The sequence below is a fragment of the Suricata suricatta genome, chromosome 17 (genome assembly GCF_006229205.1).
Source record: "Suricata suricatta isolate VVHF042 chromosome 17, meerkat_22Aug2017_6uvM2_HiC, whole genome shotgun sequence".
Taxonomy (NCBI): Eukaryota; Metazoa; Chordata; class Mammalia; order Carnivora; family Herpestidae; genus Suricata; species Suricata suricatta.
This window is the reverse complement of record NC_043716.1, coordinates 48,247,792-48,319,880: the sequence shown is the minus strand read 5'-3', so window position 1 is coordinate 48,319,880 and position 72,089 is coordinate 48,247,792.

Here is a 72,089-nt window from a genome sequence, read left to right as displayed (position 1 = left end):
CCAACTGACCCTTGCCATGTGTCAGGCATTGTGTTACAGATTTGAGCACAGATCACAGCAAGTGATCTTCCTGAGGGATCTGTGAGGGTGAGTGGCATTGCCCTATTTTACAGATGAGGAGACTGAGACTCTAAGAAATTAATTCTCCCAGGGTCACACGTTGACTCAGCAGAATCAACTGACTCTGAATTCAGAGCTCTTCCTGTTTCATGGCACTGTCCCTTACATTATGTCTCAAGAGTCCTGGCCTTGTGGGGTCACATGGGTGGCTCAATCGGTTGAGTGTCCAACTTCAGCTCAGGCCATGATCACGGGGGTCATGAGTTTGAGCCCTGTGTTGGGCTCTGTGCTGTCAGCATAGAACCTGCTTCGGTTCCTCTGTTACCCTCTCTCTCTGCCCCTCCTCTGCTCACACACACTCTCTCTTTCTCTCTTTCAAAAAAAAATAAACATTAGAAAAATAAGTTCTGGCTTTGTGGTTTCACATCAAGTATTTAAAAAGAGGTGTGGAGAACTATCTTGCTCAAATCCACAGCTCTGTTATGATATTTTAGATTCTTCCCACATCACAAAATTTTGCAGCTAAAAAGGATGTTAGAGGTCATCTAGTTAATAGCCTCTTGCTTCAGATGGGGAAGCAGAGGCCCAAAGAGGCAAAGTACATGCCTGAAGTCACATGATCACCAACGGAGCCAGGAGTAGATAGAACCCAGCCCTTCATATTTTTTTATTGCTATAGTATTTTCCAAAAAATGATCAGATTCATTTAACATATATATCAAAACTTAATACTGGCCATGTAAACTCTTACTCCAAGTTCTTATCTTATGACTCTGTTTCTAGGTATATCTGTGGCACATGGAATGACCTAGAATTGCTACAAATTCTGCTGCTCCTTTCAAGGGTCCAGCCACAGAGCTGCTCTCCACCAAACCTCAGCCTCCAAAGTTACCAACAGATTAGTCATAGGAACGTTTGACTTTAAAGAAATCCTGCACCCACTTTCTGTGGATGTTGCTGAGGTCAATAAAATAGGAAGTCTATGGAGGGATACCTACCACCCAGATTTCTCAAATTCCAAGGTAAAAGATGACCAAGTGGAGACTATATGTTCTTGATACTCACTCTTCCCCACTCAGTTCATGACCTCTACAGGGAAAATGCCGTGTGTGTGTGTGTGTGTGTGTGTGTGTGTAAATTAAGCTCTCCCCCTTCTAAAGCCCTCCCACTAAAGTTAATCTTTTCTTACCCTCTATCCTACATTATATGAGTAGGAATATGGCCAGTAAGTTCAGAGCCCAGTGATATCCAGACAGCTGAAGAGGTTCTGCAACTGAGGATACATGATGCGCAAATCCCTAGGATTTGGGCAGAAACTCCTATGTAACAATCACAACCCTTACCTCTGACTTCTAGCCCAGTGGATGCACTTCACCTTCCCACCTGTCTTCTCGGGTAACAATATACTTGATGACTCGATGCATACATTCCTTAGTGTTTGATGGGTGTCATGAAGACAGAAACCAACCCGTCTGACTTTTCAATAACCATATCCCATTGCCTAGAACAGTGTCTGGGACACAGGAGGCAGCTAATACATTTTGAATGAATGGATTGATGGTATGCTAGAACATTGCATAACAAATCATTCAGCTACTCCTACACAGGACTGGGGTCTCAAAATCTAGACTCTGTTTTCCCAATTCATACCATAGTCAGTGAGTAAAAAAATAGTAAAATTAGAAAAGAAAAAAAAAAACCCAGGAAAATCAGTGAGTAAAAATAAGTTAACAACACTACTCATTACTAAGTTATGTCAGATCTAAGACATATAACATTCTTATAGAAAATTAACCAGGCATCTCTAAGGTTAAACATAAGGTAGAGGAACATCTAGGTACTTCAGCTGTTAAGTGGCTAACTCTTGGTTTCGTCTCAGGTCATGATCTCACAGTTGGTGAGTTCGAGCCCCACACTGAATCCTGCATCAGGCTCTGTGCTAAGAGTGCAGAGCCTGCTGGGGATTCTTTGCCTCTCCCTTGCTTCTCTCTCTCTCTCTCTCTCTCTCTCTCTCTCTCTCTCTCTCTCTCTCTCTCTCTCTCTCTCCCTCCCCTGCTCACACACTCTGTCTCTCTCAAAATAAATAAACAAACTTAAAAAAATTAAAGATGAAATGATCAGGCAGTATATAATAAATAAGGTAGAAACAAAGAGGAAATTTCCAACATGTAGCTGAAATTCAGCAAGCTGATTGCAGGAAAGAGAAAGGAACATTATCTGTTTTAAACATGTTGGAAAAATGGTTGTGTATGCCATAGAACTATGATCACATTAAATTTCTTTTCCCTCTACATTTTGTATTTCAAATTTCTTATAATGACCATTTGTTACCAGAATGGAAAAAGAGTGAAATGTGTTTAAAAAAAATAAGGGAAGGAGAAAGGAAAGGAGGAGGAGGAGGAGGAGGAGGAGAAGAGTTGGGGAGAGAGAAAGAGAAGCGAGGGAGGGAGGCAAGCCACCTCATAAAATGAAAAAAATCCGGGTATTTCTCCATGGCTCTAAAACCACTGATTGAAAATGGATAAAAGTCAAATCAACCAGTTGTTTTGTCTCCATGACACTAAACACTACTGGTTTTACTTTTTCAAAGAATATCTTGAACTGATTAGTTATTTTGGCATCACAGAGACACACCACCATGTGAACTAGGACAACATACGAGCAAGTGGGGAGGGCCATGGGCCATGTGGAATGATGTCCAGTGACTTAAGGGGACCAAGCCACAGCTCACTGGTGCATCCTCAACTTCAGAAATTAACATCTTTTAAAAATTTCTCCAGAGAGCCAATATGTTCCAGTCAATGGAAAATATCTGAGACTCAGTCTGACTCCCTGGGTTCCATTACCCTTTCAACAAATAGATCTGTGAACTAAAGCAGGTCATCCAAACACTCTTCCTATTAACATCTGGATTATAATTTCTGTCCTATTCATGTTCAGTGTCATTGTAGGTAGGAAAATGTTTATAGAATTACATTTTCTAAATTAGTGAAAAGTAGTAGTATTCATATCTCCATGTCACTTCAGGGGAAGGTAAAGAGTGAAGATAGTGTGCATCAAGAATCAGAGTGACCTGAGTTTCAGTGATACTTTGATCTAGTTTGTGTCAGAGCTTAAAACAACATCTCAGGACCAAGAGCATCTGAGAACCTTGAAATTGGAGCTCCTGACTCCACTAGACAAATCCTCTGCCAATAGCACATTCAAGTGTTAATTGCGTGTCAATTAACCTTTGATACCAATTAGTCTCTATTACAGATTCAATTTAAAGAGTTTACATCACATATGAGTAGGGTAACATAAAATAATAATCTAGTTATGACATAATCACATGCAATCAATTGAACAAATGGATGTGTTGTTTCAAATCTTCATGAGATGATCATGTGAGAGTCTTTATAATGATATGTTAACATTTGTTCCACAGAGAAATGGTGGTGGAATGGAGTGCAGCAGCTGTATGGTTTGTCTAACTTGTTAAATGAGGAATGTTGCAGTGGCGCCTGGGTGGCTCAATCAGTTAAGCATCTCATTCTTGATTTTGGCTCAGCTCATGATCACACAGTCCATGAGTCTGAGCCCCACATTGAGCCTGCTTGAGATTCTTTCTCCCTCTCTCTCTCTGCCCCTCCCAGGGTAATGCTCTCTCTCCTTCAAAATAAATAAACATTAAAAATTTTTACATAAATAAATGAAGACTATTTCAGGCAAACATAAATAGAGTATGCTTTACAAGATTAACCAGAGAGGATCAATTTCTGATGCATTTACTGTGCCCTTATGCTTGTTTTTATTCCTTACATGTAATAGGTCTTTGGTATAATGAGTACTGAATTTCTTTTGTCACTTAGTGACATTTAAATTCTCTCAATTAAAGAAAAGGGAGAGGGGATAACATTGCCAGTCTTTACAATATATTAACATTTTATTTTTTTAATTTTTTTAAAAATATAATTTACTTTCAAGTGAGCTAACATACAGTGTATACAGTGTGCTTTTGGCTTTGGAAGTAGATTCCCATGATTCCTTGCTTACATACAACAGCCCGTGCTTATGTGAGCATTTTCAAAGAGGTCTTTCATCTGAGGACTATGATAACAAGGCAGATAGCACTCTAGTGAGCTGTGCTCCATGGAAACTACAAAGGACAGGCATTCTCAGCCACATCTAACCCGACAGGATCTCTTTCCAGTCAGTTCTAGAGCCCCGTGGTTACTCGTGACCACAGGAGTCCGCGACCTGGTCTCAGAACACCATTCGCAAACGTGTTTGCTCTTCAGGTTCCTCCATTAGCCAACAGAAACTGACGCCCATGACTAACCAGATGCAGGCACCCCTGCTTTCCACGGGATTCTGTAAAATGCTGATGGAGCAGGAAATAGCTATAAAAGTTCCCCTGAAATCCTCTAGAGATGTCCTGTAACATTTTCCATGGAAATGTCATAAAATATTCCATGCAATTAGCTTCACTTAAAGAAACACTTGTCAACTTGTTTTACCTTCCTAAAGGTGACATTTTTTTTCTAAATGTGTGTCATGTGTAAAAATATTTTTGTTGTCTAACAAAATACAAAGGCAGTCTTGTCACCATGGCATTCTGATTGACTGAAAGCTAATAATCAAAGATTAACTTCACATAAAGTCATATAAGTGAGGAGCAGAGTTGGGGGTGGTGGAACTTCGAATGTGCATGAAAAAATTTTTTTAAGATTTTTTTTAAGAAAAATCAAAGCCCTACAAGTTCGTGGGTCCATTTTCCAGTTTCAGAAAATATGAAATTTCCTGACTAGAAAGAGTCACTGTTACCCACGTAACCCCAGAGGATTCCCATGAATTGAAATTAACTCCCAGCCCCTAATCCGATGCCAAAAAAATATGCTGCAAATCAACCTATATTTTCCAAAGCAGGGAGTTATATTACCACATAGTCACCACATGCTGAGGATGGAAAACAGGTGTGTGAGTGAGGCTTCCTGACTGTAGCAACTCACATTCAATCCCCAGGTGGCATATCTACACCCTGCTCCAGACATAGGTCACTCACAACTTGGTGTGCAGTGATTTTCCACTGGGAACCCTAGGGCTTTCGTGGTGACTGTTGAAGTGTAGGATTATCACATAACACTTTCCCTCCCTGAAGCCATGCATGACACCTTCGAGTTCCTTCCATTTCTTCTGAAAGTCTCTGCCACCTGCATAGCCTCCTGATCTTTCCCAGTTCTGCCCACCAGTAACCTGAAACTGAAAATTGCCTTGTCTGGCTTTATTGGATTATTTTATCAGGTTTCTGCTTAAGTTCCTTCATTTCATTGGTTTCTCAAAATTCCTCCTGCCATTCTTTAGTTGGAATCCACATGGTAAGGGGGTGATGTGACGGGGAAGACTTATCCGGCTTTGAAAGGCATCTTTTGAAGTTAGGGAGACTGGAGTGATAGGAAGGGAGAGATGGAGAGCACAGAAAAAGTACCAAGAATAGGAGTCGTAGACTCAGTGCATATGGTCATGAGGACTCAGTGCCTTGGCAGGTGCAGAAAAGCTAAAACTATGAACACAGAACCAAGATCAGAAGACATGAGCAAAGGACAGATGTCAAAATCTAATCTGTGAGGAAAATCAGATTTGAGCCTGTGACCAAGCAGAAGATACCCCCCTTCCCAGGGATAAGCAAAGGCGGCCTCAAGAAGGCGTAGAGAAAGGTAAAATGTATTAAAAGAAGGAGCTTGAAAGCCATGATGGGGATATACTGTTTCTAGAAAAATTTCCATGAACAGTGAGTGAACTGTGTCCAACAGGAAAAGCCTGGAACCTGCGTGTTTCCAGTCATAGCCTTCAGAGGCCTGTGTCATAACAAGATCTAAATTAGGGGTTGGGAATGAATCCAAATGCATAGACACAAGGACTCGAAGATGGACGAGGACATACGAAATGTCCAGGCTGATTCTGGAATGCTCAGCGTCCCAAGACAGGTCAAGAAGGCACTCAGAGCATGGCGTACCTTCTCTGACTGTGCCAGAGCCTGAGGCCAGGACCCCTGGCCCAGGTCCTTCCCTTAGTGCCAATGTACTTCATCTAACCACCCATCTGTGCCTCAGACCTGAATTTCAGTTCATTAACTTGCATTAGAAAAGGAAATGGTCTCAGAAACTGTATTATCTATTTGTGATGGACCAGTATGAACTATCCATATTCAAAGATGATCAACAAATTTATCCAAGAATCATATCCATCAAGCTGATTGACTGGCAAGCATAGAATATTAACAGGGGTAATTAATGAGTCTGAATGTTTCGTGACCTCAATCTAAGAAAACACAGCACAACCATCTCAAACACAGGTGAGTCAAGTGTACTTAAAGTCCATCCACTAAAGCTTTGTGTCCCCTGGATAGCATTTGAAAGGACACTATCAATTTTACCTCTGATTTTTCTGTTTGTGTCACTCACATATCCGAGTGACCTATGGTTTCCTAATACATTTCATCAGACTGCAGTTCTCTTCGACAATTTCCTTCTCAATTTGTCCTTACTGTGTCGTGATCTATGTACTAATATACTGATTTCAGGGCTCAACTCCTAGACCTCAATCTCCTGGCTCCATTTCCCAGTTCTTAGGGAGAAGGAGGATGGCAAGTTATTTCATTATAGCCTCCAGGACCAAAACACGAGTGAGTGTCTTTCCTTCTCATTTAAAAATTTAATGGGATTTTTAGGGGCGCCTGGGTGGTTCAGTCGGTTGAGTGTCCGGCTTCGGCTCAAGTCATGATTTCACAGTTCGTGGGTTCAGGCCCCGCGTCGGGCTCTGTGCTGACACCTCAGAGTCTGGAGCCTGCTTCAGATTCTGTATCTCCCTCTCTCTCTGACCCTCCCCTGCTCCCACTGTCTCTCTCTGTCTCTCAAAGATAAATAAAGAACATTAAAAATTTTTTTTTATTTAATGGGATTTTTAAAAGGTCCATTATTGCACTTTCTCATTTATATATTCATATCAACAGGCCGAATCACTTCAGTCCTCCCAGGATGCCAGACACGGGAAGTTCTTTTTATCAAAGTCATTAGCGAATTCACACTAACAAAGGAGCTTTATCTGTGTTACATTCAATAGTTGCAGAGGCAAAACTGTGAGCTACTCTGGAGGCACCCTGGCAAGTGATCATCAAAAGTATCGAGGAAACAAATGAAAAGAGGAGATAAGTCATACAAATCGCAATCATATTTTAGAAAGCCCAAGTTGAAAGGGGAAGACAGATCTGAGGCAAACTCAGAATTGTACAATGGAAAAATCGTGCATGAAGATTAAAGGCCTGCTTGCTAAATAGATAATGCCAAATTTGATGAAAAAATACATTACATTTCCTTTCCTTTGAAACCTTAGTTGATATTTTCCATTTTACTGGAAAGAAATAAGCTCTAAGATGTCACTCAACACTTAGAGAGAGGGGCCTCCCTTTCCAGATGCAAAAACATGGAGGAGGTGTCTGGATGTTTTTTCCTACAAAGCCCAAGCCCCTAGAAAGTTCAAGATCAGCTCACAGACTGTGCAAAATCTCCTTTGGGTCTTTTGTCATTTGGCTGTGAACATTTGTCTCTCCAGTGCTCTGGCATTTGGACTCACTTTTGACCTGGGCTTTAATTTCCCACCAGGTAACCTCTGACCTTGCTCTCTCTCACCTGTGTGGATCAGGGAATCTGCACACCAACTTAGCCAAAATAACATCGGGACACCTGAGACCCATTCTCACTACTCTCCCCTTGTCCGTTTCTGGCTTGCGGGCTCCTTGCTTGTCCCCACAAGCTCTGCCCTGGGCTGAGCTAGCTCCTAGCTCTCGCTTATCTCTCTCTGTCTCAGAGGTGCTACAAAGATCAACCTGCCAGTTTCCAAGTGCAGGCTCTGGGCCCCAGGCTGGAGGTCAGCCTCATGTGCGAGCTACCAGCACTGTCCCACATGTCTCCCCTCTCTTAAAAGGGCTCTGCTGTAACCGTGTTGGACTTCATTGTTTTTGAGCAAGGAGCCCCACATTTTGCTCACACTAAGTCCTGTGAATTGCAGAGCCCGTCCTGTGACTTACAGAGCCGGCCCCATCCCTGATGATCTTTTCCCCGCCTGAAAATGAAAATCTCAATAGCATTCCTGACCTGACTTGACCAAACCTCAGTCTAATGGGGCAGATCACACACGGGTGTTTGAGAAAGCACCGAAATTAAAAGACTAAGCGTAGCCAGCTGCAGCCGCACACGCTTGTCACATTTGTCAAATATTCAAGAGCGTGCATTCATTTGCTTGGTCACCACTCTAAGCAAAATAAAGGCCTCCAGCCCTGTCACATGCTAACATGGAGGGGAACCAGAGACCGTGATTTGCATTAATTGAAAAGTCGTGTCCAGATCTCAGCCCTTGCTCCCAGAAGAGTTCAGGGCAAAACTCATGAATCCCAGGAATGTGAGGAAAATGAACCAAAGAGCAAAATTGGATTTCTACCTAAGTTTAGAAATCAAAGGCTACTGATCTAATACTTGAGCTGAAATCCTTTATTAGAAATGGCAAGAAAACCCGGTTAATCAACTAGAACACGGGACATGTTTTATTCCTTTACATAATCATTTCTTAGCTTCATGTTGACAAGAACATCGTGAATAATATTATTTCCTGGCTCAGAATAAAAATGCCTCCCTTATTTCTGCTGGGAAAAGATTTGCACCCCCTTTCCCATTTTCTTCTCTCTCTCTCTCTCTCTCTCTCTCTCTCTCTCTCTCTCCCTCTTTCCTTCTCCCAGATATCCATAATTTGAGATGACGAGCTGAAATATATACCTTTTCCCCATTCCCTTTACTTTTTATTTTTAAGATTTAAAGATTTTCTTTTTTTTAAGTTTAATTATTCATTTTGAGACTGGGGAGAGAGAGAGAGAGAGAGAAAATCCCAAGCAGTCTCCACATTGTCAGTGCAGAGCCCAGATGTGGGGCTCAAACCCACAAACCGTGAGATCATGACCTGAGCTGAAGTCAGACACTTAACCCACTAAGCCACCCAGGTAAGGATAGAGCCATAACAGTTGCTTGCTTGTGGAGGATTCCCTGGAGCGATAGCTAATATATTTGAGTAGATCTCTATGTAAAGAATTTTTGACAGAAGAAATGTTGCAGGGCAAGTTTTCCAGAGTGGACCAAATATGCCCACCAGCCTTATCTCACACCTGTATCTCGAACATTTGGTGCAGCCTGCATGAAAATGCTAGCCCCACAATCAGGGAAATCCAGAAACTGACTGGACATTTGATGGTGTGAAGGAATTATTATTTTAATTTGGTTGTGTTGTGATTATATTTTGAATAAGTATTTATCTTTGGGAAATACACCCTGAAAACTGGGAACTGGAATTTGGTCCAAAATATCCCAGTAGGAGAGGGAGACTCCAGATGGTAAAGACGAACAGGATTGACTGTGAACTGATCATTTTTGAAACTCGGTGGTGGATTCAGGATGGCAGATTGTAATAAGCTTTCAACTCTTCTATGTGTATGACATCTTATGTCATAAAGATTTTTTAAATGTATTTTTATGTATTATGTATTTATTTTGGTCCTGGCTCTACCATTTCTTAGCCATGTAACTTTAGGCTAAGCGCTCTGGAAGCCTGTTTCGTGTGTGCAGTTTTCAGTGTCACCCGCGCCCTTGGAGTTATGAGAAATGAATGAGATGGTGAAGATGAAGTGACCCGTAAACAGTAGATACCAAGGAGAGAGGTTCATTCCTTCATCACAACCCCACTGCTTCTTGTACCTCAGGGCATCCTTCAAGCAGAATCTGCCACTGGCCCGCCACCGAGTGGATTCCTTTCTTTTGTCTGCATGTCAGCCAGAGTCTAGACAGAGCTCCAACTTCTGCTTACTTGATGAAATCAGATAGGGCTTTAAGAATTCAGCTCACTGAGTGGGAAGCTAGAGTCTTAATCTCCCATGTGACCTCCCTTCCAACTCCCACCCCTTTCGAAAGAACGCAAATATACATTTGGATTTTCCATAAACAAGAACAGCTTGCCAAGCAGGTTTGTGAGATTGCGGAAAAATGTTCCTTTGATTTGGATCCTGAAAACACATCACGGAATGGTTGTACTGAAGAGACAGCATCAACCAGAGCTCTCTTACCAAACTCGTCTGAAGTTGCAGCTGCTCAGAAAGAACTCATGAAACAGACAAGGTTACAGAGGGCATCAGTGACTATTTTAATAGTACTGACCTTCTGAAACTTTTTTAGTCAATATGCTTTTTTCATCCAACATGGGGCTGGATCTTCCTGCATATTAACGGTGTAAACAAAAGGGAACAATGACCTGATAGTGTTTACCTGGTGGACCCTTTACAATGCTGATTTTCCTTAAGAGAGGTAAACCATGTAAATAAATACTGCTTTCTTCCAAGAGTTGATAGGGAGGATTGTCATGGGAGATGTTCTCAATTAAAGTTATCGAGAAAAGGTATTTGCTGGTTTTTTCATATAACTTCACTGCCTATTATTTCTGTGGACATTCACTCCAGCCTCAGAGACTAACTAAGAGAATACAGCCTCCTCTTGGGAATCTTTATCATCTCAGAGACATTCTTTGAAAAGAGTCTTTGCTAAGTATGAAAATTTTCCTTTGTTCAAGAAATTAGAAATTTAGGGATGGCAGCCCCATCTGCAGTAGCCAATAATTAAAAACAAAGAGAATGTCTATTAACAACAGTTGAATAAGCTGTGTCATATTCATGTCATGAAATATGGGGCAGTCATAGAAAATGACTTGGAGAGGGGCACCTGGGTGGCTTAGTTGGTTAATCATCCAACTTGGGCTCAGGTCAAGATCTCACAGTTCCTGCATTTGAGACCTGCATCAGGCTGTCTGCTGTCAGCACAGAGCCTGCTTCAGTCCCTGTCTTCCCTCTCTCTCTGCCCCTCCCCCACTTGTGCTCTGTCTCTCAAAATTAAATGTTAAAAAATTAAAAAAAAAAGAGAGAGAATGACCTGGGGACTTTCCTAAATAAAGATTTCATGGAATAAGAAAAGCAATACTGCAAAAGAGTGCGTCATGTGATTCCATTTTTATAAAACAGAATGACAAAAGATAGCCTAGATTGGGAAGTGGCAGATGCCTAAGATCACCTGAGTCCAAAAAAAACAAAATGTAAAGGACAAACATTAGGGTGTTGTCATGTCTACCCAGTTGGGATGTGGATAGAATTGGAATGAGAGGTATTGATTCTGGGAAGAATGATGAAGTGCCTATGATAAAAAAAAAAAAAAAAAAAAAACCTGTCATGCATGGTAGAATCCCATATAAGTGAAACTTGACCTGCACAAGTGTGTGTGTGTGTGTGTGTGTGTGTGTGTGTGTGTGTGTGTGTGTGTTGTGGGTGCATATAGAGATTCGCGAACAAATGAACACCTACGAATTCATAGTGCTTAACACAAGGTAGCAGATTCCAGGTGTCCTTTGCTTTCTTTATTAAGTTTCTATATATTGTTAGATTTCTTTACATGAAGCATACATCATCTATATAATGAGGGAAAAGTAAAGCCTAATTGATCGTGGGGATAAAAATTACTCATTCAGGTTCAGTTCAACATATACTTACTGAGCATGCTATCATTTTTCTGTTGCTTTCACAGCACTTGCTTCACAGTCCCCAATTCCATCCTCAAGGCCAGGAATGGACCATGTCCCTGACCCTGCATTCTATGACACGTGTGTTTCTGTGACTCTCTTCTGTCTCCCTTTCCTGCTTTTAAGGATCCTTATGATGACACTGAGCCCAACCAGATAATGTAATATGATCTTCCTACTTTAAGGTCAACCAATTAACAATCTTAATTCTGTCTGCAACTTTAGTCCCCTTTTGCCAATGTTACGTAACATACTCACAGGTTTGGGGATTAGGAATCTTATGGGAGGAAATGTTATTCTGCTGACCACAGGCATCTCCTTCCTATGTGTTGGCACTGTGCTGAGTATCAAAAGTTTTTGAAGGCACACAAACTGAATACTCACTTGAAAGAAAAATTACACTAACAGCCAACACTCCCCTAAGGACTGAGTGTGTCATTCAAAGTATGAAGGCAAACGGATAGAATATTCACTTGAAAGAAAAATTACATCAATAACCCACATTCCCGAAGGGTTGAGTGTGTTCCAGGTATTGTTCAAAACATTGTATTTGCCCACTCACTGAAGAAACACCAAGTGTGTGCTCTGTGTTAGGCAGTGTTTTGGCACTGGGCATATGCCCCACGACATGGCGTGCATGGAAACCTCTGCACTCATGAAGCAGGCAGTAAACAAAACGAGTTTCCTTGTCAAGGGAATTATAGGAGATGGATATTTTACAACTCCCATTTGCAGATGAGGAAACTGAGGCAGAGAGACAATCATTTCCTTAATATTCTAGCAAGTGGTAAAGCTGGACTCTGAATCCAAGCAGTCTCTCTTCAGAGCCCAAAGTCCTTACTATTCTGTTATGATGTCTCCAGTAAGCTTTACTTTGCCCCGCAAAAATGGCCCCACCTAGAGTGGTCCCACTGGGACACTGCCACCAAGAAAATGTGCTGCAGAGACCCACTCAGACAAATTGCTAGATTGGTCAACTGGGAAAGATATTTAGAAGGCAAGATTTGGTATATTCAAGCCCCTCTGGTTACTCCACTCATTGACCTAAGCCAACCTCACCCACTTGACCTTACTTCCCCACTGCCCTTACTTTCGTCTACTTGTTGTTATCAGAGAATGGCAAACTCTGGGAGTTGGAAGAAATCTGAGAAAACTCCAAATCCCCTTTAAACTGAAAATGAGCTGGAGCCCGCAGTTGGTATCTTGCTTCTCCAACTGAGACTTAAGTCTGTTAAGCCACATATCACATTTTTAGTTCCTTTTCTCTTTAACCTTTTTGTCATTCCTATCTCTTCACCCCAAATCACAATCTGCATGACAGCCCTGAGCCTTGAAATTTCAATCAAATTCCTACACGATCCAGGCTTTGCAAAACCAAGATCGCAAGGGCAATTAACTTTGGCAAAATAAGGTCCATACCTCATTTCCTGAGAAACTCATAAACTTCATGTAATCCGAAATAATTGGACACCTATCAAGGGGGTTCCTATCATAATTCCCTTGAGAGATCATTATAATCTACCAGTTTGATTAATTCCCCAAGAATATAAATCTCAACTTCATCAGCTTAGTCTTCACCCTGCTGTGCAAAGAAAAGCCTGAGCTGCTGGCAGTCTTTCAAGACACTCTTCAGGTTCTGCTTGCCTGTGGGAAATTCTTTTCACACCTTGAGAGTCTTTTCCCTTGACTTTGGCCCCTGAAGAACCTCAGTCCATGTAGGCACAGCACCTCCATATTTAATTCCCTTCATTGAGAGATCTCAATGATACCCATCTACTTGGTATCTCCAATGTTGTGAAAGAATGTGTATTGGTGTAACACGTGTTTTATTCTTGTGGGTTTTGTTAAAAGCCATGAAAACATCATCCACACCACGGTACAAGAAAACAAGCCAGTTTAGGGCTCTGTTGTCCAGAAAAGGAATAGACATGGGTCCAAAACTGGTAAAAGATACGTAGGTACATAGCGCCATCTTGGCTTGATGCTCAGATGTCTCAGATGGCCCATTTCCATGGGTTCCTCAAGGTTTCTCACAAGTCAAGGCTTCTGTGTTGCTTCTAGACCATGTGAATATTTTGCTACTATTCTTCACTTGCCTTTCACCTTCCTCATAGCTCCAAGGTAAGAACTGACCATATTCCAAGTCTTCATCCAATGGCTGCAACATGAGCTCAAAGCCTCTCTCCTGTTCAAAATGCTTTTTTTTTATTATTTCGGGGGTCTGGGAAGGAAATGTGTGTTTTTATTTCTTTCAGCTATTACACCAACCCCACCGTAATCTCTTCTTCATCAAACAATTTAAACTAATATTAGGAAAGGAAATTTGGGGACATCAGCCCTTTTTCCCAGGACCAATCCTTAAAATGGAAAGCAAAAACTCTCTTATTCCTTTGTCTTTCTTGTCTCTGACAAATTATCTGTTGTTGTTTTTTTCCCAAGGGCTATCAGAAATTCTTTTTAGTTTGCATACAAGGAAACTTCTCGAAAAGCAGTGATGCTAGTTTCCTGGACACCAGATCTGACATGTGCCGTTAGACGTCGGTTTTCCACACTATATTTTAAAGAAATTATTATATCATTACCCATGATTTATTTCACTCAAAGGGGCCTCCCAGGCATTGTTAAGAAAAACTTGCCTGAGCCAACTTTTAAAAGTCATAACACCCTTCTAGTATTTACTCAGGGACATTTCATCTATTCTTTCCCTGAAACAAGATCACATTGCTTTCCTTTCATGCTTAATAGCCCAACACAAATCACTACCCAGTGTTAAGGCTAACAAGCCCAGCAAAGGCCATGCATTCCACAGCCAGACTCAGCCAAGGTACATCTGCCACAGCAAAAAGAAAAAAAAAGGGGGTGGGGGGAGGGGGTTCAGAATTGAAAACATCTGTTGGTCCCATCTGCTGGTCCCGACCAAATCATACTTTGAAATGAATGATTAAAACTGTTTCATCAACTATAGGCACTAGAGATGATATTTATAGGCATATTATCACTTCTGTATGGCTTCATTAAACATCTTGATTTCACTGAAAAGTGCCTAGTCCCTAGGATCCCAATGATGTGTTATTATCCCCAGATACTTAAGCATTGCTAACAGTCAAACAAAAGGTAAAATGCTCTTTTTCAATGATGTTGAAAAGGAAACTGCAGGTAACTTGTTAGTGGGGAAGAAAAGAAAAGAAAACAGAAGATGACTGGGTATTGATGGCTTGCTTACAAAACACATCAGGGCTTTTTTTTTTTTCTTTTTTCAGTTTTACCATACACAGATCTGCTGCTTTGGGTGTAATTTATGATACTTTGGACAAGTTAATAGCCTGCTTTTGCTGTCGACTTTTGCTTTGATGCACCTCTCAATTGACTCATTGATTTCTGGATTCTAGAGCAGGCAGCAACACGCTAGGAAAATACCAAGGTTGGTAGCGCTGGATAAATTAGTTTATGACACTCTATTGTGGCCATCGGGATTCTGAGCAAAACTGCAAAAGTACAAGTTTGGGTTTCTGATTTCAGTTTGTTTCTTCAACCAGTTTCCCAGCAGAAGCACATAAATATTCAATGCAGGACAGGTCTTATGTACAGACCCTGTAACTGCAGGATGTTCAGGATCCATTGCTCCAGACACCAAATGACAGAACTCCCCGACCCCCCAAATGTGAGCACACACCCCCACACACGCATGCGCTCGGTCACACCACTCATCTCCAAACTCCCAGGTACCGTGGGCTTTCTGCTGCCTTGAAGCTTGTCCACAGTACCCACTTGAAGTAGTCTATTCTCCCAGATTTTTCCTCTCTCATCCATGCCCCTTCACCTCAAAAAACCCCTAAATCCCAGTAAAATGCCTCAGGACAAACAGTTCAATACAACCTTTGTTGAATTAAGGATTAATAACTGTTCTTATCCTGGCCATTGGTAAAGATAAAAGCAATTTAATGATCCAATTAAAGTAATTAACAGTATAGTCTCAATGACTAATAGACTTAATCTTTTCAAGGGTAATTGTACTTAAAGAAGGAAAAATATCCCCGCCCATTGTCTCTATTCTACCTTCCCTCACACAAAGCAGTCATGAACCCAAGACTCCATTTACAAGGGATTGGTGACCCAGCACAGGTACAGTGGAAACGCTGGAGAACTCTCTGACAATGAAAAATAAATAACCATAGCAATCTTGTTCCTCCTGCATCACTGAGAAAATCGGAGCCAGACCAGTGACATTATTTTCCCATTCTCAAAGAGCAAGGCAAAGTCAAAACTAAAGGAGAAGAAATTTCAAGTTGTTCTCAAAACTCCTGGGTCTTTCTCACTTTCCTTGAGACAAGCTAACCAGAATCCCAAGACAACACACCTTTTCTTGCAAATGTACTGAGGTTCGATTTTATTAGGCAACTGAAGAAAAATATCATTTATTCAAGTTTTATTAAATGCAGTCCCTCCTCCCATAAAAATTATAATAAAGTTCAAAGCCCAAGGATATAGCAAATAATATTGCCCTTGGGAACTAGAACATAAAATTTTGAAGGGAAAAAAAAAGGCTTGACTTTCATTTTATAAAAAGCAATGGTCAGAGCTTTCCCCTGTGAAACTGCATTGCTGTCTTCAGTATTACTTCACAAATAGAGAAAACATTAGGGCTTCCAAGATGATTTGAATTATCTTTCTTTTTCCCCCTGGAGAGTCTCCGTACTATCATTAAGATGCATGATTTAGTTGCAAATAAAGAAACCCAGTATGTTCTCTAAGCGACTTCCCATCTGTCCCTTAGCATAGGCATTTTGCAGATGTCACTAACAGTCACTGAGTGCAAAGAGAGACTGTAGTGGAAGGGAACCACAACAGGAGGTAAGTATCCCACTGTTGTTTCTCTCATAGATGTCTTTCATTCTGGTGTCATTCATCATGCACTCTAGTGTACGCAGCCTTCTAAAGAGTTAAACCCTATAGTACAAGAACAGAAGGCAGATTATGCTGCTATTCCTGAAAAACTTGCTCCAGAAAGAAGTATCAGAGCTCCCCCTTGGAGCTGGTCCATGATACAAACCCATTCATACTTAACAGAAGCCCAGGGACTCTTACCCTTTGAGGAAAAAAAAAAATCCATCTTAAAAGTTCAGTGCTATCCCTGAAAACACCTTTGTAAAAATTACTTCGTATAATTATCTCTCTAAATGTGGCAACGTTGTCTTATAACTGGGAGACTTCTATAAATCATCTGTTGAACAAAGAAATTACAGTTTACCAGATAATTAAAATGTCACTTAGTGGAGGGGCGCCTGGGTGGCTCAGTCGGTTAAGCATCTGGCTTTGGCTCGGGTCATGATCTCACAGTCAGTGGGGCTTGAGCCCTGTGTTGGGCTCTGTGCTGACAGCTCAGAGCCTGGAGTCTGCTTCTGATTCTGTGTCTCCCTCTCTCTCTGCCCCTCCCCTGCTCACTCTCTGTCTCTCTCCCTCAAAAATAAAATAAAGACATAAAAAAATTTTTTAATGTTACATAGCGGAGCTTTAGTGTAGATGGTGAGGAAAGGTCCATGTACCACATTGGAATTGGTTCCTTGTTATTGCTTTCCATGCATATACATGTATACATGTGTGTGAGAGAGAAATGTTTCATTTCCTTTTGTGTTTTATCCTGTCAGAAAAAGCCACAAAAAGGAGACATGGAATCATTTTCTCATTTTCCTATGTCTATCCTAAGCCATCAAGGCCTATATTTTACAATGTTTTAAAATATATTTTAAAATATACCTATATCTTGCACCCGGGTGGCTCAGTTGGTTAAGTGTCCAACTCTTGATTTCAGCCCATGTCGTGGTGTCACAGTCATGGGATCGAGCCCCACATCAGGCTCTGCACTGACAGCACGGAGCCTGCTTGGGATTTTCTGTCTCCTTCTCTCTCTGCCCCTCCCCTGCTCATGATCACTCTCTCATTCTCTCTCTCTCCAAATAAACATTTTAAAATAAATAACATGTTTTAAAATATATCTTGCATCAATTTAGAAATACCAAAAACGTATAAATAATTATATGATGAGCATGAAGGTATCCACCACCCAGAGTGAGAAATAAGGCAATGCCAACAGAGGAGAGGCCCCAAAGATTCTCTTAGGAAGCGTAGACATAGATAGGGGGTAAATGTCTATGTAACACATTAGAATTGTCTCCTTGTTATTATTTTTCACGAGTACATGTGCCCAGTAGTTAACCACTGTCTTAAATTTGGTATTTATTATTCCAGTGTATTTCTTTCCCTTTTAGTATCCATGTTACCCAGGCATGTCTCTAAACCACATGTATGTGCAGAACTAGAATGGATCATGCTAACTGAAATAAGTCAGAGAAAGACAAATAGCATATGATTTTACTCATAGGTGGAATTTAAGAAACAAAACAGATGAAATTAGGGGAAGGGAAGGAAAAAATAAGCTAAAAAGAGAGAGGGGGGTAAACCACAGAGACTCCTAAATACAGAGAACTGAGGGGTGCTGGGAGACAGACAGGTGGGGGATGGGCTAGACAGGGGATGGGCATCAAGGAGGGCACTTGTAGGGATTCGCACTGGGTGTTATGCTGAAGTGACGAATTGCTGGGTTCCACTCCTGAAACCAATACTACGCTGTATGTTAACTAAGTTGAATTTAAATAAATAAATTTAAAACATAAAGTGAAAACAAAGCTACATGTATATGGCCTGATTTTGCCATATGATACAGTGCACCATAGGGTTTTTTCTCTTCCTTGTCTTTGGATGCTCTGCGCCATATCATGAGCTCTATCCTGGTATTTTCTTTCCATGGAATAATTACATAATAGTGAAAGACAAAGAAGCCTAAATGATTTGCTACATTTGTTCTTCATCTGCAGGCTCATTACCTACCACTGCCTTATTTTAGCCTCTCTGCACTTCATACTTGGATCATTATCACAGACTTCCGCCAGCCTTCCTGCTTCTAATAACTCCCAACACTAAAAAATGTTCATTACCCCACCAGACATGCACCTCCAAACACCCAGATGCTACTTTGAGCAAAACTATGCAGGGGATCCCTGTTCTCCACCACATCGGGTCCAAGCTCCCTTGTCTAACTTGTAAAATGGCCACGTCCTTCAGCTCATTGTGGGGAGCCACCTGCACCTTCGGGGAGCAGTTCTCACACACATAGATGGTTTCCTGCCTCGCCCAGCTGCAGCCCTTTCTCTTGGAAGGCTCTGGACACAGGTACAAGCTCAGCCCATGGGGGGGTCAAGCCAGAAATGCCAGGGAGCTGTGACTGCTCTAGGTAATAGGAGGGACAGAAGTTACGGGATGAACACCCGGCTTCCTTACCCAACAGGAAGTCATTGTGAAAGATGTCCGCATACGAAAGAAAGAATGGTGTCCCAGTGGTCCACTGTAACCCATTCACTAACCTACCCTTTATTGGCTTTCCTCCCTTCCAAACTCGCCCAACCACTCTCCCCATGTGCCTGCTGGGTTCACCTCCCACATAAGTTACTGGCACCCGAGCCCTTGCCTTAGAGTCTGCCTTTTAGACAAGTGCTACAAGAACTGGCCCTAGGTAGTGACCTCCAGGATGAGATTCTGGAATGGGATCACTTACCAGTCAAATGGCAAGAAGATCCTATTGCTGATAGTCAGTGGGTTGTGATCTGCTTGGCCAGCCGTAGCCTCACAACTTTTAACATGTTCATCTGTGTGGATTGGAGCCAGTCCATAGGGAGAACACTGGCTTATGCGTTTCCTCTACTACTGGAAAGATGTGAGGATAGTAATAATTATAAAGAGGTGGGTAGCTTCTGTTAAATGTCCTGGAAGCCTCAAAGCAAGAGAATGACATGCTGGGACAGCCAGCCATCAATGCAGGGCAAGCTGTTGGAGCCAGAACAACTACGGGCTTTGGAGAAACCTACATACCCTGCAGCCAACAAGCAAACTGGGCTGAAAATCAGGTCCAAGCTTTGATCTTAATAGTGGTAGAGCTACAAAGGAGTCTGAATTCACAGTTCAAATGTCTCCTATGTAAAACCTAGGGCCGAAAAAAGGTAGCAGTAAGACCCTGAGACATGGGATAGGGAATTTGGGGTGGTAGATGCCTTCAGAAACATTGAAGGTCCTAAGAACTCCCTAGGTATTTAGAAGCAGCCTCTTGCCCTGGCTAATAAGGAATGGCATCCTGTATCCTAAAAACTGTCATCTAAGAAAGATGTTTGGCCACTCACTCAGGATACTTCCCTGGCCCTTCTAATTGTTTCTAGACCAATAACTAGGGTCACTTCTCGGCATTGCTCAAGTAGGAGAAGTACATTTACTACTATGGGAGGAAACGGATTGTTACCAAAATAGTTGAAGGATATGGCTTCTCTTGCAGTAACCAGAAGGAATTATCTGGAAATATATATTGAGGATCCAGGACCGGAGGGTGGGAGTACATAGCCAAAATACAAGCCTGGATAGGAATTTACCACTAAAGGGACACTCTCCCACATCTTAAGATTTAACATCTTGACAGATACCTGGAACATGTAATACATTGCTGCAATGGTTCTTTGAAGCTTAAAAAAAAGAGTCTAGTAAATTAGGTGGGGATGCCAACCTGTCTTGGCAAGGTACCAAGAAGGAGCTCCAAAAGCCCAGTTTTTAGCATCAGCTTAAACCTGACATCCTGAGTGTTGGGGCATTCACAGCTGGTATAGACACTGGTATTATTATGATACTTCTTAGTATATGGTGCTATGTCCCTGGAATACTGCTGTGGATCCAAAGCTATTGTTGACAATATTAGGAAATTAAAACTGAGAGATGTATAAAATATTTCTTGATTTGTTAAAATTAAACCCATTCTGGGGCATCTGGGTGGCTCAATCAGTTAGGCATCCAACTCTTGATTTCGGCTCAGGTCATGATCTCACGGTTCATGAGTTTGAGCTCGGGCTCCATGCTGCTTGGATTCTCTCTCCCCGCTGCTCTCTCTGGCTCTCTCAGAATAAATGAGTAAACTTAAAAAAAGTTAAACCCATTCCATGTTAGCATAAAAAATGTATTTTATTAATAATAACTGTATTTCCCCAAAGAAATTTTAGTGAGAAGTGTGGAAATGTTTTACATTTTATAAATCCTTTTGGTGTCTTGTATTATTAAAGACTTTTGGGTTCTCATATCTACTTCTGCTTTTATATCTCTGCTATGATATGTTGTTTTTGGTTGAAGTATTTTTAAAAATGGAGACTCACACAGATATGTAGTTGGAAAATGAATATTTTTTAATGTTTTTTAAAATTTATTTTTGAGAGAGAGAGAGAGAGAGAGAGACAGAGCATGAGCAGGGGAGAGGCAGAAAGACAGAGACAAAATCCAAAGTAGGTTCCAGGCTCTGAGCTGTCAGCACCTGGGGCTCAAATTCACAAACCTAAAATTCATGACCTGAGCCAAAGTCAGTAGCTTAACTGACTGAGCCACCCAGGTGCTCCAGAAAAGGAGTGTGTGTGTGTGTGTGTGTGTGTGTGTGTGTGTGTGTGTGTGTGTGTGTATATGTATATATATGTATATATATATATAACGTATATGTGTGTGTGTGTGTGTGTGTGTGTGTGTGTGTGTATTTGGGGGGAAGTATTTTAATGGCCTTTTCATATCATTGTACAAATACTTCTTCAACACTACATCAAAGCTTAGTAACTTGTAGTTTCTTAAAGTTAGTTGCAATGTGATATCTGAAACCATATCAATGAACTCTCTGTACTTTGCTTCATTAAAGTACATCAGTCTACCTTTCACTTTGAATGGATGTTTCACCCGTGTATAATTTCGCACAATCAAGCATTGGTCATTTGGAAAATACTAGTTCACTAAGTCTTGCAGATCTCCCAAATGTTCACATATTTTCATTATGCAATATCAAAAATAACACTTGTTCGTATCCCTTTTAATCTCATCAGAAAACTCTTTAATTACTGAGAGACAATTAGGATCATGGTAGCACATATTTGTCCTCCAAAGATTCAAAGTTTTGCATGAAGCTTAAATTTTATCACCAGCCAAAAAGTACTATCAGTTGGTTGCCTTCACATTGACAGGCTGGTTTCATTTATCATCAAAAAAGTACCTGTCAAAAATCCAAACATAAATACCTATAGTTTGCCTGCACTTCACAACAAAAAGCAACTAGTTCAGTTTGCAACTCAGCTGTGGAAGGTTTTCTCCTCAAGATGGTCATCGGACGTTGTGGGCAACAGAGGGCTCAGTGGGTACTTCTCATTTCATCACACAGGACATCAAGAAAACACGTCCTCACTGCCTTGGTTTATGCCCAGGCACCAGCAGTTTTCCACCCCTGCCTTTTTACCATCAGTCCAAATTTCAACACAGTGGAAAAGACAATGTCTTAGGATTATTATGAAAATAGCTTTGACCTCATGAACCCCTGAAAGGGTCTTAGGGGACCTCTAAGGGTTCACGGACCACAGTTTGAAAGCTACTTCTCTATTAAAAGGAAACAAATAACAAGAAGGGGGAAAGATTCCATGGCAGTGATGTCGTAGTGGAAAGATGTAAGGGAACGCTTTTCAGAATTGTAATCCCAAAACACATTTGGGTCCAATGCTGTCCACAATTACCAGCTGAGTAACCTTGGGACTTAAGCTGTCTAATCTTTGGTGGAGACAACCATACCTTCTCGACAAGTGGCAAAAATGTACCATACTACAGGGGGACCTGGGCCGCTCAATCAGCTAAGTGTTCAATGCTTGATATGGACTCAGGTCAGAATCTCATGGTTGTGAGATTGAGCCCCACATCAGGCTCTGTGCTGAGCATGGAGCCTACTTGGGAGTCTCTCTCTTGCTCTCTCTCTCTCTCTCTGCCTCACCTCCTCTTGTACTCTCTCTCTCAAAATAAATAAATAAATTAAAGAAATAGTAATACACACACATACACACAAACACACACACACATACACACACACTGTATGATAGCCTGTTGGTAGCAAGAGAAAGAGATTTACAGTATACTTCAAAATGTCAAAGGGTATCAGGCAACAAAATTGAGATTCCAAGAACTCAATTCTGGCTGTTTCCTTCCATCCAAGAAAAGGAGAATGATTTAAAATTCTCACACAGCCCTATACTTAGAAGTACTCAAATGCCTTTTAAGGTTGTCCAAGGTTGGCCGTTACTATCAGAGGAGACTGGCTAAAAATGGTGTTGCCAGAAAAAAATAAACTCAATTTATTTTGGCTACATGCCACACAATAACCATGTTGTTGGTGCCATTACTGATCACAGCAAGCCACTTTCTGCCCCATAACACGGTCCCTTATTTTAACTTCTTCACAGACCCTTCCAACTTATCAGTACTATAATTACTTTGTTTTATGATCCAGTAAAAGATCTCTAAAAGTGTTTCTTAGATTTTTTGAGGCCAAATAAAGAATATAAATATCACAATTTAAATACACGTTATATGAAAATAATGAAAACAAAAGAAAGATTATTCATTTTCCTGTCATTATAAAAATAATTTTAAGGTTTATTTATTTTTGAGTGTGGGGGGAAGGAGAGGGGCAGAGAGAGACAGAGACACAGAATCCGAAGCAGGCTCCAGGCTCTGAGCTGTCAGCACAGAGCCCGATGTGGGGCTCGAATTCATGAGCCATGAGATCATGACCTGAGCTGCAATCAGGTGCTTAACTGACTGAGCCACCCAGGCACACTTCCTATCATGTTTTGATGAAAGAACAAACATGAGAAGTGAAAATATCCTCCCTCCCTGTATGAGTCCCCAGAGGCAGAGGATGAGGAGGACTTAATAGTTTGAGACAACCTACTCAATGTTACCGTAGCTACAATAGACACAGATATATCTATGCATATACTGAACTTTTAAAATGGAGCAGCAATGGGGCACCCGGGTGGCTCAGTTGGTTAAGCATCTAACTTCAACTCAGGTCATGACCTCCCAGATCGTGGGTTCCAGCCCTGCATCCGGCTCTGTGCTGACAGCTCAGAGCCTGGAGTCTGCCTCAGAATCTATGTCTCCCTCTCTCTCTGCCCCTCCCCCACTCAGACTCTGTCCCTCTCTGTCTCTCAAAAATGAATAAATGTTTTCAAAAAGTTTTTAAATAGAGCAACAACACAAAGGTTATTTTATAGCTTTAGTTAAGTCCAGCTCTCCTTTTTCCCACCTAACAATTTCATGGATGTACTTCCAAGTCTGCATACATAAATCTCCCTCGCCCTAAGATTCAACTGTTTCCCAATTGAAAATATTTTCTTTGGGGTGAAAAGAAGAGAAAGAGAGAGAGAGAGAAGGAGGAAGAGGGAAAGAGAGATTTAAAACAATAATGCTACGATAATATTTACTACATAACATATCTCATGTCATCGCTAAATACATACATATATTACTACTTAGCTTTGCCAGTGAGGAATGTGAGACACAGAGGGGCTAGGTATTAAGTGGTAGTGTCGGGATAAATCTTAGGCAGTCTGTTTCTAGAACCTTGAAGATCACTCTCTATGCCTCTCTACCCCTGAACAAGAAAGTAATCAATGTATCAGATACAGGGGACAGAACTTGCATCATATCTGACTTAAAAAGAGAAAACATGTTTCCTTTAACTTCTTCACAGAGCCTTCCAATTTATTAGTAATATAATTACTTTGTTTTATGGTCCAGTAAAAGATCTCTAAAAGTGTTTCTTAGATTTTTCGAGATCCAATAAAGAATACAAATATCGAAATTTAAATGCATGTTATAGGAAAATAGTGAAAACAAATGAAAGATTACTCATTTTCTACCAATTTTTAAATTTTTTAAAGTTTATTTATTTATGAGAGAGAGAGCACAGGGGAGGGACAGAGAGAGATGGAGACATAGAATGGGCCTGGGTGGCTCCGTCGGCTGGGCGGCTGAGTTTGGCTCAGGTCATGATCTCAATGTTCTTGAGTTCGAGCCCCATTTCAGGCTCTGTGCTGATAGTTCAGAGCCTGGGACCTGCTTCAGATCCTGTGTCTCTGTCTCTGTCTGTCCCTCTCCTACTCATGTTCTGTCTCTTTCTCTCTCTCTCTCTCAAAAATAAACATTAAATAATAATAATAATAAATAATGAAAAAGAGAAAACACTTAAGGTGTATTTTGCCAAACACTTTCAGAACCTACAAGTTTTTTTCAGGGATACGGATCTTCAATGGTACATAGTCTTAACGAATACTGTTCTGGAAAATCCGTGTGCTGTAAATTGAATACTTGATGCCTATTCAAGTGTTTGCTCCTCACCTTCCCTTAGAGCCTCCTGAAAGGACACCATTCAGGGCTCTTTCTCTGAACTTTGAACTTGGATTGGGAAGTTCAAGCTGGAAAACCAAGACAATTCAGGAAAACCTAGAAACTGCATTGCTCAGAACATCAGCACTATCCTGAGGTTTACAACACTCTCCCTGAGAATGGCCACCTCCCACCAAGCCCAAGGTCTCAATTTGAGATGTCATAAATTGAAAACAGAGAAATGGTTCCCTCTTCTCTCTATTCCTCAAAACTTGGCCCCTGGGAGATCTCTGGGGTCGGAATAGAGAAGCTCCACTGGATATATGTGAATTTAGTGTTTCTTGGGAACCAAGATTACGTGTTTCATTAGTGTCCAGGCACACTGATGCCCTGCTGGGGAAAAAGTCGAAATATTTTTTTTCTCCGTGAACCATGACGGTTACTGTCCTCTGAATACCCCATTCTTTATGGAAAAGGAGACATAACTAAGAGGAAGACAAAGAATGAAATGAAGACAGAAGTGGAAACGACTAGGAAGATAGATGGAGGAGAAAGAGGAGAGGTGTGAAGTGTGATCAAAGAACAGGAAGGTGTAGGAAGCAGGTAGGGTTCCCTGCCCGCATTCATTTCTCCCCTTTTCCTGGTCATCCAGGGAACTAATCAGCCTCACCCCCATCTCAGCCGTGATTCCAAAGCGGGTCAGCTGGCCCGGCTGAGGAGTCCATCATAGTGGTATCATTTTCCTTGTGGACAGAATTTAGGAGTGAGCCTGTGACCCCTTTCCACTCAGGGAGGCTCTGAAAGTGGTCTCTGCGTCGGAGCTCCTGCAAAATGTGTCTTGAATGTTAAAGAAACGCAGGATGAAATGGCCCCTTCTCTGCCTCTGGCTCTCATCACATCTGGAGCCGCTGCTCTGAGCTGCTGCTGCCATCCTCCAACCACAAGGAAAACTCACTGTAGAAAGCACCCTCCGCTGGCGGGGACAGGAATGGAGAGACGGAAGGACACTGGGTTCTAAACTTAGTCATGTTTTCCTGCGGCGATAAACAACTCCAATGTGTTAGCGGCTTAAAAGCAACACATATTTATTTCCCTTTGTCATACGAGGGCTGTGGGACTTCCGGTCACCCCCAAGTGCCTTGGTCCAGCTCCAGGCTGAGGAGAAGCCGCGACTGAGACCTGCTGTTCTCCTGGCAGGAAGCAGGAACCCGCCAAGAAAACGATAGTCAAGCCACCTCTTTACAATTTCCGCGGGGCCTGTTGTGTCACCAAGGCCAGAGCGTGGTGTGGGCTGAGCACAAAGTCAGGAGGAAGTGGTGTAGTTGGGGGGGGGGGAGCATCTGCTGCCCATTGGAGTAGAGGGTAAGTCATGTGAACATGGGCAGCGATATTTAATCCTGTTACAGGGAACGGATATTTGGAAACAAAAACCCAAATCAGCCAAAATCCTTGGTGACATTACTGAGCCACTAATAAAAAGACTCCCGGGACCCTGTTTCCTGGATTTCCACTACTCTGAGCTAATATACTTCATTATGGCTTGAGTTTGAATTTCCTAGGACTTGCCCATTTTAGGAAAGGACGTCTTGGGGCACCTGGGTGGCTCAGTCAGCTAAGCAACTGGCTTCGGCTCAGGTCATGATCTTGCGGTTTGTGGGTTCGAGTCCTGCATCAGACTCTGTGCTGACAGTTAGCTCAGAGCCTGGAGCCTGCTTCAGATTCTGTGCGTCCCTCTCTCTCTGCCCCTCCCCTGCTCATGTTTTGTCTCTCGGTCTCTCAAAAATAAACAAACATCAAAGAAAAAAAAAAAGAAAGAAAGACAAAGGAAAGGACATCTTGACCTGTACAGAGAAAATGCCCAGTGATTTTGTCCGATTCACAAGGAGAAATCACCAACTCCCCTTCCTAAACAGTTTAACACTCTTCTCTCCAACTGTGAAAACCGGAACACAGCTTCCCATAATGTCAGAATAGCTCTAAGCCTAGACGGTCAAGGACAATTACTACCAAGAGTTTCAAAGAGTGTGATGAAGGGCTGCCTGAGTTTCTGGACGTTTTGTTCTCACTTTTGTTATATACATGTATGCACACCATGAGTCTAAAAAAGAAAAGAACTCAAATGGATATTGTTTTTCTTTACCAGTTCAATCAGCTCGTACAAGAAGAAAACATAGCTATTTATATCTTCAACTTATTCTTTTATTTCAGTTCTAATGTGATCCGGTATGGTCAGTCTGCCAGACCAAAAAATAATAATAATTTTAAAAACATATATAGTAATGTATATATTTGTGTATATATATATGTGTGTGTGTGTGTGTATATATATATATATATATACACACACACACACACACATCTATTTCAATGATAAAATACACCCATAATAGGGAGTTTGGGAAGAGAGGCACACCATAAGTCTCTGCTACAACCTAGGATGACCTTGTAAGAACTTTTACTGAACTCAGTGAAAGAAAAAAAATTAATGAAAACCTTCAAACCTTACAAGAGAACAGAATGGAGGGGATCACAACAATCATCTTTTGTGTTTTTTTTTTTGTTTTATTATTTTTTTCTTTCCTTTCCTTTTCCTCTGTGACCACAGAGGTGACTAGACAATCCATCCCCCCTCCCCGAAGTGATATCCAAACAGAAAATCCTCCAATACATATCCTAAAATCACAGAGCATGCAATTCCGCATCAGCTCCAGGAAAGCAGTATCTTTGCTTAGGATATGGAAATTTGGAAGCTCATTGCTATAATCTGTGGTTATGATTTCAAGTTCCCCCAGTGATGCCGGGAATCAAACCACAGACTCCCAGGGCTAGGAGCCTTTATTGTAATCCAATAAAACCTTAACAACCAGTCTTCTTTTTTATGATAAATTAAGGGCCTCATTTGCTTTGAAGCAGCCCCTCTGCCCTGGAGTTTACCTCGCTGTGGAAACAGTCCTAGAGAAACACTGAATTCAGATGAGGTGAAGATGGTGAGGGAAAAAGCCCATAGTCCCCTACCTTGGTTTCACGGATTCAGAAACTTCAAAACAAACAGAAGGCTCTCTGTTTCAAAAGAGCCGGTCTCAGGATAGTCCCTGCTGAGAGCTCTGACAACATTTTACCGACCATGACCTCTGAACTTTGCACCTCGGTCCCAGAATGTCACCTTGAACTCATAAATGTGACATCTGGGGCTGAGGCCTCGTGTGCTAGCACCCACTTCGAAATTAGTTTTACTTTATGTCTGCTAATTCGAAATTTTACTCATAATCTCAAATTCTGCCCAAACTGCCAGTATTTTTTTTGCTACGCCACCTTTGGGAACAAATTCCAAATTCAGAACAAACTTAAAGCAAAGGCCGTATTTATCTCTCTGCCATAATTAATTGCTGAGATCCAAGGCTATGTGATATCAAACTAACTCAATACCTACCTGTGTGTATTTCAAGGATTACAGAGGCTGGCCCAGAAAGGAAAGTTCCAATCCTGGCAGTGGCCCTCAAATTAAACATCCATTTCCGGAGTGTTTATTGAAATATGCCCTAATGATATGGAAAGTGAAGGTCAAGGGACATGGAAGGAAGAGCCAGAAAAATGGGGCATCCTGGCTAGCACGGAACTCAATTTTCTATGTTCAAAGATCAGGAAAGGCCGTGAGAAATCCAGCTCTCGGGATAAGCTGCAAAGAAAGACTACAGATCCTAAGTGAAGATGCTTATTCCAAGCACCACATCACCAAACGGAGACTTCATTGCTGTATCAGTTCCCCCAAAAATGGAATCTTAGACCAGCCCATCAGGAAACACCCCATCTGCACTAATTAGGTCATTTGTCTGACTGACCCCTGCCATAACCCTAAAAGAAAATAATTCTGCAATAACATTTTTTCCTTTGCCTAGTATAATTCCCTTGTTCCTACTCCCTTCTGCCTATAAAAGTCTCATTTTGTACAATGCCTCAGAGCTTCTATCTGCTAGATTGGATGCTGCCTAATTTGAATCAATTTTTGAGCAGATTAACACTTAAAAATTTTAATATGCCTCAGTTTATCTTCTAAGAGAACCCAATCCAGTCCCTCCTTCCCTAACGGGTAGGTACTACAACAAAATGAAGAGTAAGGAATATGGAAGAGAACAGGATGAATGCAATACATATATATGTATATATATACATATATATGTATATATATATGTGTGTGTGTATATGTGTGTGTGTGTGTGTGTGTGTGTGTATACATACATATACACACACACAAAGATCAGGAAACATATATATATATGTTTATATTTAAAGACCCGGAAATGCTTGTATGTATGTGCAGATTTTCCATGCCTAGTTTATTCTGAATTTCACCATGATTTTCAAGAAATAGGAAAAGGAGAAACGAGGAAAAAATGGATTTACCCAAGTTGTAAAATTTTAGATACAGAATGCTTAAAAATTAGTGGTTTGAAGGAGGTTTATATTGGTTTATATTTTTCCTTTCCAGTATTCCCCCCCCACACCCTCCCCCTAATCCCAAAGATAATAATGACATTGTGCATTCCAAGGGGGGGTAGCATTTGAAGGTAGTTGATGACTTCAGTCAACGATTTCCCCCTCTCCAAAGGAAATAATGGGTTTTGTAATTCCAGATGTTCTTTTTACACGCATCAGCAGTCATATGATTTCTCAGTGAGTAGTAAATTGACCATTAATACTGATTCTTTGGCAAATTGGAGGTGTTAATGTACTAACCCAGAGCACCATATTTTCGCTTTTAAGATGTATTTACAATTAACAGCTTTTCATGCTCTCCCTGGGGTTCTAATTTAATTAGCAGTTGACACGTCAAGAGCTCATTTCATTGAAATAGGAATTCCGTTTGGAAATAGCATATTTTCTTCGTTTTATCGACCCATCAATATTTGCTCAACTGAGACACCATCTGATTTCAGTGTATCTGTCCTACCGATTCTACTCCAGACCCTTCTGTTTAATGCCTGTTAATGTCAATTAATGGATAATGAATCATGGTCATCTCATCATGTCACCCTTCCCACATCTTATTCTGGTCCTGCCTTCTCTTTCAGAAATGTAATTCATCAATGCCGTACATTTATGTAGCTTAACAAGCCAAGAGTGCTACAGAATTTATTTTATTTTTTTGAACTGTTTGTAAACAAGTTGCATCAGTTTGTATCTCTTAAAACTAAAGACATTCTAGATAAGGACAATATAGCCATCAACATCAGGAAGTTAGCATTGACCCAATAATTGCTTTCCTTTATATAACTGGAATTTTTCTGATCAGTGAATAATTTCTTTTTTTTTTTTTTTTTTTTTTAGAGACAGCATGAGCAGAGGAGGGTCAGAGAGAGAGGGAGACACAGAATGGGAAGCAGGCTCCAGGCTCTGAGCTAGCTGTCAGCACAGAGCCCAACGCGGGGCTCCATCCCACAAACCGTGAGATCATGACTTGAGGCAAAGCCGGACGTTCAACCGACTGAGCCACCCAGGTGCCCCTAATGTCCTTTTTAAAATTCTAGTTAATTTATTTTTTGTTTAATTTACATCCAAGTTAGTTAGCATAGGGTGCAACAATGATTTCAGGAGTAGATTCCTTAATGCCCCTTAACCATTTAGCCCATCCCCCCTCCCACAACCCCTCCAGTAACCCTCTGTTTGTTCTCCATATTTAAGAGTCTCTTATGTTTTTGCCCCTTCTCTGTTTTTATATTGTCTTTGCTTCCTTTGCCTTATGTTCATCTGTTTTGTATCTTAAAGTTCTCACAGGATTGAAATCCTATGGTATTTGTCTTTGACTAATTTCACTTAGCATAATATCCTCTAGTTCCATTCAGATTTCATACAGAATTTATTTTAAAAATTAACAGTTTTCATCTCCCACACACCCTACTCCTCTTCCCCAGAAGTGACTACCCTCCACTTTCTTAGAGGATTCTTTTGGCATTTCCTCTCCAATCTCTAAGTAACAATACTACTGTTTCTTAGTTTTTTCCATTTTAGAATAGCACCTGTTGACTTCTCATAAAACCTGAGGACCTAATTCTTACACCACCCCTAAACCTTCTATCCACACATCCTTACCCTCTCTGCAGTCTCCAAGTGTAATTATATGAAATGTAATTACATAGATTAGTGCTTACTGCTGTCCTGGGTACAATGCAAATATTATTAGAAACTGAGCCATGCCATATAATTCAGACACAGCCTCTTTCCTGTGTAACTTTTGCTTATCACGGAGCTGATACTTATTTTGTTTGACTTGTTTTGTTTTTATTGCTGGTGCCTATTTCTCTTTCAGACGGAGAAGTTCTCAATCAGAAGTAATTCTTACCCCATGACATGTTGGGTGTTCTATCATTTTCGGTTGCTTAGAGACTCTCCCCCCAGAATCCTTTTTTCTCCAGTTGCAATTGAGACTAGTTGCCCTCTTAGGCTTAATGCTTCTTTCTCAGCTTTGCATCTTCCTTCACCATCTTCCTGGAGATTCCTTTGACCCTCTGCCCCTCTCACCCTGTATTGCATGCATCCTGCTCTCTTCCGTATTCTTTACTCTTTCGTTTTCTTGGAGTACCAGTACCTCCAGTGGATACATATTATTTATTGAATTGAGTTTCAGCTTTGGTTTACCTATCTTACTTTGAACCTTAAGAGCAGGAATATTATTCTGAATGTTGAATGAAAGAAAGAAAAATAACAGTAAATATGAGATGTTCTAGGTCGATCCATGGGACTAGAATTATGCATGGCTGAAAGAGTAAATCCAATCTATCATAGCCAGTCCACACAACTCCAATGTGAAAAGCAAGTTCTAAATAGGAATTTTTGGGGTGCCTGGGGCCTAGTCAGTTAAACTTCCAACTCTTTTTTTTAATGTTTATTTATGTTTGAGAGAGAGAGACATAGCATGAGTGAAAAAGGGGCAGAGAAAGAGAGGGAGACACAGAATCCAAAACAGTCTCCAGGCTCTGAGCTGTCACCACAGAGCCCAACGCGGGGCTCAAACTCAGAAACAGTGAGATCATGGCCTAACCAGAAGTTGGACACTCAACCAACTGAGCCACCCAGGTGCCCCAAGCTTCCAACTCTTGATTTAGGCTCAGGTCATGATCTCACAGTTTGGCTCATGAGTTTGAACCTGCATTGACAGGGCAGATCATGTCTGGAATTCTCTCTCTCCCTCTCTCTGCCCCTCCCCTACTCACCCACATGTACTCTACCCCCCTTCTCAAAAACAAATAAATAGACCTTAATAAGTAAATAGGAGTCCTTGTCATTGATGGAATAATGTTCACAGCAGCCACAAAAACTCAGACTCACTGCATTTATTTTCCATCATAGCTAATTAATTATCTTACTGAAGATACAGAAACAGCCAGAAGAGCAGATTTTGTTTTGGAAAGTTGTGCCTAAACATCCATTCTTAATCAAAAAAACCATGAAACATGATCCAGACAATAAATTGAAAGAAAAGTACCCGCAACTGTTGGTTTTACTGAGTAAATCCTTTGACTAGACCAATTATGAATGCAACCACAGATATAGAAAAACATGATTATAAATCACTCATTTTTAAACAAAGGCAATTATGCTTTAAGTCAAGCCATATCTTTTCTATGGATACAATGTCTTATATAAAGAAAGTCTTAGCATTGATGTTAAACTTGAACATTAACACTGGAGTTAAAACAAATATTTTTGGGGAGCACCTGAGTGGCTCAATTGGTTGAGCATCCAACTCTTGATTTTGTAAGGCTAAACCAAACAGATGCCATGACAGGCTTTAAGTTTCCCCTCTGAACTAGAAGGCCTAAGTTTCAGTTTCCCCAAAACTATCAGGCAGTTACACATTGCTTAGAGCAGGAGAGACCACTTTGCGGTATCCAATCAGGAAAGGCCAGCTACCTCTCCCCACATTCCTTAAGGTGAGGCCTGCAGATAGGAACTTTAGATAGGACCCTGTTACCTAATGTTAAAGTTAACCCGTTAGTCACCAAACAAGACCCCAGGCTTGCTCTGTAATTGGTTAATTTCAAAACTATCCTAAATATTGTGATTGGGTCCTGCCAAAAGTAATGAACGCTCTGAACTATGTGTATGGTTAAAGTTGCTGCCAATACTGTTGTACCATTATGATTGGATCACTGTACCTATGTTACAATTTCTTGTAACTCCCCCTTCCCAAACCCCATATAAACCCTACTCAGCCCTTGTTCAGGACTCTCAGCACAGATCCACTGTGCAGGTGAAGTCTGTGAGCCTGAGCTTATAAGCCTGCAATAAAGCCCTTTGCCTTTGCATGCGTGCCTCGGTCTCCCTGGTGGTCTCTGGCCGTTGAGGATACAATTTCATTCAGGTCATGATCCCAGTGACCTGATATATGTAGTGAGATTGGGCCCCATGTCTGTCTCCATGCTCAGCACACTTAAGATTCTCTTTCTCTCCCACTGTTCCTCTCCCCCAATTGTGGGCTCATGCTTGCTCGCTCGCTCTCTCTCTCTCTCTCTCTCTCTCTCTCTCTCAAAATATGTATATAACAATGGAATACTACTTGGCAATGAGAAAGAATGAAATCCTGTCATTGGCAGCAATGTGGATTGAACTGGAGGGTATTATGCTAAGTGAAATAAATCAGTCAGAGAAAGATAGATACCACATGTTTTCACTCACATGTGGATCTTCAGAAACTTAACAGAAGACCATGGGGAAGAGAAGGGGAAAAAAGTTACAAACAGAGAGGGAGGCAAACCATAAGAAACTCTCAAATACAGAGGACAAACTGAGGGTTGATGGGGGGTTGGGGAGAGGGGAAAGTGGGTGATGGACACTGAGGAGGGCACTTGTTGGGATGAGCATGGGGTGTTGTATGGAAGCCAATTTGACAATAAATTATATTTTTAAATAATAAAAATAATAAATAGAAAAATATGTATATATTGTCTATGCTTATATATCATTTTTATTTTTAAAAATCATATTGGTATAATTTTTCATATATATCAGTGCAGATGTTCATTTGATCTAATTTATAAAGTTATGCAACCCCCAAATAAATACTATCAGATTTTTCTTTAGAACCAGACTTATATTAGCTGATTATTAAGGATATTAGGAAAAACCAAATAGGCAAGAATAATAAAGAATACCACGAAAAGGAGAGGCTATGAGGTAGTGAGGGCAGAAATTTAGCCCTACCAATAATGAAACGTATCACAAAGGCTCTAGAATTGAAACAGTATAGCTTCAGTACTTAAATTGTCAGAGAATAATGGAACATATTAGAAAATCCAAAAATGGACCCAATCACAGATGCTGAATTAATATACAATAAAAGCAGCCTATCACAACATTGGGTAAAAGATAGACTTCTTAATGAGTTATATTAGGCTAACTAGTTAGCATATGGGAAAAATAAAAAAGAATTCCTCCCTCACATCATACTCTACAATCAATTCCAGATGAATAAGATACTTAAATGTAAAATTTTTAATCTGTAATTTGAGACCTGAATTCCTCTACAACCTGAAAGGAAGGGATTCCTAACTATGACTCAAGTTCAGAAGTAATAAACAATTAGATACATAAATATAATAACATAAAAATTTAAATAAAACTTTTACGTGACAAAAGATTACCAAAATAAACAAAAAGACTAACGACCAATTAGAAAAATAGCTTCATTTTTATCATAAAGCTTAAAAATCTTTAATGTAAAGAATTTCTAAATACAGTGAGTGGTTAGTAAGCTGCTAATCTCTCAATAGGAAAATGGGTAAGACTAGTGAGAAGAAAGTTCACAGAAAGAGAAAAGGAAAAAACTCAACCATGATGAGAGAAATATGAATTAAAGCTAAACGGAGCCATTTTTTCTCACATTTTTTTCAATAGCTAAAAGTTTGAAAACACACCCTACCGACAAGTTATGAAGACAAACAGGGTCTCTCTGTTACTAGAGAGGATGGAAAAGGAGTTGGGGGGGGTGGTAATTTGGCAAAATATAACAAAGTTTTATATACATGTATCATGTCATCCATAGATCCAACCTCTGGATTCTATCACAAAGCTACATTTAAATAGTCCAAATGAGGTGCCTGAGTGGCTCAGTCGGTTAAGTGTCCGACTTCGGCTCAGGTCATGATCTCAGGGTCAGTGAGTTTGAGCCCCACATTGGACTCTGTGCTAAGGCTCAGAGCCCGGAGGCTGCTTCAGATTCTGTGTCTCCTCCCCCACTCACACTCTGTATCTCTCTGTCTCTCAAAAATGAATAAACATTAAAAAAAATTTTAAACAGTCCAAACAGTATAAGCACCAAGCTATATACCCCAATACTTGGTGGTAGTAGTAGTATGAAAACACAAGTAACAACCCATATGTCCATTAGAAGTCTGACTGACTAACCGATAAGACATCCACACAATGGAGAAGCATGCATTTTGAAAAAGGGATGAGAAGCCTCTCTCTGTTCTACCATAGCATGACCCTGAGAATATATATTATAATATATATACTATGAAATAGAGAGAGATGAAGAACCGTTACAATATTGTTAAGGCGCTACTATCCATCAAAGAGAGGTAGATATAGGAATATATTTAAGTATCTGCTTATATTTTAAAACAAAGAGTAAAATAATAAACTTCAGTATTTTTAAAAAGCCTACCCATAGTGACAGAGAAGGAAAAGGAAAGAATTCAGTGGATGGACCGAGGACAGAAGTTAGCCTTGCCTGAGACCACTTAATTCTGGATATTTGAAACTATGTAAATGTTTTACATAATCATCTAACCTCATTCTTGTTTTTTAAATTCAGTGTCAAAAATTAAAATTAAGGGAATGGTCCTAAACATGCATCTAATTGATGGCACGGCCACACATGGTAGAACTAAATAATCCTATGCAACTTTCTTTTTAATGTTTTATTTATTTTTGATACAGAGAGAGACAGAGCAGGAGAGGGGGAGGAGCAGAGTGAGAGGGAGACAGAGAATCGGAAGCAGGTTCCAGACTCTGAGCTGTTAGCACAGAGCCCGATGTGGGGCTCGAACCCACAAATGTGAGATCATGACCTGGGCCGAAGTCAGAGGCTTAACCGACTGAACCATCCAGGCGCCCCTACGCAACTTTAAAATACAATAATACGTCTGCACATTCCTGAAAGGCAAAGAAAAAATATATACTCAAATAATGCTAAGGACAAAGAAAACTACCTCCCAAAAGCCATATACTTTCTTCCATAATCATACTGTCAGCAGTAGTGTTGGTATTGTTACACTCAGACTGTTGGGAGTACATTAAGGCATAAAGAGTTGAGTATCATGTGATACTCTGATCCTGTAATTCCTGCTCTTACTGAGACTTGGAATTCCTGGAACAGGAGAAAGAAGATAGAGATGTGGAATCAAAGTAGATCAAGTAAAAACCTCAAGTGGCCCTGCATTTGAGCTGAAACTATCCCAAAAAATCATCATTTTTTTAATCCTTGTAAACTTATCAATATACCTGCCAGTATCATCCATGGAGAAGGCCATCACAGTAGCAGTGATGGGCCTTACAGACTAGACTGTGGTGTCCTGATGTTTGTTCCCACTAGTAAGAACCGGCGCTTCACAGAGAAATGGCTGTTTACAGATGAATAAGAAATGCAGAGATGAGGCTGGGGTCCCACCACCCAACACAGACCCTACCAAAGACTACATGTATCTTAGAAAAAAAGTGAGGAGCCAGTCGGAATAAACACCCATTGGATAACGTGAGATAATTTGGACATTATTGGACTAAAGGGGCATGTCTCATGTATATATGTACATATGTGTACATGTATGCATGCATAGTCTATGATATCAAAATACCCCCAAAATCATCCCACAAAGGATCACTGTTGAAGGATGCTCACCAACTCATTATTCTAAAAACTGGTAAATACAGAGAGAAAATCAAGCATGTGTCTTGATTTTCCTATACAAATTGTACCGTGTGGGAGAAAAGTTGTACATGAGGAGGCATTTCTTTTTATTGAAGTTATTGGTTAATAAGTAAAAAAGTTGTTAGAATAAGACCATAACAATTTGAGAAAGCTTAATTAATGGATCTAGGTGGCTAAAGAAACCTTCTGCAAACATCACAAAAAGAGAGAAGACAGGCCTCCTTTTGTTTTTGTTTTTGTTGTTTTTGGGTTTTTTTGGGTTTTTTTTGACAGGCCTCCTTTCGGAAGAAACTAAACTATCTGTAAACCTTCTTTGCCCCACCCACAATGACTGTCAGATTTGTCTTTTTAAGTCTCCAAATATACCTGGCCGTTTCTAGGAAAGTCAGAGGGCAGAGTCACATGGGATGTATTTAGCAAAATCCAGACTCTGGACAAATGACCCAGTTTATTCAATGAAGAAACTGCAACATGTGAGAGAAAGTAAAAAAGAGAAAGATGATCTATAAAAGTTATATGTAATATATGAAATTATTTGGATCCCAATTCAAATAAATAATGTTTTTAAAAATTAAAAATACACACAAACAGGAGCACCTGCGTGGCTCAGTTGGTTGAGCATCCAACTCTTGATTTTGGCTCAGGTCATGATCTCAGGGTTGTGGGGTTGAAACCCACATCAGGGTCTGTGCTGAGCATGGAGTCTGCTTAGGATTCTCTCTCTGTCTCCCTGTGCTTTTCCCCCTTCTTCTCACTCTCTCTAAAAAAAAAAAAAAGAAAAAGAAAAGTAAAGTAAAAAAAAAATTATTCCTGAGTTAAAATTCTGTGATTCTACAAATTTATCTTTTAAAACAAATGCACATAAACACCCATAAATTTTATGAGACATTTGGAAATTTGAACACATTTTTATGAATATCTTATAATACCATGGTACTTATGATAGTAAGAAACTGTTTTATTATTTTTAAGGACTATAATGGCATTGTGGCATTTTATTTCCTTAAGAATTCTTCTTTTTTACTGATGCATATGGAAATATTATAGATAAAATATTATGATATCTATGATTATTTTCAAAATAACATGAGAGGGGGAAATTCATAGGCATGTAGATAAAACAAGTGTGGCCATGATTGCTCATTGTTGAAGGTAGGAAATGAGTCCTAGGCAGATCCCTACACTGGTTGTTCCTTTTACATATGTTTAAGATGACCTGTAATTAGAAATGAGGAGGGGGGAGGTTTTGCATATAAAACATTTAGACAGCACCTAAAACAAAGGAAGCATTCAATTAGTTATTACTAATTAGTTACTAATATTATTTTGTTACTTTACAACTTAGACTCCACAAGGTTAGTTTTCTCAAAGATATTTATTTTCTTTTTAAGTAATGTATACATATATGTAGACATAAGTCATTAATATTATTTTTTAAGTTTATTTATTTTGAGAAACAGTGCACACATGAGCAGGAGTGGGGCAGAGAAAGAGGGAGAGAAAGAGAATCCCAAGCAGGCTCCACGCTGTCAGCACAGAGCCCAAAGCAGGGCTCAATCTCATGAACCATGAGATCATGACATGAGCTGAAATCAAGAATCAGAGGCCTAACTGACTGAGGCACTCAGGCATGCCTCATTACTAGCACCCCATGTTACATGTAATGGAAGGTATGGGCCACTGAATTCAAGACTAGGCAGCTACTTCATACAGTTGCCTTTGTGAAAATACTTTTTAAAATTTATGTACTAAAATATCACGTATTTTTAGAAACACTACAATAAAAAGTGACTGATCAGTTTCATTATTTCTTTATAGTAAATTAACTTCATATTTCTTTTAATGATTATTTATTTTGAGAGAGAGATACAGATAGAGAGAGAGAATGAATAAGCAGGATCAGGGAAGAAAGAGAAGGAGAGAGAGAATCCCAAGTAAACTCCATGCTATCAGCACAGAGCCTGACACAGGACTCGATCTCACAAACCTTGAGATCATGTCCTGAGTCGAAATTAAGAGTCAGATGCTCAACTGACTGAATCACCCCAGACATCCCTAACTCCATATATTTAAAAATTACACCAGAAGCCGGGGCACCTGAGTGGCTCAGTTGATTAAGCATCTGACTTCAACTCAGATCATGATCTCATAGCTAATGAGTTTGAGACCCACGTCGGTCTCTGTGTTTGACAGCTCAAAGCCCAGAACCTGCTTCAGATTCTGTGTCTCCCTCTCTCCCTATCTCTCTCTCAAAAGTAAACATTAAAAACAATTTTAATCACACCATAAGAAATAGAAATGCTATCATTTGTTGTTCAATGATGTTCCCACTTCTTGATCTAGCTTTACTTCGTCCAAATCCAGCTGAAAATAAACAAGGTCAGCCCCATGCAGAGGCATAATGTCTCATATTTCTTTTATGTGCCCAACATTCCCCTTCATATGCTTTCTTTCCCATCATCTTGGTGATGATCCATCTCTCAAACTCAATCACCTAACAGCCTCCTCCTATCGTCTGTCCAGACACTATCAAAACAGACAAAATCTAATTGTTTTTTACTTCATGATTAGATATACCTTGATTCACACTAAATTAGACCAAAAATCTTGCTTCTGTCTGGATTTTACCTTTAAATGTGTTTTTTTTTTCTAACTTTGTAGCAGAATAAACTAAAACACATCTCTACTTTTAAAAAGGGGTGATTGGTGATCAGGAAAGATCTATTCAAACCAGGAACCCTCCACCCCAGGTAGCACAAAGTTCACCTTGAAGTCATCATATATCACGATGATAAGTTCAGAAAGGTACCAGTGGAGGTGACTTTCTAGGCAGAGAAAGGCAGACATAAGCAAACACCTACCGGTGGAACAACAGTGTGTGATTTGACCTTGAACAAGGTCACATTCTCCTGCTGTGGTGTTGAGAAACCTTCAGTACCATCACCTCTCCAGGTCACTTCTGTGGAGAGGTCCCCACATTCAGTATTTGAAGACCATTTTAGTCAAAGACAGTGAGATCGGTACATGACCACAATAACACTTTGCTGCAACTGAATGTAAACCTCAGAAACCATCCAGTCACAGTTAAGGGCTTGGCCCTGCATTAATCCAAACCTACAGCTTCTATTTTCAGACTACTTAGTTTTCTTTTCTGCCAAAAAAGCTAAGATGAAGGAGTAATAGAATGGGGGGAGGGTGGGAATGAAGAGTGGAAAGCCTTTTCCTTGAACAATTCTCAACTGAAAATTGTGAATCAAGTTTTCAAAACTTTTGTATGTCCTAAAGAAACTGCAGTGTGACATCTCATTTCAGACTGCTTCTAATATTCAACCTCTTTATCCCAAATATTCAAATTTCATTAAAAAGAACAATTCCAAAATCCAAGATTCTCCAATTAATGTGCACCTTAAATTATTAGATAATAGGAACCTTGAATACAGACTCTTTTCTCATTAAATTTTCTCAGCTTTTGTACTCCCTTTCACAGTGTGTAATTTGAATTTATCATTTCTATGGAAAAGTTAATGTTCTACTGAGATAAAAACTCATCTAATTTTTGCAGGCAAGGACATTAAGGCAAGCACTTACATTCCGTCAAAAAGAAATAAAACTTTTACAATAGGCATTAGCAGGAACACAGTGAAAAACCAGCTGCATGAAACTAATCCCTACTCTAGAAAGAATAAGGATAACTGGAGTTTGGTATAGGAATCACATGGAAACGAGGTCAGGCCACGTTTAGGAGAGCAACCATTTTTAAGGGTATTCTTGAAATCTGTTGGTTGTATTAGAAGAGTAGTGCTTGTCTGGTCTTCTTTGTCCAAGATGGAAATCCACAGACCCCACAGCCTAGGGGTCTTTATACAGACATGACACTCTTTCTTATACTCGTCCCCACCCCACACCAATATGCAGTGTTTCTGGACTTCCAAGCCGGCCAGTTTTCTTGGTGGAATGAAAGCATCATCCTAGCATCTCAGTTATTCAAGAAAAGTGAGAAACTCTAAATTCCTATGGTCTCATTGCTCCACACTGCAGCCTAGCTTTCTTCTCTCTCCTGAAAAACAACCATGTTTGAGGACAGAGATCTCCTGCATTCAGTGTCTCTCACATTTCCTTGGTGGCAGTTCCCAAACATTCAGGGTTCCGAGGTCAGTCCGTAGTGGACATGACGCCACATGACTTTCTCAAACTGTCCCTGGAAGCAGTGCCTGCTAATTCCCTGCTGAGGGGTCTACTGGTAGGGGCTTTCTCCAAGTGCTATTGAAAGCTCTGGACAAATTACATGATAATCTATCACCTGTCCACCTGCACTTACTGCTCCTACCTACTGTTCCTTGAGATAAATGTACAATTTCATGACCCTGCTGTTGGGCTATCATACTTCTTAATGAGGTCCTCATAGAGAGCTGCAAAATGAGGGTTGTCACTAGGAGTGGGGTCATCAATATGGCGGCACAAGTTGTTCCCAACTCCGTCCCACTCACAAGAAGACAGACGGGCAACTGTCCGCAGATATGACAACACTGTGAAAATCCCAGAGCCAGGGGGCGAGGCTGAAGCACCACCCCCTGGACTACAGAGACTGAGAGGCCCAGGTTATAAGAGTAAGAGGAACAGCTCCACGTTTCCTCCAGACCTGTCCCTTAGGCTGGCACAGCACTGCACTGGCAAGGACCCCCCTGAGCCTGCTGTTTCTCCAGTGGAAAAAAGAGAAGGGAAGGTGGACATCCAGTTCCTGCAGGATTTCAGGGTGTCACCCAGGTTGCCCCCTCAGGTCTAACCTCATGGGGATCACTGGGGGAATTGGCAGAGCCCAACCACTAAGGATCAGATAAAGACAGAGTAGGGGGCGTGAGGCTCACAACAACCAGTGCTCAGATCTTGGCAGAGGTCCTGCCTGCTTGCAGCAGTACCGGAACAGGTTTTTAATTACTAATAACATGAGGGGCAAGTATTCATACTACCCAAAGCCATTTATAGAGTCAACAAGCCCTATCAGAATACCAAAGGTGTTTTTCACATAAATAGAAAGAAACGATCCTAAAATTCATATGGAACCACGAAAGACCCCGAGTGGCCAAAGCAATCCCGTGAGAGAAGGACAAAGCTGGAGGCATCCCACTTCCTGATTTCAAGCTATACTACATGTCTACAGCGATCAAAACAGTATGCTTCTGGTATCAAAACAGACGCAGAGGCCAATGGAACAGAACAGACAGCCCAGAAATAAATCCCTGCATGTGTGGTCAATTAATGTGTGATGGAGGAGCCAAGAATATACATAGACAGATGAATAACCTCTTTAATAAATGATGTTGGGAAGGTATGCCGGGGTGGCTTGGTCGGTTAAGCGTCCTCCAACTTCAGCTCAGGTCACGAACTCATAGTCCATGGGTTCGAACCCCCACATCAGGCTCTGTGCTGACAGCTCAGAGCCTGGGGCCTGCTTGGGATTCTGTATCTCCCTTGCTCTCTGCCCCTCCCCCATTCATGCTCTGTCTCTCTCCATCTCTCAAAAATGAATGAACATTTAAAATTTTTTAAATAAATAAATTTTTTAAATGATGCTGGGAAAACTGGACCGCCACAATCAAAAGAGGAAACTAGATCCCTAGGTTATACCATATACAAAATCAACCCAAAATGAATTAAAGACTTAAAAATAAGACCTGAAGTCTTGACTTCTTAAAAAAATGAGAGGTAGGCTCCTAACATTGGTCTTGGCACTGAGATTTTTGGATATGACAACATAAGCCTAGGCAACAAAAACAAAAATCTACAAATGGTACTATATAAAACTAAAAATTTCTACACACACACACACACACACACACAAAACAATCCACAAAAGGAACAGCAAGCTTGGGAATGTGAGAAGAAATTTTCAAAGCGTATGTCTGATAAGGGATTAATATCTAAAATATAGAAGGAACTTCTACAACTCAGTAGCAAAACTAAAAATAAGAAAGGATATATTTTAAAAATGGACAAAGGACCTGAATAGACATTTTTTTTTCCAAAGAAGATCTAGAAATGGCCAACAGGTATGTGAAAAATGTGCTCATTATCTCTAATCGTCAAGGATAGAAAAATCAAAACCACAGTGTGATATCACTTCAGACCTGTTGGCATTATCTATTCTCAAATTACTGACAAAAGACGAAAAGTGCTGATGAGGACGTAGAGAAAAGCAACCCTCGAGCACAGTTGGTGGAAATGTAAATTGGTACAGCCGGCATGGAAAACAGTATGGTGGTTTCCCAAAAAATTAAAAATAGAATGACCATATGATCAGACAATTTCACTTCTGGGTATTTATCTATGAGAAGTGAAAACAGTACTTGAAGAGGTATCCGCACCCCATGTTTACTGTGGCATTATTTACAATAGCCACAGAATGGAAACAATCTGTCTGTGGGTGACTAGATCAAGAAGCCATGTGACGTGCACACATATACACACATCCCCTCACGTGCACACATGTGCATGATGGAATATTATTCAGCCATGAAAAAGAGGGAGATCTGGCCATTCGCAACATTAAGCCTGAGGGCATCATGCTAAGTAAAACAAGTCAGATAGAATGTCAAGTACTGTATCATCTCACTTACATGTGCAATCTAAAACACCAACCTCACAGAAACAGGAGACTGGTACTTGCCAGGGCAGGAGGTGAGGGAAGTGGATGACAGTCCTCCAAGGGCATGGACATCCAGTTCGAGATGAAGACGTTCGGGGGATGCAGTGTACAACATGGGACTATAGTCAGCACTACTGTGTTGCACACTTGGAAGGTTCCAGAAGAGTAGACCTTAGAAGATTTCATGACAAGTAAAAAGTAATAATTATGTGAGGTGAGGGGCACATTAACTAACCTTACTGTGATAATCATTTAACAATCTAAACATTCATCAAATCATCACAGTGTACACCTTAAACTTCCACAATATTATATTCTAGTTACATATCCATAAATCTGAGTGGCTCAGTCAGTTGAGCATCCAACTTTGGCTCAGGCCATGATCTTGCAGTTCATGGGTTCGAGCCCCACATTGGGCTCTGTACTGACAGCTTGGAGTCTAGAGCCTGCTTCACTTTGGATTCTGTATCTCCCTCTCTCTCTGCCCCTCCCTCACTCATGCTCTGCCTCCCTCTTTCTCTCAAAAATAAACATTAAAAAAAATCTTAGGGGCACCTGGGTGGCTTAGTCGGTTAAGCGTCCAACTTCAGCTCAGGAGGTGATTCATATGTACATAAAGTCTGAGAAACACTGGTCAAGGTGCTTCAGCAAGTGAATTTTTGTTTCTGTGTGTCCTACTCACTCAACTGTGAGACAAAGGAGTACATATCTCTCTTTAGAAATAGTCCATGCTTTTATCCACTAAATTTCCCAAGAGAAATGAACAATAAAGAATTTTTAACATCTATGACTTATACCTAAATGAAGCATTCCTTGACATTAATAAATGGCTTTCCAAGCAAACAAGGAAAGTAATGGCATTTGATGTCAGCTGATTTAATTTGCAAGTCACATCGCATTTATGCAAATAATGACAAATAGGCTTCCTGTCTTCCCCACCAAAAGTAACCTCGTGTCATACACGATTTCTGTCCCAGTCTCCTGAAAAATCTCATAATGAACCTTTTGTAAACTATTCTTAATGAGAGAAAGAACATCTAAAAATGACTTTTAAGTGCACCTGGGTGATTCAGTCAGTTAAGCATCCGACTTCAGCTCAGGTCATGATCTCCCTGTTTGTGGGTTCAAGCCCCATGTTGGGCTCTGTGCTGACAGCTCAGAGCCTGGAGCCTGCTTCATATTCTGTCTCCCTCTCTCTCTGCCTCTCCCTCCCCGTGTTTTCTCTCTCTCTCTTTCTCTTTCTCTCTTTCTTTCTCTCTCTCAAAAATAATACATAAACAAACAAACAAATAAAAATTAAACTAAAACAAAAATGACTTTTAAAATATTCTTCTGGAGCCATTTGTAGCATTGCAATCATTGTTCAATAAAAGCCAAAAAAAAATCTGTAAAGTTGACCCTACCCCAGCGTCTCCCACAACAATCATCTATGGTAAGAATAAACCAGCCTATAAACGCCCAACTTCTCCTCAACCAGGCATCTTTAGGGAACAGGCCTGAAAAGCTGAAAGTCTAATAAGTACCGTGTGTGATTCTTAGCAACAAGGAATCTTGAGAAACTTGGTGAGCTATTCTGACACTTCAGAGAGCGTCAGGATGCACTTTGGTTAAAAAGGGCAGGTTTTTGGATCCTAGCCTGAGATCCCGATTCGGGGAATCGGTGGAGGAGCAAAGGACCTCATTTTAAACAAATCATCCAGGTGATGCTGGCAACATGCTACAGGATGTACCCCATGAGGTAGGGCATGGGGACACTACTCGACTGCAGATTTGGTCCTGTCCTGGACCCTGGGACCAAAGCTGTTTCCAGGCCATTGTACGGGATCATATTCCCAATGGTTACGGTTCAGACCTTTACAGCCCAATTTAACACAAAATGTGTTCTTGCCTCAATGACGTTGCCAACTAGTTCCCTGTAATTTTCCTATCAACAATAGAACTCCCTACCAGTGGTTTAATTCCTCGGTAGTTAAGGTTCCTGTCCTCAAAGCCCAAATTACCCTTGATAGGTAATGGAAAAATTCTTCATGCTCTGTCTAATGCCAGCTTCTGGAGCAGACCTTTGCTGCCTACCTGCCCCTTCTCCTGGGGATCCCTGTCAATTTCAGGGATCTTTTCTTTGTCTCACTGATCCATGGTTTTCCTAATTAAATTTTAGCCATGAAACCCTTCCTTTCAAGAAAAACCTTAGATAGAACTCTAACAAAATGCGAATACAACAAAGCTCTGTGACAGATGGTGGGGGCAAAGGGAAGTGGAAGCAGAACCCAACTAGCCAGCGCTCCCACTGTCCAATGCACACACGCACACACACACATGCGCACACACATGCATGCATTCACACACACTCATAAGCACATTCACTCACTCATACAACACATTCATTCATTTGAACACACAAACCATTCACTCACGTTTACACCACACCCTCATGTGCCCACCTCTGTTTGTTCATGTTTGTACACATTCACATGCAGAGCCCCATTTATACACATGTACTCACGGGCACACATCCCATTCACCACATTTTACATACACACACACACACACACACACATACAGACTCTTGACCATGAGGCAGCTCTACAAAACCCTGCCATTCTCTGCAAGACGCTCTGAATATCTCTACCCTGGGTCATGGGTTCAATTTTTTGGCTATAGCACTGGGGACTGCCTTCCTAGGCTTCAGGGTCTTACCTTAAATCTACCTCCGAGAGTCCCAGATTGCCTCTTCATAAAAAATAATTACTGACAGTCACTCCCATGTTCATATTTTCAACACTAACTTCATCTACGGGTAGGGTTAAAATTCCTGTCCAGACATTTTTAAGTCTGGTCGATTCACGCACTTACCAAGCTTGCATTTCTACATTCCCTGAAAAAAATTAATGAATAAATCAGCATTAGAAATGATTATGTGCCACCGAACTACCAAAGTATTTCATGTTTTAGTACTATGGTTAGTGATACTGCTTTTAAATTTATTATTTTTGAACGCTGGTATATTGAAATATAATTGATTTTCGCTTATTGGCTTCATGTTCTACAAACTTGCGAAGCTTATTTCAATAACTTTTTGGAGATTCACCAGAGTTTTATTTTTTTTTTAATATTTATTTATTTTTGAGAGAGAGACAGAGACAGAGTGTGAGCAGCAGAGGGGCAGAGAGAGGGCAAGATACAGAAACTGAAACAGGCTTCAGACTCTGAGCTGGTAACACAGAGTCCAATGTGGGGCTCGAACCCATAGACCATGAGAACATGACCTGAGTCAAAGTCAGACGCTTAACTGACTAAGCCACCCAGGCACCCCTCACTGGAGTTTTCTAAATAGGCCATGTGATCTTCAAATATTAACACTTTTTTTTTCATTTCTTCCATTCTAATTTACATGCCTTTTATTTCTTGGGCTTACACAATCACACTGGCCACAATCTTCAACAGAAGGTGAAATAGGAGCAGCGACGGTGCTGGACCTCCTGGCCATGTCCCCAATCTTAGTGGGAGCATAGACTCTCTTCATTCAGTATGATGTGGACTGGAGGTCTTTTTGTAGATGCCCATTATCAGGTTAAAGAAGCCCCCATTCTTGCCCTAATTTATGAGAGTTTTTACCATTGAATAGTTGCCAAATATTACCAAAAAAAGTCATTTTTCTTTCTTCTTTAGTCTGTTGATATGGTAAATTTCACTGGTTGACCTTTGAAGAGACTTCGAATCTTAGTTCAGTTCTCGAAGCCTTTGCTATGTGCCCTTGGGTCTATGTCACAAAAATTCTGCTCAGAAGTGAGCTTTGGACTTCAGTGCATTCAGACCCCAAATGGGGGGGGGGCCCTCTGTGCCACCCATCTTCTCTCTGGGGTACCCCCACAATCTCACAGGCCTCTTTTCCACCTTGTTGCAGCCAGCAACACAGGGCCTCTCTCTGAGTTTTAGCCACACGGGAAGTGTCATGCTTCTCTGTGACTGGGGTTTGCCCTCAGAGCAAGACAAAAGAGAACAAGAAGGAAGTACACAAGGACTCTCCACATGATTAGGATGATAGGCGCATCTTTCTTTAGTCCTTCTGGGTAGATAGATGGGAATGCTCCTGGAGTTTTCACCTCCCTTGCCACTGCTGGGCAGTTCGGGGCCATAACAGAAAAGAATAAAAACTAGAAAACACAATTCCTATGGGTCAGCTCCTCAGTGTCTGACTTGATTCCACAACCTCTTTATTTTTGCTTACTATGAAGTTACTTCAAGCAATTGGTTGTTATTTCAACCCAAATATTTTCAAATGTAACCGGCACAGGAGACAGGTTTACATTATTCCATTTGGGACAGAACCAGAACCCAGAAGAATCTATACACAAAACTTGATAACTTAGTCATGCACGAAGTACCAGGTAATTATCTGCCTTAACACATTTCTAGAGCTAAATAATGATGACCTTGGGCCACGATATTATTAAATATTTTTAATGTGATGGATATTATATATAGCTTTCAGGAGACAATAGAAGAACTTACTAGAAGATATTTCCAGCATGGTTTTGGTAATGCTCAAATATCTAAATTATTTTTCAAAAGGTTTCTGGGGTGGGGGACAACCTAAAATGGACTGTGCCTTGAGTCCTCTCTTATACCCTAATTTCACAATGTGTGTTTTGAAGGAAACCAAATCCATCTACATCTAATCCCTTAAACTTCTGTCAACCCAGTTTTGCTTTGTAGAGTCATTTGATATTTCAGACGTTAGTGGACGGTTTTTTTCCCCCTGTAAAAACAGGAAGTGGTCATCTGCCAAATGTAAACTAACTTGAAAATTTTAAGAGGGTCACGTCAAGTTCATAACTTCAAATGCAAAAGTTCATGGGTACATTCTAAACTTGGTAACACTTGTTTATTTGCTTTCTTCAGTCCTAAAGATCACCTGGCATTAAATGAGTTCACAGAAATGAGAATTCGTCCATCTTGAAGGTATTCCTACATATCATTTTTTATAAAAGAAAGGGACCAGGGGCTGGGCACTGAGTAAAAAGCATAGGCAATTCTGTTAAATGTAAAAACTGAAACAATTTGAGCAAAATAAATCATTTAATATTAGACTATAACCCAAGGCTTAAAATAAATAACCATGAGTACATACTGATATAAATTAAGTTGTCGAATAGGTAACTAACAAGCAAATAGGGAATAATAGACCAATCTCTCACACAGAAGAATTACAAATGTTTTTGTGGATATTTCCCCCTCAAGGAGATGAGACATAACTCTTTACCCCATAAATATGAAATATACATGGGGACTTCTTCCTTCCAAAGAGTACAGGATAAAAAAGTAGGGGGTGGGGAATGAAGAGTAAGTTTACTGTAGAAAAACATGCTAAACATCACTTTACCCGGGCGACGAAGCTTAGCAGAAATAATGAGAAGTTGGGGCACCTGGGTGGCTTAGTTGGCTAAGCATCTGATTTTGTCTCAGGTCATGATCTATGGTTTCATAAGTTCAAGCCCCACATCAGGCTTCACGCTGACAGTGCCAAGCCTGCTTAAGATTCTCTCTCTCCCTCTCTCTGCCCTCCCCCAGTCCCAGTCATGCTGTCTCTCTCTCTCAAAAATATAACTCTTTGTAAAAAGAGAGAGAAAGAAATTGTGATAAGTCATGTTGAGAGCATATACCCTCGATATGATGTGATGAGAATGAGCCTTTACCTCTGTGGTCTTCTCCAAAATAATGCTGTATAGTAGACGCTACAGTATACTTCCCTCACCAGCACTCCTCAAAACTGTCAAGGACATCACAAACAAGAAAAGCCTAAAAGTAGTCACAGCCAAGAGGAGCCCAAGGAGATAGGACAACTAAATGTAACGTGGTGTCCTGGGTAGGATTCTAAAAAGGACTGTACATTAAAATCCAAAAAAATGTATGGGCTTTAGTTAGTCATAATGTATCAGTATTGGTTCACTGGTTGTGATATATGTACCATCCTAACATAAGCTGTTAATAATAGGGAAAACTGGCTCTGGGGTGTGTGGGAACCCTCTGGACTATCTTCACAATTTCTCTCTCTTTTTTTTAAATTTTTTTAATGTTTATTTATTTTGAGACAGAGAGAGAGAGAAGACAAGCACATGAGCAGGGGAGGGGCAGAGAGAGAGGGAGAGAGAGATAGAGAGAATCCCAAGGAGCCTCCACACAGTTAGCACAGAGTCCAATGTGGGGCTCGAACTCATGAACCCGGACATCAGGACTTGTGCTGAAATCAAGAGTCAACTGCTTAACTGACTGAACCACCCAGGTGCCCCCCAAACTCTGTTCTAAAATAAAAAGTTACTTCAAAAAGAAAATTCAAGGCTGAGCTCTCTTCTTGAACCACTCACTCTTCATCCGAAGTAAGAAATGTGTCAACCCATTTTCAATGGGTAAAAAGCAAACTGAAAACAACGCTTCCAAAACATCCCTTTTGATCAGTATAAAATTGGCATATGGTGAGCTAATTTACTGTGATGCAAACATGTGTTTTGTTTATTCTGTATTTCTCCCTACAAGAAAACAGTCAAACTTTAGTGTTCCCTCGTCTGGAGAGAATTTCTGAAGATGTCTGAAGATGACATCACTTGTTGGCTTATGTTTTCAAAATCCTGACTCTCTGGGTACATGATAGTATGTAATCCTCACATGGGGGAGAGAAGAGAGGGAGCCATGGAGAAGATGGGGAACAGGAGTAAAAGGAGGTAAAAGCATGGGTCCCCAAATCCAGGTAGAGTCCAGAGACCTCCTCAATGCCAATTTCATAAAGCATAGGAAATCATATTTCACAAAAAATATTAACAGTAAATTCAATGCAGCATTAAATAGATAACAGAAAAAACCCACAAGACTGGCATCTAACACTCTAAGATCAGCAGAAGATAACTAATGCCCCAGAAACTTCTCAAGGGGGTTTAAACATAAGATTAGGATCTGAGCAGATCTACGTCAGCTATTTAAGAATGCAAAAAAAAAAAAAAAAAAAGAAACAACCAGAGACCTCAGCATCCTATGAATATTAGGGACTCTAAGCCTGTTTTCTCTTAGCTTCCTGGAAAATTGCCAGACCTCAGCGGACAGAACGAATGGCCAGACCCAAAACACTAGAGGTCCCCCTCTTGGCAAAGATGGGGATGCCCAAACTAACAAGAAGCTGCAATACTCCCCCACCTACCCCCACTCCAGGTTAGCCCCTCAAAAATCTGTACTGCCTAATGCCAGTACAGATCATTCAATGCCCAAGGAGCCCCAGTTTTGATTGAGATTCAATTTCCTGCTAAACCAGCTGAGCTAGAAACTGGACAGTCAAATTTCTTCAAAATCAGAAAATCGTGTACTTTAGGAACAGAGCATAAGGAAGCTGTTACCTAAAGAGTATCAATCCCTGCTCTCTGAGGGGAGGAAGAAAAAGGTCTTCTATATACTGTACCAGGCAGAAGAAAGTGAAAGGGTCCTTGGAAGATGCTCCCAGCATGTATAAGTAATATAATAATAAATGGTTATAATAAAAATAACATGTGTTGAATTATTAATTGGGCATTGATTATATTCCAGAAATATGCCAGTATCTTGCATTTGCGATCTCAATTATTTCTACTGGATGGAAGCAGGGAGGTATGATTAGCCTCTCTGTCAGATGTGGGACATGAGTCCCCAAGAGGAAATGCAGCTTGCCTAGGATGACACCAATAATGACTAGAAGTAGAGCCAACCCTCAGCTGCAGAGATGGAGCACATTCGAAGCCCGCCCTCTCTTGATATCGAGCTTCACAGTTCTCTTCGACTTTTCCCAGGTCTGCCATTTTGTCCTGGGCTTGTCTTTCCTTTCCAGATTTGCCAACCTGGGCAAGATTAGCTTTGTATCGGTTGTATCTCCCTTGGACGAAAGCAAGATTTAGGCCACAAGATATTCCCTTTCATTTTTTAAATATTTTTTAATGTTTTCTATTTATTTTTGAGAGATAGAGACAGCGTGAGCAGGGGAGGGTCAGAGAGAGAGGGAGGCACAGAATCTGAAGCAGCTCCAGGCTCTGAGCTAGCTTTCAGCACAGAGCCCGACACGGGGCATGAACCCATGAACCGTGAGATCATGACTTGAGCCGAAGCTAGATGCTTAACTGACTGAGCCACCCAGGCACCCCTTCCCTTTCATTTTAAAAAATCAGAATTAGGGGCACCTGGATAGAGCAGGTGGTTAAGCATCAACTCCTGATTTCAGTTCAGGTCATGATCTCGCAGTCTGTGGAATAGGCCTCACATGGGACTCTGTGCTGACAGTGTGGAGCCTGCTTGGGAGTCTGTCTGTCTGTCTGTCTGTCTCTCTCTCTCTCTCTCTCTCTCCCCCCTGTCCCTCCTTCTCTCTAATTCTCTATAAACAAACAAACAAACAGTTTTTGGAGCATCTGGGCAGCTCGGTTGGTTAAGTGTCCACCTTTGGCTGAGGTTATGATCTTGGGGTTCACAAGTTCAAGCCCCACATCAGCCTGGAGCCTGCTTCAGATTCTGTGTCTCCCTCTCTCTCTCTGACCCTCCCTTGCTCGCACTATCTCTCTGTCTCTCTCAAAAATAAATAAAACATTAAAAAAAATTAAAAAAAGAAACTTCTGTGCACCTTAGACAGCTATCCATCCAAGCCAAGGGGAGAGGCAATCACCTCTGCATTTACCCTCTAACAGCCCCTAAGGGAGACACAACATCAACACGTTCCTCTATGGAAATGCAGACTCTACCAATACACAAGAATCCCATAAACTGAAAAGCTTTCTGATGTAAAATATCTCTCTTAAAAAGGAAAATATAAATGAAGCTCTTTAGGCATGATGACCTTACATATGTGACATTATTAGAACTGCTGCGGATGTTTAGTGAAAGTGTTTTTTTTTCTACTTCTTCCTGCAGACTTTTTTTTTTTACCCTTCTCTGCCAAAAAAGTTTACTCTTTTTATTTTCATTATTTTCCTTGTGTCAAGTGGAACTTTTTCATCCAAATTTCACTGCTCAGGCCCATATGTCTCTTCTTTCTTCTTTTTTCTATTTTTTTTTTTAAGATACCACATAACAAAAATGTTTCTCTTATATTAATTTTGTTACTCAGGCAAAGTAAACCATCACTCCTCGGTATGTCATATAAAAGCCAGAAGAGTAGTGACTCACTCATGCAGAGATTTTATTTAAAACATTTGCTCTGTGGTCAGAGTAGATTAAAGACAGATCAGGTTGCCCTCGCTGTGCTGGGTTAGTGAGAGTGAGAGATGTTGCCACTTGGTAGATAAACCGCACACAGCTCTATGACAATGACTTCCCTTGGTCCCCTGTGTCCCCTCCCAAGCCACCGGGACACTTGCATTCAGCTGATCCAGGTTTTCTGACCCAGAGAATGGGAAGGAGACTTGGGAGGTCAGACGTTTTCATTAGGTGACCAGAACTAAGATGGCTGACGGAAGAAGGCTTGGGTTTCCCAAAGGGACCCGAGCGACATGCTGGAAGGAAAGGAGCAAACTGGTGGAGATGGAAAGGGAAAATAAAGGGGAAGAAAGCAAGCAAGGGAGAGCATTATGACAAGTTTCCATTGTTCTTTTCCTGTGCCAGAGAGAGTCTGGAATTTTAAATGATTGCAAATTGAGCGGCTCATGGGTAATCGATTTGGTCTCCACCAGTAGGGGTCAGAAACCCCATGACATGCAAATAATATTTATACAATTGAAACAAGGAACAGATGAAGTCCATGGAAGAGAATGATCTCTGCTTTTTGATTTTTATAGAAAAGCACAGATTCCAACATCTGAGACAGACACTGTGAAAAAAATGGCCCAGGGAGGAAGCTGGTGCGGATGAATTTCCGTAACTGTCAGTGCTCTCCAGTCTACGTGATATTTAGCTGATATCCACCAACCAAATTAACTCATGAAGATCAAATAATTAACTGACTTCCTATGCATTCGAGGATCCATTTTCGAACTTAGACTTGTGCCAGAGGCACCTCTCTTCTTCTCACCTTCCGCCCTTTTTCATTCTTGCTTCAAAAAAAAAAAAAAAAAAAAACCTCAAAGCAAATCACTGATTTCTTCACACTTAAAACAGCTTTAGGGCTGCTGAAAGGGGAAATTGGCAATAAGACACAGAATCCGCGGGTCCCAAGATATCCCAGTGGTCATCGAGCTAGACCTCGGACTCAGGGAAGGATTCTTTCCTCTAATACCTGTTCACATATAAATATGTTCACCATAGAAAGCATGCCTGTGTATTTCCATTGATAAGAGAACCACTGTTTTCTGGAGAGTTCCATAGTTCATGTCTCTATGCATTATATACATATCTTTTAAACAAGCATTTGGAATAAAGTAATGAACAGGGAAATCCTAAAATAGCAATAATGGCAATTCAAGGCATTTAATTAGAATAATAGGAGAGTGGCTGCTTGGATCCTGAAGACTGGATGATCAAGGATGACCTCTCATAGGAGATAACATTGAAGTTCAGAGGAAAGAGCATTCTAAGCAGAAAGACCAGATCAAAGGAAGGTCTAAAGGGGTAATCAGCATGGCCTAGCAAAAGAAGAAGGGAAATAATGTACCAGGAAATTGGGGGGGGTTAGATCAAGGGTGCTGGAAGACATAGCTGGAATGGTGTGTGTGTAGAGACCATTCAATGTTGGGCTTTGCAGGCCATGATAAGGATTGTGAGTTCTAATTTAAATGCCATGTGAAGCTGGTGTTTAAATCTTTAAGCAATTTTCAACAGGGGACTTTAAAACAGTGTCCATGGATAGGGACACCTGGCTGGTTCAGTCCATCAAGCAGCCAACTTTTGATTCAGCTCAGGTTCTAATCTCACGAGTTCATGAGTTTGAGCCCTGTGTCACTATCAGTATAGGGCCTGCTTGGGATTCTCTCTCTTCACCACCCTCCCCCACCCCGTTCTCTATGTGCCTCTCTTTGCTCCCAGCCTATCTCTCCCAAAGATAAATAAATAAATAGATAAAATTTATTTAAAAAATTTTTTTAATGTTTTCATTTATTTTGGGGAGTGAGAGAGAGAAACAGAGAGACAGAGTGTGAGTGGGGGAGGGGCAGAGAGCGGGGGAAACACAGAATCCAAAGTGAAGCAGGCTCCAGGCTCTGAGCTGTCAGCACAGAGCATGACGCGGGGCTCAAACTCACAAACTGTGAGGTCATGACCTGGGCCGAAGTCCAGCACTTAACCGACTGAGTTACCCAGGTACCCTAAACAAACCTTTTTTTTTTAAAGCCTTTAAAACAACAACAACAACAAACTAGTGTTTATGTATAGAGAATGGAATCCACAGCAGCAAAAACAGAAGCCGGACCACCAATTACAAGGCCACTGAGGTCCAACAGAAAGGTTGTGATAGTGTAGATTGTGCTGGTAATCCTGGAGGTAGTAAGAAGCAGATCGATTTGGAGTATTTTTTGGGACTGGGGTAAACAAAGCTGGCTAGATTGTGTGGCTCAGGGTTGGGAGGAGTAAGAGAAAGAAGAATCACGTACAACCCCAAGAGATTTGATTTGAACAACTGAGCAGGTGATAGTATAACTTACTGATATGTGGGGAGAAGAAACAAAACAAAAAATGGAAGGCTGACCAGGTTTGCAAGCCGTGCAGGTAACCCATGATGTGTGCTTTGATCACATTCGGGTCAAAATGCCTGCCATGTAGAGAGTTGGCCCTTCACATCTGGAGTCCTGAGCAGAAGCCAGATGTTTGAGACATCTGCATTTTTAAAAATGTTTTTTATTTATTTTTGAGAGACAGAGACAGTGCAAGCAGGAGAGGGTCAGAGAAAGAGGGAGATACAGAATCTGAGCAGGCTCCAGGCTCTGAGATAGCTGTCAGCACAGAGCCTGATGTGGGGCTTGAACCCACAAACCATGAGATCATGACCTAAGCTGAAGCCAGACGCTTAACCAACTGAGCCACCCAGGCGCCCCGAGGCATCTGCATTTTGTAAGACAATTGCATTATCAGTAGGCTACTCCTAATATTGAAATGAAATGTTCTCCCCTATAACTATTACCTATTGGTCTTCATTCTGTCTTGAAGTTAGGATTCTGGGAAAGCTAATTACTTGCATGACAACCTTCCAAATACTTGAAAGAATAAAAACCACTATTCCCTACACATCTGGTCTATGCCAAGTGCTTGCATATAATTTCTTATTTGGACATTACAGGATGTACTGGGACATGTATTTGTGCCCCAACTTTAAAGAAAAGGAAACCAGAGCACAGAGAAGACCTCATTCAAGGTCACAGAGTTACAGAATAGAGGAACCGAGCATCAATTCAGGTCTGTGTCATTCCAAAGCTCATTATTACACTCTACCTCCCGCCCCAGATGAATAAACACTAGTGCCCTCAAGTGTTCCTCACACAGCAGGGCTTCCAGAATGCCTTACCATTCTGCAAGTCCTCTGGTAGCTTCCGACTTCAGCAAGATTTCTCATTAAATTTTGGTCCTTCCAATGAACACATTTGATCTGACCGAAGAGGAGTACACCCATCTTATGGCCAGATCTCTTCTTTGAATGATGCTGGACATTGCATTAGAGCGACCACATCACACTGTTGGCTCATCTAAAATCTGTGGTCAACTACTGTCTAGCCAGGGCGCCCACATCCTATACTTGTGCTATAATTTTTTTTTGCCTAAATTAAAAATGTCGAGATATTTGAAACCTGAGTCTTTTAATGAGCATATTAGTTTATTCCCTCCACTTTTGTTACACATGCAGGTCTGAGAAGTGACCCTTTTGTCTGTGTCCCATTCGCAGATTAAAGTGACATTTAAATTAAAGAACCAAAATGTTTAATATCATACACATAAGAGCTAAGATTTCTTGCTTTGGAAATTACTCCCAGGCTCAGCTTCCCCTTCTGTATGAAAGAAATCACAGCAGTAACAAGGAGTGAATGACACATTGCCTGTGAAAGTCTTAGCTGTGAGGTCATAATTATCTATTGCTCAAAATCTTGAAAGAGCATCTTATTTTAAGATGATGTTCACCCTTTGATATTAAGCCACTCTCTGATCTAACCACGGGACACGATGTTGAGAAAGTATACAGAAACCAAAATTAATATACAAAAATCAGTTTTTCCATTAAAAATAAAAACAAGAACAAAGGACTTCAATGTATCATGGAGAGTTGCAAGTGCCATGTAAGTGCCTACTGGTAGTCTGGAGTAAGTCACCACTAATGCACCTCCAGTCTACCCAGTCTTCACCAAGAAAAGGAGTTATCTTAGGAGCCCACAGGGAGATGATCTTGGGGAAGGAGAATAACTGTAGAAAGGCTCTAACACTCCCCAACTCCACCCAACCTCATAGTTCCAACTTATCCGTGCTCTGGGCACAGCCTATCCTTCTGTCTTAGCTAGAATTCCCCAGAAGCAGATCATGAGATGAGAGTTCAAGAGCAAGCTGTATCTTTGGAAGATGGTAGGAAACACCAGGGAAATGGAGACGTGAGCCAAAGAAAGAAAAGAAATAAAGGGTTATTAAGTTAGTTACCACTGAGTGTAAACAGCCCGGCTCCTGTTGGGGAACTCTGGAGTCCAGTGTTGAATTTGTGCCTCAGAGTCACACCACCCCAGTTAGTTAGTTATATCACTAAATCCCATCAGTCTCTGGATGAGAGTTGCTGGGCCAAGAGATTACTTTCCAAGCAACTTCCAGAATCCCTTGAGCACCAAGAAAGCTGCCAGACAGTTGGAAGGACTGTAATACAATAAACAGTAGAGCCTACAGGGATGCAAATGAACCACAAGCTGGTGAAGGTATCTCAAGGTCTCCAAGCTCTTTAATAATCTAGATGACCAGATGTATATCTCCTTGATAGGATGCATGGCCAACAAGAAGCAGGTAACATGAAAAAGGTAAACTCTGAAGAACACAAGAGCCAAAAACAAACAAACGAAACAAAACAGGCATAGGATTTGAACAGACTTTTTCCGAAGAAGATAAGCATATGAAAAGATGTTCAACATCTGGGGCACCTGGGTGGCTCTGTCAGTTAAGGGACCAAGTTGTGGTCATGATCCAGTGATTGGTGAGTTTGAGCCCCACATCAGGCTCCATGCTGGCAGTGCAAAGCCTGCTTGGGATTCTCTCTCTTTCCATTTCTCTATCTGCCCCTCACCTGCTCAGGTGCTGTCTCTCTCTCTCTCTCTCTCCCTCTATCTTTCTCTCTTTCCATAATAAATAAATAAACTTTAAAAAAAGATGCTCATCATCTTAACTTATTTGGAACATAAAAGTCAAAGGTGAGATACCACTTCATGCCCACGAAGATGGCTATTATCCAAAAAGCAAAAAATGGCGGGAAACAATAACAAGTGTTGGTGAGGATGTGGGAAAATTGGAGCCCTCATGCATTGCTGATAGGGATGGAAAAATTCAACCACTGTTGTACACAGGAAGTTTCTCAAAAAGTTAACATAGAGTTACCATATGATCCAGCAATTTCCCTCATAGGTAATAGACCTGAAAGAGCTGAAGTCAGGAATTCTGACATACTTGTCTACCAGAGGTGGAAACAAGTCAAGTGTCAACAAATAACTAGATTTTACAAGTGTGGTATGTGTATATATATATATACATACACACACACACACACACACACACACACACACACACACACAGGAGAACAGTACTCTGTTATGAAAAGGAAGGAAATTCTGACACCTGCTATAGCATGGATAAATGTTGAAAACATTATGCTAAGAGAAATATGCCAGACACCAAAGGACAAATATAGTATGATCACTCTTACATGAAGTACCAAAAAATAGGAGAATTCATAGAGGCAAAAAGTAAAACACAACTTACCAGAGTGTGGGGAAGTGGGGAGTGGGGATTTAGTGTTTAATGGGTCCAGAGTTTCTACCCGGGATGACAAAGATTCTGGAGAAGGATAGTAGTGATGGCTACCCAATATTGTGAAGGTACTTAATGCCACTGAATTTATACTTAGAAATGATTAAAATGGTAAATTTGTCATGTATATTTTGCCACAATAGAAAAGGTTAAAACAAGCCAATATTTTTTAAAAATTGAAGAATATTTTTTAATTTTTTTAACTTTATTTACTTATTTATTTAGAGAGTGAGCAAGTGGACGAGGGGCAGAGAGAAAGGGAAGGAGAATCCCAAGCAGGTGGACGTTCAACAAACTGAGCCACCCAGACCTCCCAAAGAATAATTTTTAAAAAGAGAGATTTGGAACAATTCTGTGTGTAAACACAGCACCTTGCACCCAGGAGCCCACATTAGTGGCCATGTTATTGAACACCAAATGCTTCAATGAATAAGCATGAGTTTGCAAAATATAGCTTTTCAAGTGTATGAACATTAAATTTTCATAAACCAACAACTCCTATAAGCCAGATTTCTCTTTCATTGTTATTATGAACCTGATAATAATATGATCATATCCTCTCAATGTTCTGTCACTCTGACATCACTGGCACATTCCTGCTCAAAATTAGCATGGACTCAAGTCCAGAGTAGCTCCTGACCTTTATTTCTTGCTAAACTATTTTTAATACGAATCTATTCCCAAAATTCTCATAAGGCAGTAATTTACCTACTATTCAACTTTCTATTTGGCCTCATCCCTCTCTCTTACCCCCTTCTTTTTTTTAATATTTATTTTTGAGAGAGTGAGTGAGGGGGTAGGGTGGGCAAAGGATCCAACCAGGCTCTGTGCAGAAAATGCAGAGACCAATGTGGAGCTAAAACTCACAAACCATGAGGTTCACAACCCATGAGACCATGAGCCGGAAGATCATGGCCTGAGTCAAAGTCAGACACTTATCCAACTGAGCCACCCAGGCGCCCCTCTTACCCCTTAATAAAACTGGTAAATATATTTTGTCCATTTTTTCTTTAGTTGAATATATTTTGCAATGAGCATAGGCTTTTTCCACAAAGATATTTCAATGGCAAAGTGTGGCCTTTACTCTTTGTTCTCAGTAGCATAAGCTTCTCCTTGCCAACCCTTCTTTCTTTTTTGTTGTGGGGGGGACGTTGCTGGTTTGTTTTGAAATAGAGACAGCAAGAGAGAGAGAGAGAGTGTGTGTGTATGAGTGGGAGAGGAGCAAAGAGAAAGATTGAAACTAAACCGTGAGTTCATGACCTGAGCCAAAATCAAGAATCGGACGCTTAACAGACTGACCCACCCAGCCGCCCTACGTGCCAACCTTTCTGACATGGACCTGAGTGTTCCTCTCAGGAGGCACAGCAAATAGAAGTAAGTCTATATTTGAAAGCCATCCTTTATTTGGAAAACACCAGTTATAGGACAGCCATTCACTTTAACAAATGCTTTTATGCTTACAAAAAGACGTTATCTAGGAAACAAAGTGGATCTATAAATGCTTGTTTGAAAAGATGTACCGAGTGACAAAGAGGAGATTGATCTGCATGCCTTCTTATAAATATAGCACCTCTGTTATAAAGACAATACATATTTATGCTAAAAATTCAGTTTACCGAGGTGTATGGTGAACAGAAATCTTCCCTTCCATCTCTCAGACTCGTATTTTCAGTCCCCAGAGATAATCACAAATTGTAGTTCCTGTGTTTATCATTTCAGACATTTCATACACATAGAGAAAGATATCTATGAGTCATATTTTTCATGCACCATAAATGCTGATTTGAAAAGGTTCTGAGTATGGAAAATAATTATACGAGTATATATACTATAATCTCATTTGTATAAAACATGATTATGCAAATGCATATTTTTATAGTTATATGTAAAACGCCTGAAAGAAGCTATATAAGATTCACATGTTGGAATCCCAAGGTGATGGTGTTAAGGAGGTGGGGCCTTTGGGAGGTGATTAGGTCATGAGGGAAGTCCCTATGAATGGGATTAACAACCTGATAAAAGATCCCAGGAAGGGTCCCTGCCCCATCTGCCTTTGGAGGACACAGCATGAAGTCTGTGACTGGGAAGAGGACCCTCACCAGCCCCAACCATGCTGGCATCCAAACTCCCAGCCTCCAGAACAGTCAGTCATCAATTTCTGGTGTTTATAAACCCCTTGCCCTTGGTATTTTGTGATAGCAGCTCAAATAAGCTAAAATACTGGGTCAGAAGTCAAACGCAGAGGCCAGAAGGGGTTTTCCATAGAGCAGGGCAAACAAAGACAACAGAAATAACCAGAATGCACCGGAACATGTATTATGTGCCACAAGATGCACTAATTTCAAATTAGTTTGCCCCCTATTTTCTCTTTGTTCATTCCAGCAAGGCAGCTTGAGGGATTTGGGTCCCTCTTACCAGAAGATATTTCCTGCCTGGTTCTTCCTTTTCTGGAATCCTTGATAAGATTATGCTAGAGGGTCTTCCTCTGGTGGGAATAGAGACAGAAGGCTGCGTGATTAAGCCAAGAAAAGGGAAATTCCCCTAAACTGAGCAAAAGTCCACCTTTCTTAGTCCAGTGAGTGGATGGACTTGGCCATGGCTAGCCAGGTGGCAGAACCTCAGAGGCACTGAGTGCAAGTGTTTTAGGCATGTTAGACCCAAGGCAGAGTCTCCCACCCTTGGCAAGGAGGCCAGTGCCCCAAAGTGGCACAGAAGCAGCAGAGGACAAGCTCTGAAGGGATCCAAAAGGCTGAGGTATGTTGGGGGTTAGCCAGTACTGACTGCTGATGGGAAGAAACTGTCTGCTTCACTTCTCCATGTCAACTGGATGCTGTGACCTTAGGGTCTTGGTGCAAGCCCAGTGAATTGAATGATGGGGGTAGGAGAAGGAAGAAGGAACAGGAAGGACAGAGAAGCCATCTCCATAATCATTGAGATATAATTTTCCTTAGGCAAGGAGAAAAATGAGGTCCAGAGTAATAGTTAAGTTGGGTTAAGGAAAATATTTCAGTATGAAATATCATGTACACTTGGATTTTTTTTATTAGACTAATGCAAGGAAATTAAGTACTAAAAACCAGAGAAAAGAAAAGGTACAAATACAGTAAAACCTTGGTTTGCAAGCATAATTCATTCTAGAAACATGCCTGTAATCCAAAGCTTTTGTATAGCAAAGCATATTTCAAGAACCAGTGGTTCAGTTGTGATCATGTGACATCCAGCATCACATACAACTCATATTACATGACATCACTCATTTATCAAGTTAAAATTTATTAGCAATGTTTGCTCATCTTGCAGAACACTCAAAGAATAAGTTACTCATATCCAAGGGTTTTACTGTATATGAAAAGCCTGAAAAATAGAGAATTTTAAAATATATGAAATGCTTCTGTTCATAGTACAATTGCATAGTGATGATGTTACTTTTCAGAGAGCCAGTCTTCAATGCATATGCTACTAAAACATACATATTGTTGTTGCCACTGCTTATCATTCCTTTGAATTAAAATAAATTTAATTCATTTAATTAAAATATTCCCTTCTTTAAATTATAATTTAATAAACAAACCTTAACTTTATCTAAGGTTTTATCTAAATTGTTATAAATAACTTTATCTAGAAATTTTATCACTAATTATCCTAATTTTACTACTTAAACTTGAATTAACCTTAGAAATTCTCTGTTCTTAGGGTGCCTGGGTGGCTCAGTCGGTTAAGCATCCAACTACGGCTCAGGTCATGGTCTCACAGTTCGTGGGTTCAAGCCCCATATCGAGCTCTGTGCTGACAGCTCAGAGACTGGAGCCTGCTTCGGATTCTGTGTCTCCCCTCTTTCTCTTCCCCTCCCCTGCTCATACTCTATCTCTATCAATAAATAAATTAAATAAATAAATAAATAAAAACATTTAAAAAAAGAAATTCCCTGTTTTTGGGTCACCTACATGGCTCAAGTCCATTAAGTGTCTGACTTCAGCTCAGGTCATGATCTAATGGTTTATGGGTTTGAGCCCTGCATTGGGGTTGTCAATGTCGATCCTGCCTGGGAATCTCTCTCTCTCTCTCTCCCTCTCTCTCTCTCTCTCTCTCTCTCTCTCTCTCTCTTTGTCTCACTCTCACTCTAACTCTCACTCTCACTCTTGCTCTCCCTCTGCCCCTCCTTTGTTCATGCTTTCCCACTATCTACTTCAAAATAAATAAGCTTAAAAAAAAAAAGGAATTCCCTGTTCTCATATCTTACCCAATACAAGCGTCCCCTCCTCAAACCCCCTTAAACAAATGATCAGTTTTCAAACATGAACTGTGCAATCCAAGACACATCTTTATTAAATGGATATAGTGATGCTCAGTCACAAGTGCCCCCTTCATTTCATGAGCTGTATGAAAAGACCAACAGTATAGACTCCATGTAGGAAATTTAGAATTAAATTAGAAACATGATTAGCAGGAATGACTTAAGAAGAGAAACAGAATGGGGGCGCCTGGGTGGCTCAGTCGGTTAAGCCTCTGACTTCGGCTCAGGTCAGATCTCACGTCCGTGGGTTCGAGCCCCGCATCAGGCTCTGTGCTGACAGCTAGTTCAGAGCCTGGAGCCTGCTTTCGGTTCTGTGTCTCCTCCTTTCTCTGACCCTCCCCCTCTCATGCTCTGTCTCTCTCTGTATCAAAAATAAATAAAACATTTAAAAAAAAAAAAGAAGAAGAGAAACAGAATGAATGATGGCAGAAAGAGAAAAGAAGGAGCTAAGAGACCCAGAATTCTTAAAATCCAGTTTGAAAGTAAAGAATGATAAGGCAAATGGCCATCTGAATCTTTTGTGGCTAAGAAAGATGTTTAGAAGAAGCTCTGGAGTTGAGGTGCAGAGATCTATCACTCACTCATGCCTGGTGATCCTAGCTCAATGCATAGCCTCTTTCCTTTCCTTTGTCTTAGACTGACAGCGTGGCTTCAGTCACGCTGGGTGCCTAATTCTGAACTTCCTGCCTAAACGTCGGAAATCTAGGATTAAACCTGAATGATGGTCAATGTCATATGTCAGCTTGGCTAGGCTTTGGGACTCAGGTGCTTAGTCAAACACAAACCTACATGTTGCTGGGAAGGTGCTTTTTAAATGGGGTTGACTTTAAATCAGAAGACTCTGAGCAAAGCCGTTTACCCTCCATAAGGTGGATGGACCTCATCCAATCAGTTAGAGACTTTAAGGGAAAAACTGAGATTCTAGAAGGGGAAGGAATTCTGCCTCCAGACTTCCTTTGGATTAAGACTATAGTATCAGCTGTTCCCTGGGTCACCAGCTTGGTAACCTACAGATTTCAAACTTAGGATAAAAATTATATCTATCTATTTGATACTATTAGTTTTATTCCTCTGGAGAACCCTGACCAATACAAACTGAAGCAGTTAAGCAATACTATAGCATTTAACAACATTTTCTTCCTTATCACTTATCAAAGATAGCCACTGCAGGGTGACTTGAATTCCCTTTGTCTTAGACTGTTTCCTTGCCAATCGTGGCTATGTCTATTCTGTGTAATTTTAAGTATCTGAATGCTGACTGACTGATGCTAGACATAGAGTCATTTTCCCAAAGCTAAAATGTGCTGATGAATGTCACTAGACGCTGAGAGCACACAGCATTCTATGGAAAGGCCTCTCCCAAGTGAAGATTTCCAAGTTTAGGATCAAGGTAGCAGACATGGCCTAACATCTTCCAAAACCCTTTTTGTACTGAGTGATGGGTGGTAGCCACAGTTGTAAAGTATTACAGTAGGACAGGCCTGTCTCTCTTGCATTAATCTTGTCCATCTATTTCATTTTTAGAGAGAGTGCTGTGTTCAGCCAACTACCATGCAATCAATTAAATCCCCAAAGATTATATGAGCAGGATGGCACTCTGACTGCTTCATTTCAATTACCCAGGACCCTAAATGTCCGTGACTAATGAGAAAGGGGATCCTGTTACCAAAGTTCCTATCTCAAGGAAATGAAAATGATTACTGGCTTGCATGCCTGTGGGTATTGCCCTATAGTAAAGCCAAGAATTTCAATTCCAAGTGGTCAAGTTATTCTGTAGGCTTCAAAGTTATGGTTTCTACATGGAATTAAAAAAAAAAAAAACACGAGGACAGTCCATCCAAGATTACAATTGCTAATCCCTAAATAAACAGTTCAAAGAGATGCTATGGTGCAGACTCAAAAGAGTCAATGCATGCAAGGGTATCTTGGGGTTTAGGTTGGGATATGGAAAAAGGGCAGGGCTTATCTCAGTGGATGAATGTAATCAATGCAATAAAAAAAAAAACAGAGATGTGACCATAAATAGATCATGGATGATCAGGAATGAAACACACCAGTTTGATTTAAATAAAGAGACATGGAAGAAAAGAATAAAAGGTAAAAATGTAGAGTCTCAAATGCCCAACTTACCACCACAGGTTTTATTTTATGGGAGTAGTAGGATTATTAAAGTTTGTGATCTGTTTGTTGCCATGTGTATGGTCAATTGGAGCTTTGTTGCCAGTTCTTACTTCCTCCTTATAATAAAAGTATGTGTCCACATCCCTTTCTGCATAACTGTGCAGATGCCTCCTAGCAGAGAGGCGATTTTACTTTGGGCTTGGCCATGTGATTTGACTTGACCAATGAAATATTAACTACTATCAATAGTAGACACCTACAGAGATGTGCGATGTGCCCGCAGGGGTTGGTTTGTTTGCATGTTTTTCCATGGCCATGAGAAGAACACATACAAGGTAGCAGCTGATCCCAAATAATGAGCTAAATGGCTGCAACCTGAATTTAACACCTGTATAGAGTCAAGTGTAGACAATCCTAGCTGAGCCCAGCAAACCCATCCATGCCCCACAGGCTTGTGAGTATGAAACACATGTTTGTCATTGCAAGCCCCTGTGGCTTAGGGCTATTTGTTACACAGCATGACTACAGCAGCAACTGTCTAATAAAAGTGAAAAGTGCAATCTTGGAAAAGTCAGTACACATGAGGCCAGGGAATAAACAGAAAACAAGAAGACAATTTAGAGAATTATTACAGGTCCTCTAGAGATGTTTTTGCTCCTCTGACACAACAGTCTATGATGTTAAGGATGCAGTTGTTCCAAATGTCTGGCTTCTAGGATAATGGGAGACAGAGCAAATTCCCTATCTAATCCACCACACTGTGTACACATGGTATGAGCAAGAAACAAATCTTTACCCTTATAAGCCAGTAAGGTTTAGGGCCTGTTTGTTTTCTCTGCATAACTTAGACAATTCCAATACAGGAAAAAAGTTCCAGCAGCTTCCCAATGTCATGGACTTTTGTTCTTTCCCTCTTCCCATTTTTCCCCTTTCTGTGGACAGTAATATCTCCTTTTAATTTTTTTTAATGTTTTTTCACTTTTGAGAAGGAAAGAGAGACAGAGCATGAGCAGGTGAGGGGCAAAGAGAAAGGAAGACATAGAATCTGAAGCAGGCTCAACGTGGGGCTCAACCTCACAAACCATGTTAAGTGCCAGTCAGACACTTAACCAACTGAGCCACCCAGGTGCCCCTATGATACCTACTTTTAAAGTTTCAAGGTGACTATAGCAGGTCTAGGCCAGGACTGAGTCATATGCCCATGTCTGGGCTATAAGAAAAGACAGAAAAACAAGAACATTTGTCTTCTCAATACCCGTAGTGGGAAACGGACCCGACCAGCCATGAAGAAGGTAGGGGGAAGAGCTTTGAGCGAGTCCAGAGGTCTTCTGAATGTAGGAGGAGATACTTACTACCAGCATTTCAGACCTCATCCTATTGTTTACAGAGCACACACTCTCTGTCAGCTTCTCTTCATAGTTTATTGCTGTTCTTTCCTTCTATTTTACAGATGGCAAGCTGGGGCTCAGGGAAGCTAACTGGGGACCACAAAGCAAAAGCAACATGCCTAACTCAACCAGAGAGTAGGTTATAGAACACAAGTTAGAACCCATGCAGGCCCGCCTGTCTGTATCTGACCCCCTTTATCCAAATACCCTTCATGTCAAGATTTCTGCCTCCCCCCTCTTCCCACCATTCTTCAGTACTTCCAGACAGCCACTGATTGTGCTGCGTGATTTCTCTGTACTACAAGAGAGGCGTGGGACACAGACACAACAACAAAGCCCCTCCCTGGGGGTCTGAGCTAGCCAAAAAAACAAAACAAAACAAAAAGGCAAATGAAGATTTTTTTTTAAGTGCCAAAGTCGGCTCCAGTGAAGTGAGAGCCGGCCGTCCCATGACTTCTGACAGTCAGTGATGCTCAGATTCTGCTGGGCTCCTGAGTGAGCAAGCCAGGTCTGTTTGTAATTTTGCAGCTCACAGCATGCCTGTCACAGCTTTCCATTCATTTTCACTGATGCTTCTCTGGCCTTTTGGAGGCTTCACTGCTCTGAGAGCCAAGAGTCCTGGCCCCAGATTCTCAGAGGCCGGCGGCCCTCCCTATTGCACTGCCCACCTCCCCGTCTCCTCCTGTGCTTTCTCCAAAGAAAGGATATCTTGCTATGACTGGCGAGACAGCGAGCTGAAACACGCAGGGAGGTTGGACAGTAAATCTCTGCTGTTGCTCATCCCCCGACCATTATTTCTCCCTTAATCACCAGCATCCTGGACTCTTGCTCTTGGGACAGCGGTCTGTCTTGATCTCTCTGGGGGAGGCAACAGAGCAGCTGTGGTAGAACATGATGCTGCATTCATGGCATTGCACCCTCTCTTCGGATTCCCACATGGACGTGCTCCCTCCTGGGTGGCCTGTCATGCAGAGGGAAGGAGTCCCTCTTCCCAGAAAGGCAGCTGCACTTCCCGTCTGTCACATCTTGAGGAAGTGAAACACATCCCCTTTGCTGCAGACTCCTCTTATGTTTTTCAACTTTGGAAGCTGGTTCTCAGAGAAAGAGACCAGGATATTTTCTCCCCCCTTCTCCCCCCAACCGGGAATGTTGTTCTGTTATGGTCAAGTCAATGGACGGTTCACCCCTATGCCTTCTCCCCTCTGCCACTGAAGTTTTGAAAAGAGAGAAAGAGAGAGTCGGAGGACTCAAGCAGAAGGAGTCCGCAAGGGCTTTATGCCTGTGGGGGGCGGGGGTAGGAATTCTAAGACTGACCTTCAATGACCCTCATTTTTATACAATCCCCTCTACTGTTGAGGACAAAACTCAAGAACATGATAAGATAGCATGGTTATGTCAGGTTATATGGCCAGAGGGTGATTCTCTTGGTGGGCCTAGACTGATCAGTGTGGAAAAGCAGAAAACTGTCTCTTGCTGACAGCAGAAGGGAAGTCAGAGAGACTCGAAGCTCAAGGAGGAATCTATGTGAGAAATCCTACTGCCAACCTTGAGGGGGTAGGCTGTGATGTTTGTCGTAAGGGGGCTGGAAGAAAGCCCATGCCACAGAGCTGCAAGAGACCTCTAGGAGCTGAGAAAGGTCCCAGGTTGACAGCCAGCAAGGAAATGGGGACCCCCTGCCACTGTGTGAGAGCAGCAAGGGGGTGGATTTTGCCAACATGAATGAGTCTGGAAGTGGATTCCCCTGAAGTCTCCAGGTAAGAGCTCAAGCCACCTTTGCATTTGATCTTGTGTGACTCTGAGTACAGAACCCAGTCAGCCCACCCAACCTTCCGACCTACTGAACTATAAGGTGATAGATGGGTGTCGTTTCGTACTGTGCAGCTGTAGTCAAAGAAAACTAATGACGTCTGTTTTACCTATTTCTTAAAAATTGCACCTTCCTGTGTGCATCAGGTTGCAATTTCATGAGTAGGAGCTCTAGAACATGTGGCTTCTGCCCATCCATTATCTCTAGTATCCATTATGCATCATAGGTACAAAGTAAATATTTGTTGACTGAATAAGGCTGTACTTAACATAGTTTTTATAGGAAGATCGCCTAATAGCATCATGATCTTGAGTGAGTTTTTCAAGTTCTCCAAGGCATAAAAGACATATCTCATTTACAAAAAGGGGGTAAGAATGATACCCTATCTTATTTGATTAGCACTGCTATGTGACACAGCTGACTACTGCTCCTTTTAGGAATCCTCTGGTTCATTCGACAATACTACATTCTTCTGATCAGCCCCCTCCAGCCCTAGCCATTTCTTCCCCATCTCTTCTTAGAGATCTTCTCCCTCCATCTATTTCTTAAATAGTGGAGTTCTTCAGGGTTTGGCTCAAATGCCTTATATCATCTTCTTTCCATCCTTATAAGATTACTGCATAAATTTCCATGGCTTCAAATACCATGCACTATCACTTTTATCAAGATTATACCTGTAGGGGTGCCCGGGTGGCTCAGTTGGTCAAGCAACCGACTCTTGGTTTTGGCTCAGGTCATGATCTCATGATTTATGGTTCATGAGATCAGAGCCTTGCATTGGGCTCTATGCTGATGGCATGCTGCCTGTTTGGGATTCTCTTTCTCTCTCCCTATCTCTCTGCCCCTTCCCCACTTTTGTTCTCTCTCAAAATAAATAAATAAACATTAAAAAAAAGATCATATCTCTAAATCACCTCTCTGTAAAGTATCCCAAGCCCCAAATCCATATGTCTAACTATACAAAAGCTCCATTGGTGTCTTCTTGGTTTCTCAAACTAAAAACAGACCCATACCGAATTCATGACATTTCCTTCTTCAAATTACTCCCCCTCTAATGTTTTCCATCTCCAAAATGCCTTTGCCACTCACTCCTACTAGAAATCTGGCAGGTGTCACTGAAAATTTCTTCTCTGTCATTCACATTCAATCCAACATGGAAGTGTGTGTCAATCATAGTCTGAGAATGTTCTGCATCCATTCCCTTCCTTCCACCTCCACTGTTGCTATCATCCAAATCACCATATTTTGCTTGGACTACAACAACAGCATTGAAACAAGATCCCACATTCACTCTTGTTTCTCTAAACTCCACTCTCCATGTTGTATCCATGTGATCTTTATAAAGGCAAATTGAATGTGTCATGGCATAAATTAAAAATGTTAAAGCTTATATTGCCTTTAAGATAAATCATTACTAAAATTCATAATTAAGATATATTATAGATTACCTTTACTAAGTTGTTAACAATCATCAGTGATTTTTTTTTCTTTACTTTCAACATAAAAATAAATATTTACAGAAACCTCCCAACCCATGTCCTTCTGTTTGGAGGTGACTCTAAACATAGCTGAAAAGAAGTAGCTTCACTTTTCTACCTGGAAACCTTGTAGCTCTGGCCAGTGACCAGATGAAAGAGAGAGAGACAGAGAGAGAAAGAGAGAGAAAATGAGAGGGAGGAAGGGAGAGAGAGAAATGTCTGACATCTTAATAGTTCCCCATGAGGCGAGTAGTATTTCCCACAGTTAGGTTTCATGAATTTCTCTTGGTTCCTTATAATAAATTTCCTTTTGGTTAACATGGGTTTGTTTTTCTTGTAACCAAATAGCCCCTAAACAGAAATAAAAGTAGTCTTTTGCCTTTCCTCCTCTACACAATCCTATACTTGCATACAAATTTTAATTTGCAAAATCATCATATTTGAAAAGCACTAGATTTCCCAAGTCAAGGGATTCATTTACTGAATACTTCACAAGCAAGCAATCCCTTGCCAAGGGAAACAAAAATTTCCCAGATCAATGATATATTTTTAACTTTTTATTTGGAAATAACTTCAAATGCACAGATAAATTGTAAAACTAAAAATAATAATATAAAATGCCCTTACACCCGTTATTCAGATTTATCTCTTTTTAACATTTTACCCCCATTGGTTCTATCTTTGGTTCTAGTTATTGATGTATCTTGCTATCTAGCTATAGCTTGTTATTTCCTGCACCATTTGATGGTAAATTAAATAGGTCACGGCCTTGACCCATAAATAATTCAATGTGTATTTTCTAAAAATGAGAATATTCTGTTACATAACCATAGTACAGTTGTCAACTTTGTGAAATTTATATCAGCAGATGTTCTAAGCTAATCTATAATTTGTATCCCACTTTTGGGACTTGACCTACCAGACTTACATATAGCATTGCCTCCCTCGCCCCCCTCCACTACAGGATCCCATCTAGGCTCACACATTGCATTTACTTATATGTCCCTGACTTCTTTTAATCCGAAACATTTCTGTAGTCATATCTTATCTTGCATGATACTGACCTTTTGGAAAAACACAGTCCCTCTTTTGTTTAATAAAAAGTTCCTGTTTTGGGATTTGTCTGATACTCCCTCATGATTTTACTATGGTTCTACTTTCTCAGATAGGTGAGGTGATGTTCTTGTGGGAATGTCACACCCGGAGTTACACCATGTCCATCCATTTTCCATGAGCAATGGTGACTTTGAGCACCAGTCAAGGTACAAAGTGTAAGCTTATTCTTCACTGAATAATGATTAGGTTTTTAATCTTCCCGACAAACAGATAAGTAATCTGTAGAGAGACACTTTAAGTCAATACAAATATTCTGTTTCTCATCAACATTTTTTCCTATATTTAGATCCAATCGAGTACATGATGGATGCAAATAAGGTTTCCGAGCCCAATGCCCCACTCTCCCCTGCATTTACCAGTTGGCCCTTGTCATTCAACTATTAGTTATTATTTATTTATTTATGATACGAATGTATCGTGTACCTTGACTGGTGCTCAAAGTCACCATTGCTCATGGAGAATGGATGGACATGGTGTAATATGTTTTCAATGGTTTATGAGTCATTATTGTACCTAATTATTTGATGTTCACATTGTCCTAGCTGGGCTACTAGTAGCACTTGAAGCTGAATCTTGTGTTCCTAGGACAGGGTACTATATACACAGTGCTTTCCTACGTTATGTTTCAGGGACATCTTGTACCCATCCCGCCCCAGACATAGAATCAGCATTACTCCCAATTATAGTTTAAATTTGAACTATTGTAAGTTGAATTTTCCTAAAATGAAGTACATTTATGTCCGCCCATTCTTTGTTATCAGAAATTTTTAGGCATACATAAGAGCAAAATAAGGATGCTTCAATGGAAAATTCTAATGGTTCATTTCTCTTCAGTCCCTTGGTTATGAAGATAGACTGCAATATGGGTTGAATTCTAATTATTGAAAATCGATGTATTATTATCCTAATCTTCTGAGAGCCAATGCTTGGCTGACTTCCTCAGATTTTATTGTGAGTTACAATGCTGGTGATCAACTAATCCAATAAATTGCTCAGTTCTTCCAGTTCACTAAGACCAAATATGATTGCTCTTTAAAAAATGTTGGAATCCATTTCTTCATCTACAAGTATAATGATTTTGACTAATTTTACACAAAAATATTGCCATGTGTGGGCTCCATAAATCTGTCTTATTTTGTTACTTGCTACTCTCCCCAGCTGCTTTGAATTTAGCAGAAAATTACCAAATCAAAACCTAAACTGTCATGTGTGCTAATATCCTCTTCGTGGGTATTTTGAATTTTTATCATTAGATATCTTATGCTCAGAAATATATTGTTTTAGAATGTATTAAACACATTTGATCCTATGCTTAAGAAACAATTATTGTTACTTTTAAAAATAGAACTGAGAATTCGGGGGCAAGAGATGTTAAAACCTGAGCTTTTTCTTGCAAGATTCTATATGACAAGTGTTAGCATCTCATCTAATTACATTTGT